Here is a 72,089-nt window from a genome sequence, read left to right on the forward strand (position 1 = left end):
GGCGTGTCTGGTAGAGACGGTATGGAAACCAACGATGAGGGTATGGAAGCCAACGATGAGGGTATTGGCTCAGATGATGATGACCCTGCCGATATTATAGTGGCCGAAGTTCTTGCGGATGAGGCTAAGGAGCAGCCTTATTTTACCGACGACTCCACGGACGTTCACAGGAAAGAAGAGCTTCCCCCTTTAGAGACTCTTCCTCGCACGACAAAGATTTTGACGACATGGCGCGAGTTGATTATTAAGAAGAATCATGTAGTACATGGGGGGGTTTTTCTTGGCTTACCGGCTGAATATAAGTTGGTAGTGCCGGCTGAAGGTGCTACAATTTTTGATTGCCCTACCGGCCATATTGCTGTTTATGCGAAGCATTTTGATTTTGGGCTTCGCTTTCCTTTGCATCCTTTCGTTGAGAAGATATTTCGCGCCTGGAATGTCTGTTTGGCCCAGGTTACACCTACTACTATCAGAACCGTTATTTCTTTCGTCTGGCTGTGTCTGTTTAAGCAATGGCCGCTGACATTAAATTTATTCAAGCGATTGCTGTGGCTAAAGAAGGACGGTGAGACAGGGTGGATGTCGGCCTATAGTTCAACAAAAAGGAAGACTGTGCATCCTCCTCTGTCGAGTTGTAAAGACTGGCAGGATCGTTTTTATTTTGTTCAAGTTCCCGACAATTTTCTTCTTCGGCGGACTTTTACCAAACCTAGGCCTCGAATGGAGCAGTATAACCAGCGTGGTTTGGGCCGTCGGGAAAGAAAAGCATTTGATTATTTAGAGTGCGACATTCTTGATGTCGGCCTCAGCAAAAAGCAGGCTGTAAATAGAAATTGGCTTCCTAATGCCTATTATATTTTGGGTAGCCAACCGTTGTCTGCTGTCGGCTTATGCAATACTCATTGCTTTGGTAAACACACCATTAGTTGATTTGCCCGCCTGAAAATACTCATTTTTTCCTTTATTTTGTACAAGTGTCTTTCCGGTATTAATTCCTTTGTCGTCTTTTTCAGGTACGAAAACCTTGGATAGAGAACTTCTTGGTTTTGACGAGAATTGGAGACCTGTGTGCACGCAGCCTCCTCAACCTAAAGCTAAATACGACACAATATCAACGTATTCGACACGAGCTTCCTCTCGTCGCTCTACTACCACTGTTGCAAAGAATCGTGTGAGTGCCGCCTGCAAATCCAAATCCTCCTCTGTCGTTGTTTCTCAAGCTCCGCCTTCATCCACAATGCAATCCAATCCAACAGGCCGAGGTGGAACCCGCCGAAAAAGGTCGTCTCTTAATTCCAGTCGGTCTAATCCGACTAAGAGGGCAAGGGCCACCGATGAGGATGATGCTTACGCCGATTTCGAGGCAAATGAGCCGGTCTTGGAGTCTGCCGCCAAGAAAACTACTGATACCACCCCTCAGGCACAGCCGTCTCCACAAGCTTCTCTTGAGATTTTGGACGAGGGTCCTGTCGGCGGTTTTATTGAGGACTTCCACCGCCAAGCTACTTCTGCTGCTGTTACCGGTGGTAATTCTAGTATGCCTCCTATCAGTCGCAGCGAGAACAAGTCTGGGGATTCTAGGCTGAATTATCACCTACCCCTCCGCACCGGTGGTTGGATCGAGGATACTCCTTTCAAGATTCCACCGCAAATGAAGTCGTGGTTCGAGACTCCTGGCGAACCTACCGACCAGTTTTATCCCACCATTGACCTGTTGTGTGGGGAGTCGGTGGCTACTGATTCAGCTAAGGACGGTGGTGACTTAGGCTACCGTGCCTTTAAAGATTTGATAACGCCTGCTGACAGGCCACAAGGTCAGATTGATGCCCCTGCTGCTCAACACTTTAATGACCTCTACAAGGTATGTTATCTTGTTTTTGTTTTTTTTTTGTTTTTGTGTATACATTTATTATACGCATATATTTTTTATTTGCAATATGTTTTTTCGGTTGAGGGCTATTTTGATTCCCTTCCTTGTTTTATATTCAGGCCGTTCAGTCCAGCATGGATTTGTACTATGTTTACCGCTGGAACCAGCTGCAGCTGACTCAGAATAACATTGATATGGCTGACTTGAGGAAGCGGGCTGAGGATGCTGAGTCCTTGCTGGAAGACAGCAAGAAGAAGTTGGATGCTGCGGCTTCTGATTTGGAGGCGGCTAATAAACGGCTCAAGGATATTGAGCCTAGGCTGCAGGCTGAGGCTGAGAGAGCAGACGGTTTGGATCAACGGCTGGCAAGTATTAATGCGAGCTTGCCGGGAGTAAGGAAATCTGCCGCCAAGAAAGCCGTTGATAAACTTCTTCAGTCTGACTGGTTTAACGACATTTTGACTTTGCGCCATAACGGCGGTTGGTGTGCTGCGCATCGGGTCGTTTGCCATGTGAAGAAGCTGGACGAGGATGGCTGGCAAGAGTTTGAAGATGGCTATGAGGAGAAAGAGCTGTATAAGGTTGCAACCGGCTTTGAGCCTCAGGAGCTACCCGAGGCGGTGATTTGCAATGCTAATCAGAGGACCCTGCCTCCTTTGGATGTTCCGGAAGCAGCATATTGGTCTGATGATGAGCATGCCGTTTGACGGTTTCGGCAGTCATCACCTCCCTCCTCTTGCGGATCTTCTTCTTTTCCCAGCCGGCCTCATACTTGTTAGGATTTTTGATTTTTATTTTGGCGGCTGGCTTTTGATTTTTTGGCAAATGCTGTTAGGGCACTTTAATGTTGATGTAATTTTAATTTATAACATCGTATTATTGTGGCGGTGTTGGTTTTATTCGGCATCCCTTTGTGCCTTGTTATCAGCTAATCACTTCGCAAGTTTTTTGGGTGATGGCTGTCGGTTTTTCGTGTATTTCCTTTTGTGGCCATGTATTTATAACAAGTAATTTTTTGATTTCATATTTACTTCGTTTTGCGTATGATACTTCCAATTATGCCGGTATTACTATCTTTCCAGCTTGTTGAATGTTATATTTCGAAATGAATGTTCCTTCTACTGATATCACCTCGTTGAATGCTACGCTTCACAATGGAGTGCCCCTTAACGGCATTTATTTTCTCCAAAGCTACTAATCACAACAACTTTATTATGGACTGCTACGCTTCACAGTAAAGTGCCCATACGGCATTTATTTTCTTTACTGTTACTGATCACATCCATATACTTCGTTGAATGCTACGCTTCACAATGGAGTGCCCCTTAACGGCATTTATTTTCTCCAAAGCTACTAATCACAACAACTTTATTATGGACTGCTACGCTTCACAGTAAAGTGCCCATACGGCATTTATTTTCTTTACTGTTACTGATCACATCCATACACTTCGTTGAATGCTACGCTTCACAATGGAGTGCCCCTTAACGGCATTTATTTTCTCCAAAGCTACTAATCACAACAACTTTATTATGGACTTCTACGCTTCACAGTAAAGTGCCCAAACGGCATTTATTTTCTTTACTGTTACTGATCACATCCATACACTTCGTTGAATGCTACGCTTCACAATGGAGTGCCCCTTAACGGCATTTATTTTCTCCAAAGCTACTAATCACAACAACTTTATTATGGACTGCTACGCTTCACAGTAAAGTGCCCAAACGGCATTTATTTTCTTTACTGTTACTGATCACATCCATACACTTCGTTGAATGCTACGCTTCACAATGGAGTGCCCCTTAACGGCATTTATTTTCTCCAAAGCTACTAATCACAACAACTTTATTATGGACTGCTACGCTTCATAGTAAAGTGCCCAAACGACATTTATTTTCTTTATTGTTACTGATCACATCCATACACTTCGTTGAATGCTACGCTTCACAATGGAGTGCCCCTTAACGGCATTTATTTTCTCCAAAGCTACTAATCACAACAACTTTATTATGGACTGCTACGCTTCACAGTAAAGTGCCCAAACGGCATTTATTTTCTTTACTGTTACTGATCACATCCATACATTACCTTTGCGTGTTGATTTGTGCCGCGTTTGTTTTTTGCTTTTTTTTTCTTCCTTCATTTATGGACTGGCCGTATTTGAGGACCGCCCTAATTATACATAACAGAAAAATGCAGACTGCTATTGCAATCAGTCTGCTCATACATAATCATTACAGTTTTTCAAACATAGTACTTTCTCAGAGTACTGGCGTTCCAGGAGTTTTTGAGCGCGGTACCATCCATTTGCATTAACCGGTATGATCCAGGAACTATTTCCTCCCATATCTGGTATGGTCCTTCCCAATTGGCTGTCAGCTTTCCTTGAGCATTTCCTTTTCCTGTTGCTGCCGTTCTCCGCAGTACCCGGTCTCCTACTCCTAGAGGCCGGTGCTTCACTTTCTTGTTGTATGCTCTGCTCATTCTGCTTTTGTATGCTGCCGAGCTTACTTCTGCTTTCATGCGGATTTCTGGCATGAAATCCAACTGATGTCGCAGCAGCTGATCGTTTCTCTCCTCATCGTAATGCTGGATTCGCATGGTTGGCAGAGCCATTTCTGCCGGTATGACAGCCTCAGACCCAAAGCTCAATTTAAATGGACTATCGCCGGTAGCCTCCTTGATAGCAGTTCTGTTGCACCACAGAATTTCTGGCATAAGATCTGCCCATTTGCCTTTACAGTCTTCTAGCTTCTTTTTCAGTGCAGCCAGGATTTGCTTATTCGCCGCCTCTGCTTGCCCATTGCTCTGTGGGTGACATACTGACGAGTGAGCTAACTTTACTCTGTATAATCCCAGGAAGCATTGTATGGGTGCACAATCAAACTGTGATCCATGATCAAAAACTATTGCCTGCGGCAGCCCGAATCTTGTTATTATATTTTTCCATATGAACTTTTTCACCTGGCTTGCCGTTATTTTTGCTACCGGCTCTGCTTCTATCCACTTGGTGAAGTAGTCCACTGCTACTATTAAGAACTTGCGCCCTCCAGTCGCCATTGGGAATGGTCCAACAATATCCATTCCCCATTGTGCGAATGGGATTGGGTTCAGAATGGGCATCAAATCATTGGCCGGCAAGTTTATCACAGCTGAAAACGTTTGACATTTCTCGCACTTTTTTACATAAGCTCGACAATCTTCTAACATTGTTGGCCAGTAATAGCCTTGCCTTTGACAGATGATGGCAAGGGGTTTTCCACCGGCATGGTTCCCACATGTTCCTTCGTGCATCTCTTCGATCAGCCTTGCTGACTCGAATGCTGTCAGGCACCTTAAGAATGGCAGGCTAAATGACTTTTTGTACAACCGTCCCCACAGGATGATGTACCAAACCGAGTCCCTTCTTGTCTTTTTGGCTTCTGCCAAATCTGCTGGTAGAGCTCCAGTCTGTATGTATGTTTGGATATTATCGTACCATTCTGAGGTAGTTGTGGTGGCCATGACCCGTATTACCTCCGACTCCGTACTTCGCTTATTCATGACTTCCATCATGACTGTTCTTTTCAAGTCGGCGACATTTGAACTTGCTAACTTTGATAGTGCGTCTGCCAGTGTGTTTTCTGCTCGGGGTACCAGATTAATGCTGAATTTCTCTAGCTGAGCCGACACCAACCTCAACCTCTCCAGGTATTTGACCATTGAAGGTTCTTTGGCCTCATATTCTCCGCTGAATTGACTTGCTACCAGCTGGGAGTCTGTTGTCAGTATTACTCTTTTGGCATCTGCTGCGAGGCACATTTGGATGCCGGCAATTGCTGCCTCGTATTCTGCCTCGTTATTTGACGCGTTGAACGTAAACTTTATAGCATACTCAAAAATGTCTCCTGTTGGCGATTTCATGATTATTCCATCCCCACTGCCTGTCTGTGCAGCTGAACCATCCACTGACACATCCCATACTTCAGCTTGTACTTCATCTTCTTGGTATGACGCTTCAACTATGAAGTCCGCCAATGCCTGGGCTTTGATTGCAGTTCTTGGCCGGAATTCCAAGTCAAACTCGGACAACTCTATTGCCCATTTTAGCAACCGGCCTGATGTATCTAGCTTGCTGATGGCCTTTTCGAGAGGAAAGTTTGTCAGCACTTCGATTGTATGCGCATCAAAGTATGGTCTTAACTTCCTAGCCGCGATGAGGACTGCATATGCCATTTTTTCCACCAACGTGTACCTTGTTTCTGGGCCGTTTAGCACATGGCTCACAAAATATACCGGCTGCTGCCCTTTGTTTTCTGTTTCGGCTACCAGTACTGCTGCAACTGTTTTTGGTGACGCCGATATGTACAATTGTAATTTGCCTCCCTCTTTTGCCCTTGCTATTGTTGGCAGGTTCTTTAAGTGACTTTTTAGAGCTTCAAAAGCCTCTTCCTCTGCCGGCCCCCATTTGAACTTCTTGTTTTGCCTCAAGGTTGTGAAGAAGGGCATTTGCTTATCTGCCGACTTGCTCACGAATCTGTTTAAGGCGGCCATTTTTCCTGTCAGCCGCTGTATGTCTTTTACGCTTTTGGGTTGCGGCAGACTGATGATTGCTTCTACTTTTTCGGGGTTAGCGTCTATGCCACGCTCGCTGACCAAGAAACCCAGGAATTTTCCCGACCTTACTCCGAAGACGCACTTTTTTGGGTTCAATTTCATCCTGTATTTTCTCAAAGTTTCGAAAGTTTCTCGGAGGTCGCTAACATGATCCTCCTCCTTCCGGCTTTTTACGATAGAGTCATCTACATAGACCTCCACGTTTCTGCCTTTTTGGTCGGCAAACACCTTGTCGACCAGCCTTTGATACGTTGCCCCTGCATTCTTCAACCCGAATGGCATCGCCTTATAACAGAAAACTCCTGCATCCGTGATAAAGGCCGCCTTCTTCCTGTCTGATTTATGCAGGCTGACCTGATGATACCCTGAGAAAGCATCTAGGAAACTAAGCATTGCATGGCCGCCAGTGGAGTCTACCAGCCTATCAATCCGTGGTAGTGGGTAGAAATCTTTCGGACATGCTCTGTTAAGGTTGGTGAAATCTACGCACATTCTCCATGACCCACTTGACTTTTTTACCATTACTACGTTTGCCAACCATTCAGGGTAGTCACATGGCTCAATGAAACCTGCCGCCAGCAGTTTATCCACCTCTTCTTGTATTGCTGTCATTTTTTCCGTGGAGAAATTACGTTTTTTCTGCCGTACAGGCCTAACATTTCTGTCGGCGTTTAATCGGTGAACCATTATCTTTGGATCGATACCAGGCATCTCATCCGCCGAGAATGCGAAGATGTCTGCGTGCTCTCTCAGCAAGCTTATGAGGTTAACCTTCATGTCACTCCCCATTTCTGTACCGATCACGACTGTTCTATCCATGTTTCCAACCTCCAGCTCGATATTTTCTGTCAGACCATCTGGCATTGGTCTTGGTGCTGATACCGGCCTCTCATCAAAGTGTTCCATGTTCAGGTCGGTTCGACCCCTTTTTGTGCAGCTCTTCCTTTTTGACAGTTGTTCCTGTCTTGCCGGCTTAGTAGTCAAGTGTACCTCTTGCCTTGCCGGCTCAGTAGTCAAGTTCACTTCTGGGACCATTCTTCCCGGTGTTCTCAAAGCAGTCAAGTAACAGGACCTTGCCGCCAACTGACTTCCCCTTATCTTTGCCGGCCTTTCCAGGTTCGACATATATATCATTGTCAAGTGATAGGTGGAGACTACCGCCTGCACGTCATGTATGAATGGGCGACCGATGATCACATTGTAGGCCGCTGGTACTTTAATGATTAGGAAATCCACCATGAGATCTCGCATTTCAGATCCTTCTCCGATTTTCACCGGCAGCCTTATACTACCCTCTGGGTACACTGTAGATCCTGAGAAACCGATTACTGGGTAGTTCACCCTTTGAAGCTCGTCCTCTGGTATGTGCAGTTGTTTGAAGGCTTCCCAGAAGATGATGTTTGCTGAGCTGCCGCCGTCTACCAGTACTCTGTTCACATCGGCATTTGCTATGTCAATTGTAAGAACTAGTGGGTCATCATGCGGGAAAATGATGCCTCTGCAATCCGATTCCGAGAATGTCATCACTGGTATGCTGGGTGGGTTAGGCCACACTCTTGTGTTATGAAAGTTTACCATGTGCCTGTGTTCCTCCAAGCTTCTACTGGCGCCGCTTATTGTCCCTCCGTGGACTGGGCCGCCATAAATTACATACACGGGTGGTTTTTTCCCGCCATCCCTCTGTTCTGCTCTGGCACTGGTTTCCGGCTGTTTTTGCTCGATTCTAGGCGGCTGATATGGCTGCTCGATTCTAGGGTATTGTTGTTGATTTTGCTGTTGTGGCCGGTATGAATTGGTAGGGTTTCCCCCCACCGAGTTGTTGTTACCATTTCCTTGCCTCGCCCTATACTGTGAGAAATACCCCTTTCTGACCATATCCTCAATGTTGTCTTTGAGGTCTCTGCAGTCCTCTGTTAGGTGGCCGTGCTCATTATGGAAGTCACATAATTTCTTGACATTCCTTTCCCTACTCTGCATTGGTGGCGGCCTTCTCCAGCCGTCCATCTTGTTGTTTATGTTATAAATTGCCGTCCGCGGTGTGTTCAGCGGAGTGTAGTTATCAAAGAGTCCTCTGGACTCCCTTCTGTCTTGCCGACTTCTCTGCCCTTGTGGATTGGCATTTCTGTTATTCTGGTTTCTCTGGCCTGCCCCTTGCTGATTATTGCTCTGATTAAAATTATTTCCTCCTTTTCCCGTTTGTGGGTTATAGCCTGGATTGTACCCGACATTTCCGCCGGTTGCCACTACCACATTGGAGATCTTCATCATTTCATCCCCCCTGATGTACTCGTTGGCCTTGTGCAGGACGTCACCCAGATTGGTGTATGATTTCCGGCTGAGATATTTCTTGAATTCGCACTCTTGCATTCCCCTCATAAGAGCCAGAACAACAACCTCCTGCTGCAAATTGGGAATAGTGATTGACTCGTTGTTAAAGCGGGTGAGATAATCCCTTAACGGCTCTCTATCTCTTTGAGCGAACGACATCAACTCTCCCGATGATTTCTTTCTCTTCTGTTTGCTCACAAATCGTGACAAAAACGACGCCTGCAGCTGTCGGAAACTGTATATGGAGTGTGCCTCTATGCCCTTATACCAGCTCGCTGCAACTCCTAGGAGTGTAGATGGGAATACTTTGCACCACATGGCATCAGAATCAGTGTACAGCATCATGTGCTGTTCGAATGTGGTGCAGTGATCCTCCGGATCCGTCGTCCCATCGTATCTTCCTGTCGGGATTTTTATCCTTTCCATCCTTTCTTCTAGGATTTCTCGGCACAGAGGAGAATCCTTTGGCTGGATTGTCTTCCGTATAGCTATCTGTAGAACCGGCGCTCTTCGTTCATATTCCGCGATGGGGACTTGCTATGTTTCAGGCCATTCTGTTTCCGCCGGATCCGAGCGCTTTCTTTTTTCTGGGGTGCTTTCTTGATTCAGGGCGGTTAGGAGATCCCTAACAGGTAACTGGGGAACTGCCGACCTGGTCTTTCTTAGACTGCCGACTGACCCTAGCTGCTGCGAGGCTGGTAGCTCTGACAAAGCGGCCATCACCGCTGACAGTATTTTCAATTGCTCTCCCGTGAATACTTCCGACAGGGGAGACAGGCGCTCCTGCAGCGTCTGCTCCAGCGGAGTTTTCGGCTGCTCTCTGGCAGGGCTTTCTATTTCTAACTCATCATCGTCCTCCACTGTAAATTCCCTTTGTGCCGGTATCGAGGTGTTTTTTGTTGCTGGGCTTATAACTGATTGTGCTTGTGACGGATGGGCGGGGTTTAGAAGTGAGGGTTGGAACTTGGAGATTGTCGCCGGTTACGGGGTTGTTGCCTTTTCTTGACTTTTCTTTGATTTTTTACCGTCTTTCTGTGAGAAATCCATGCCGACTGTTCTACCGTTTCAAGGGATAAGGTCCCCTCCTTCTAGCGCCAATTGTTCCGGGTGTGGAATGAGAACAGCTGACTGTGGGATACTGGATTCCTGTCGAGATCGCCGGTTGATATCTGCACAACAGAATGGATTAACTAGCCTCGGGGGTGGTTCGAGGATCCCCCCTCCGATGCTTAAGTAAGATTACTGAGAGATTAAGAGATGATTAAGAGATGATTAGAGAGTAAGAAAGAAGTGTGTTTAAGTGTTTGTGTCCCTCATAGCAATAAATGAGGTGCTCCTTATATAGACCAATCCAAGGGTACGATCTGGTAGGTCCCTTGTGGTTAGATAGTGACCTGTTGATAGTGACCCTTGGTTGGTTGTCTTCATGATAATGCCGGTAGGTTGTCTTGCAAATAATGCCGGTAGAGGATATTTACCTAAGATGACCAGATTACCTGCAGGTTAAGTTTACATACGGGGAGTTCTGCCGGTACCAGGTGGTGCCGATAGGACACCCCGTACACCTGCTACCGCTAGTTTGGCCGAAAATGGCCTAAAGTAACTTGGTGTTTTTTAATTCATAAGTAACCTTGTTAACCACAAATTACATTTTACGGATGAAGATCAACATTAAGGAATTTAAACTACTTTGGGTTAATCACGCATTCATTTAGATTACATGAAAACATAACATAAATAAGACACCGGACTTAGGAGGAATGTGAACCACTTGATTAGGCAATGATGATAACGTTAGGATCGGCAAAAGCAGTCACAATCTGGTTCTGAAAACCAGCTCAACGCTTCCTGATGAAGCTAGACGTTAAATTACACACCGACGATCCATCTCCATAATGCATCTGAAAACCAGCCAATGATAAAAATTCGGAATATTTGAAAAGGGACATTTCCATTGCGCGCAGCTCCCCAATCCTAGTGATCAGTGACAATGTTCACAAATTTTCGGGAACCCTTAGTAGATTTATCCAGTCGACACTGTCGTTTTTGGCAGTTCTTTGACCGATCTTACGACACTAATACTTTTTCAATGACTGGTATGTAAGCAGCTGGCAGCTGGAGTATGCTTGTGACGCGCGGTAATACATGTTCGTGGAAGACGTCCTCCAAAGCACCGGGATTCTGTTCACCTCTGTCGTGCATAACCACAATAGTTTCCTTTTCCCTCTGAACAAGCCGGTGTAGTGCAATTCTCTCATCGGCATCCCGTTGTGCACGCCTCCTATTTGCAACCAAAACTTCCCTTTCTCTAAACTCCTTCAATTCGCCTTTTTAGCTCTTTCGCCCCTTGTTCTTTTCCCTATTGCTTCAATTGGATTCCTTTATTTGTCTCCATATCCTATTTGCATCCAAATTATATTTGCCTCTCTCTAAACTCCATCTCCTTTTTAGCTCTTTGGCCCCTTGTTCTTTTCCCTATTTGTTCCATTTATACCTCTGTTTTAAAAAAACATGAGAGGAAAAAAGAAAATACTTCAACTATTTTCTAAGATTAACCAGGATAAGAGCAATACTCTGGTAAGGGGTTGGTCACTTTTAACTTTTTAAGGAGAGACCTAGAAAAATTAAGTGAGTAATGGGAGATTGGGACGTAGGAAAAACACTGTGTAATTCATTTAATGCAGGGAAGAAAAGGAAGATTCTGTTTGCCCAAAACAGAGGTCAGAAGAACAAATATTACATGTACATACAATAAAAAATAAAAAATATATAATAATTTTAAAATTTTCACCTAAAATTCAGCAACTTTTTTTACGAAAATGATAAAGGTCGCATGTTGTGACCTTTAAGCCGTGTCATAATGATGACATGGCATGCATATGTGTCATTATGTAAATTGGAAACTAAAATATTTAACTTATTTAACCTATTATACGTGTGTTACAAAAGAGGTAGGAAATCTTAATATTCTAATTTGTTTCCTTCTTTATATCGACTACCTTATTTATATATTTTCATAGTAAAAATATTGCAAGGATAGTAAAAATATCATCAGCCATTTTTTTTTATATAAACCCCTCATTTTTCTTCACATTTTTTAGTACTGTAATTTTGTTTTTATTAATCAAATACTCCAATCAGTAGTTGTTTCATTATTGAAAGTTCAAGAAATTAATATGAGCTACTCAAGACCCGGCTATACCACGAACTGATATGAACCAGTGAGGGCCGTGACAATTAAATCCAAACCGAACCGGCCTGCTAATTTTTCAACCCGACCTTGTAGTAAAATCAACCCGTTCGACCCGAAACAATGAACCCCTTCCAAACTCGATCTGTTTGTCCGGATTGACAGCCCTAAGATTCCTTTTGATTTACTTAAGTATTGTTTAATGACTTTGTTTTTGGCCTCCACATTTTATCACGCTAATTAAATTACCCTTTTGTGCATCCGAACTTTGTCATTTCCTCTTCTTATCAAAGTTTCTCTACGCTTTCTAATTTATTTTTCCTTTCATGTTAAACAAGTTTTAACATAAATAACACTGGAAATTGTTATGGACCTTACTAGTGGTTGGAAGCGCGCGTTGTGCGCGGTAAGCGAGAAAGCACGTTAAATTGAGTAAAATTCAGCTTAATCACGACGGCCCAACCCGATACAAGTGTATGTGGGCTTGGGTAGTGCATGTGTTACATATCTTTAATTTTGTGCATGGCCCGACACGATACATAACAAGTGAAGTCAAGCTCATTCAGTCCCCAAGGCACGTGAACTCGACACGAAACACGGTTCGGGCCGGCTACAACCATCTTATGAAAAGGAACTATAATGTGGTAAAGTAGGTTTGAAGTCATACCCTATTGGTGGGGATAGTCCAATATGAAAAGGAAACTATGTTAATACTCCGTATAAATTATTTGCGCGATTCATTCTTTACAGAAATCCGGTCAATATAATTATATAACTACCAAAGACGTAGTCCTATATTTAATCGAAGTGCAATCATCTCCAATTATTTAAAACATATAAAATTAAATTTTAAATATAATACGGAGTAGTATGATTATACTAATGAACTACAGATAGAATTGGAGGAGGTTGTTAGGTAAATAATTATGTTATTAACTATTTGGCTAATTCTTCCATAACACCCAACATATAAACAAAACAAAAAATAAAGAATAAAAGATAAAGGGGAGTGCTATTATTGTTCATAGGTGCAAGCTCCCACTTTTAAGGGTTAAGGATTAAAGATTTCTGGTTTTGCATAAAAAAAAGTCATTATTGACCAGCAATGGTGAGAAGTTGAAATTCTTGAAGGTTGAAGCATATACTTCACGAATTATAATGTTCTTTGTACACTAGTCCATATTACACAACTTGAAGTCAATAAAAAAAACAATATTAACTAAAGGGTTAGATCAAGATTATCACCTATAACTCTATAAGTCAAACTTATTGCTATATTATTTTTATTTTTTATTAATTCATTAACTTGTTTGTACTCAGGGTCTCTGGGAGGAAAGAAGACATATAAAAAAAATATGAATAACAAACATAAAGAATACAAATTAAGTGAAGTCAATATTATTGTTTATAAGGAACTTGCTCCCACTTTTTAAGGGTTGCCCGTGTGCCTTGCGCACGGTATATCTAGGATACCTAATGGAGGTACTTTTGTTGTAATGTTCTATATGTACTTATACTAATGACATATAACTTACTTGATATCTCATCATGCAAAAATATGAACCAATAATGGACAAATCAAGTGATAAGTTATCCGAATTTCTAAATGATTTGTGTCTGAAATAGCTAATTTGGCTTTATCGTTGGTTAAATGCTCTCTGTAACAACAACATAGAAATGACAGAATACAATATCATGCAAAATACAAACTTGTTGTAGACCAATCAACATCTAATCATGTTATCAAGTTCGCACACAATCGTCAAATTAATTCCTGAACATTAACAAAACTGAATTGTATACACCTATATATCTGTGATAAAGAGTAATTTATATCCATTATTCTATCTATTGTTTCCTCATTTTCTTTAATTAAATGTTAGCTATTTATGAGTAGTAAATTGTGTGTGAGAGGTCATTACAAATTTAAGGGGGTTAATTAAGAATTTCTTTAATGAGAAACTCTACGCTACAATTCGAACACTGTTTAATAATTAGGTAGGCAAATAAATATTATGGCAACATAAAAAAATAATTGAATAAAGTACTCCGTATAATTAGTCCCAACATGTTGGTAATTGCGCAATTTTTCAATTCGACAAGACTATACAAACTTAAGAAAGGGAAGAGAACACGTGGGCAGAAGATGGAGAGAAGGGGAGCATGGTTGACTCAACCTATAAAAAGAATATAAAAAAATAGAACAAAAATGAAGAATAAATATAAAGTAAAGTGGATATTACTGTCCATAAGGTGAAAGATCCCACTTTTTAAGGGTTAAGGAAGGATAAGGGTTAGGACTTTTGGTTTGGTAATAAAGAGGTTAATTATCTTACGGAACTCCGTATTTGTCGGAAGGATTTATCGGGTGTAATTGTTTTTTTAAAAATTAATCAAGAAATAATTGCTTTTAAAAGTTTGTCAAGAACTCAAGATTAGTCCGTCATATTTTCATGGAATACCGAGTATATGATACTGCAGGTTACAATTTGTCCGTCACGGATTTTTAGTTGGGTGAGTTAGGCCCTGTTCTTTAGACTTAATTGCAGTTTCATTCAGTTCTGTTCATTTTATTTCAGTTTAGCTCAGCTTCATTCAACTTAATTCAGCTGAGCTCCATTTAGTTTAGATCAGGTCCATTCAATTCAGCTCAGTTTAGTTCAACTCCATTTAGTTCCATTAAGTTCAGTTCAATATAACGACATTGTGTTCCTCTTCTTCTTTAAATAAAATTACTCGATTAGACCCTCCTGTTTGAGAGGTTTAGGTTCAAGTATTTGTAAACATCCACAAACGCAAGTCTTGCGAGTATTTAAGCACTTCATCCTCCACACACACCAAGTAAGCAGCAAAACTGAGCTGGTTCTGCAAGCCATGTGTCGTACAAGCTATCATTGTTGATTGCGCCCTCTCGCTTGCCCCTTGTGAGCTCCAAGTGTCCTTGTATGCGCGTCTATGGCCCTACGACCATTGTTCGCCGTACAGTATACGACTATCTAATGTCTTACGACATGACAATTCGTGCGTCCAAGCCACGACACAAGTGATACAATATACAATTCTGATCTAACGACGTATCACATTGTTTTTCCGTCTAAATTTCCGATTAGTGATAAAAGGAATTTCCAATTCATTTAATCCCGCGACTTGGTATATACCATTGGTGTGACCTTGTAGGTTCGCTCAAGCGTAAGTTGCATGTGATCCTAATACGGATTATAACTTACTAATCGAAAGCATTTATCTAGCTAGATATTCCGATCACTGGATCTCAATGATCGAATTAACTATTCGATCTGATAACTTACTAATCGAAAGCATTTATCTAGCTAGTTTTGGGTTGGTTTTTTCCGAACTTAAATTGTATCCATAATTTCAGTTTTCAGATAAACCAGTTAGACGAAAATTTCAGTTCGATTACCCGCAATTCGGTTATGTTACCTGTACTTTCGGTTGGGGTATTTAAAATTTTCATTCTAGATCCGAGCAATGTCTTCGTAGAATAACATCAATGGTGAGAAATCATCAACTTCCAGATTGATCTACCATCTCTACTTCAATATCGGTTGGCACTCGGCAAATGGAAATACAATGTTCTTCTTTTACGTCCCAAAAAAAAGTTTGAAATTAAATACTTTTATTTCTAACACAGCTACAACTTCTTCTCTTAAGAAAGATAAATTTAAATAATTTTACCAACAACTCTAAAAGCCTAACAAGCCTACAGTTAATGCCTACAATCACATCTGCAATGGCATTGTAGCGTTTTAAGGCACTCAATTTATTCCTCGTTTTAGGCGATGGATTATTTTAACTTTTTTCGGACTAAATTAAATTCGACGAAGTTTAAGTTTGTAATTTAGTCCGTATTTTATGGGTATTGTTAATCACGTGGTCTCAAGTTTTTACACTTTTACAATAACAACAATAATAATAAACTGCACTAAAATCACATTCTCCATATTTTTTACTTCGAAATATTTGTTGGCAACTATCCTGGAAATAACGGATGGAGTAATACAGAGTACTTTGTATTACTCCTTCCGTCCAAATGTAAACGTACGATCCTTGAATGTAAAAATGAATTTTGTTTTAATAAGTTAGTAGTAGTTTGATCTAAATTCATTGTCCAACCTTTTCAACTTTGACACCCACAAAATTGCAAGTAGGGTTGCATACTAGCCGATCCGAGCTGAACTCTTACATGGCTCGGGTCGGTCTGGTATAATTTTTCCGAGTTAGAACTTCATTAAAAACCCTTATAGACCTAGGGTAGATAAGGATTCTCCAAGTTCAAGTTGAGTTTACACCTTTTCTGATGCTTGACTCGATACACTGTTAACCATTAAACCACAATCCAAGAATGAGTTGAATAGTCATGGAGGAACAATTCTTAATCCTTACTTTTATCATCATAGTTTGAAGTAGTCACTTATGTAGTTTCGATGCTTTCGGTGATTAAAATCAATATATAATAAAGTTTGTTTCGTGAATCACGTGTTCTCTTAAATTAATCAACTCACATGTTCTTTTGAGGGATTTGTACAATAATGTTTCACATATTATATACTCCATCAATCCCAATTTATTGTTTGCACCAACTCGTCACGTAGTTTTATGCCATAAGTTGTTTTTTGCTTATCTATTATAGACTACATAGTTTATTAGCCAATTGTCTAATTGAATAAAGGAAGACGTGGGTCAATTAATGTGATACATAATATTCTACTACTCCATAATGGTATTGGGATAAATGTAAAAAAAGGAACGCGTGACGATTAAATCGGCATGGGGGGAGTACTGAATACATAAAGATACGAGCATGTGTATTAAGATCAATGCATGATCTCTTGTTTTGGAGCTTATATCAGGATTGGAATTCAGTCCAATTATGATCTGAATCCTACATCAACCGATGATAACATTCTGAACCGAATCCGAGAAAAGGAAAATCCATCTGAACCCTGTAGGAGATGGGGTTTGTGTAAAATACGAAAACTCAACATGAATCCGAGTAGTATTGCACCTCGTCATTAAAATATTTAATTTACTTTATAATTTGTTAATAATATTTTTTTTAATTTTTATTCCTCAAGTAATCCGAACTCCTCTCACTCCGACAAAACAACCCGACACAACCCTATCAATATAATGCGAGTCCGTGAAAAAATCCGATTCAGAATAGCGATAGATGGGATATGTAGTTTGTATAATGCGACCCGATGCGACCCTTTTCCATCCCATTTGGAATTTTCCTTGGTGTCAAATATTAAAATTTCTTTCCTAGAGTAAGATAACGAAAATGTCCAAAATGACTTAAGTCAAAATTACGGCTGACAATTGACGTGAATACGTGATTACCTTACCTTTTATAAAAAGGCAAGTCATTTCACTTTGAGATTGCTATATTTTATTTTAAATACTCCACAATTCGTGTAGTAGTTTTGTGAAGAAAAAAGAAAGTCAGAAGGTAGTGTTAGAGCACAGTGTAAGTGTGTAACCTCATAAATCAATGTAAAGAAGGAAGAAGAAGGAAGAAGAAGAAGAAAAAGCACATCTCATATCGGTGATGGTGACGGTGGTCGGTGGTGGAAGTAACCGGAAGATCATCTCAAACAATAAATTCAAATGCTTTTGGGTCAACCGGGCGAGTGTGCCTTGTTTTATTGAATTTTTTTTTTGTTTCTTTGTCGCGCAGAAAGTAAATGTCAGAACACTCTGGACTATCTAATTTGATTTGATTTTATTTCTTCTTCTTCTTCAAATTGATTTCAATGTTGCAATTCATTATGTTTTTAGTTTTGTATGTATTTTAAATTAACATGATTTCACACTATTCACAAATGTGCGTTGCACAACTCGTTAATTATACTATTACCTAATCCCCTTAACCCCCCTTCCCTTCGTTTCAAATTAATTGTTACTCCGTCCAATTTATCTTTTCACGGTTGTCAATATATGATGTTAATGCTTGTGATTATTACAAAGTATCTCTAATTTGTTATCCGTATAATTGTATTCGTAAATAATACTTTGTATGAAAAAGTTAATATTCCGAAACAGCATAACTACGCAAACCAAACAAGACCCTGACGAATATATTTTTCTTTAAGAATAAGTCACCAACGATAGTGAAATTGTAATACGAAGTAAGAAGTACATAAATAGTGTTAAAAGTCAAAGTGTAACTCCACGTAAATTAGAAAAGTTCTCAGAGCAACTCCACGTGCATCAATTCTTTATTTTTCTCTCTAATACTAACCACACTTTTAAATTTCTTTAAAAAAAATTAAATAATTAATATAACTATTTTTGGAATATTAGGTTTGTTTTAACGGGAACAAGTTGGTTCTTACTCAACGGTAATATGATCGAGTTGGTTGGTGCTCAAAATAATACTACATATGTCCGAGTGGGAATGAATTGTATCGAAAACAACAACGCCCAATTTGTTTATATCTACTCTGCTCAAATGAATTTTTTCATCAAGTAAGACTTCTTTTTATTAGACTTATTTTGACTGAACTTATATTATTTAAAATTATCTGAACTAATCTGAACTTATCTGAACTTATTTTATCTGAAAAAAATTATTTGTGTGTGAAAATATCTGAAGAAAAAAACTTATTTTTGCTGAACATAAATTATCTGAACTTATCTGAATTTAACTGAACTTATCTCAACTTAACTAAACTTATCTGAACTTAATTTGTCTGAAATAAGTCAAAATAAGTCGAACAGAACATAACCTAAACTAATTATTTATATCTACCTCGTTCATACTAAATATTTGATACTAGAATATATTTGATACTGGTTTTAATGTACTCCCTCCGTACTTCCCTTTTTATTTTTTACGCTTTCCGTTTCTAGTGTCCCATTTTAATATTTACATTTACAATTTTTGAACTTATATTGTACTCCGTATAATGAAATAAATTATGATCTTGGGACATCTTTTTTATTATGCCACAAACTTAAGTCTTATCTTGATCCAAGTGTGGCATCAAAATTGTCGGCTTTATTTCGTGGATGGAACCATGATGGAACGTGCTTAGCAGGCCACCTCGCTCATGAACAATTCCAGCGAGTCCAGCCTTATACTACGCATGAAGTATTTGATACTTCGTATTAGAATATTCGATAATACTTTTAAGTGTTAATTTAGGATTCTAACTAACTTAGACATTTATTTGACCTTACTCATACTACACATTTGGTACCAGAATATATTCGACAATATAGATTTCGGTGTCAAATTTGAACACTTATTTAACCTCGCTCATAATACATATTTGATACTAGAATTTATTTGATACTGGTTTTAACATACTCTCTCAGCCCCCCCTTTTTTTTACGTTTTCCGTTTCTAGTGCACATTTTAATCTTTAGATTTACAATTTTTCCTTTTATACTGTATCAAAATATAAATTATCTTTTCCATTGTGCCACAAAGTTAACTATTACCTTGATCGAAGTGGGGCATCAAAAAATTGCCAGCTTTATTTCGTAGCCACAACTTTTTAACCATTGCATTGAGTCTAACAAAATAAGTTCAAGATGTTAAGTGATAATCCTGCTCATCGACAACCTATTAAAGACCTCCATACTCGTAAAAAATAATAGGTACAGTAAACACAGATTAATTATTTTTACTAGGTTAAAATTATGAACTTTAATGAAAAACAAGGTTTAGAGTTTAGCCACGATATTTGTATATTAAAAATAAACTTTCTTTGATCCCATGAGGCATGAGGCATGAGGGATTGATTGAGGGCATAAGGCGCGACCTTATTAGGAGTTACAAAATGTCGACTAAGTTACATCTAGTTGTTTCCTTGGCAATGAGCAACCCACTCTCTCTTTATCTATTTGTTCCAAAAATCAATTTGTCAATAAATGAATAAATTATTACGTAAATTTCTGAGTACTGACAAAAAAATTACTTCTCTCTCTGTTTGCAAAAGTAAAATGCCAGCCACAATTTTTTTTTTAAAAAATAATACAAACTCTATATTAATTGAGTGTCTCTAGAGTCTAGACCCTCTTCTTAATCCTTCCAAAGCACACACATCTCGTTTACATTTTGTTTATCATTTTCTTTTTCATTTTCATTGGTGCAAACTTGCAATTGAATAGGGAGTAAGGATTAACAAACCAATTTTTTTTAAAAAATTCGTGTTTTATTACTGGAGTACTTAGGCACTTACTTCGTATTGTTTTACCAGAATTAACACATAATTTAACTTCGTGTTTTCCCAAGAATAAGGGTGAAGAATTCTTGTTTATACTACCACTTATCTTAAGTAATCTTGTTAACCACAATACATTACTTAGGATCGTGTGATAAGATCATATATCGCAAACATGCAGTCCTTGTAAACTACTTAGTAAATAGAATGCAATAGTTCTAAAAGTAGAGTAACATAAAGTATAGTTGGCATGAGAGTTAAAGTTACGTGTTCAAATGAGTTACTCCAAAGTTTTAAATTGCTAGTTTTTTATTTCATACCCGTGAGACATCTTTTTCCATTGTGGAACATACTCTTACCCAGATCAAAGTTTGATGTCAAAATTTCCCAATTTATTTCGAACCCAAAGATCGCGATGATGAGTTGTAATTGTTTTATCGGCAGTCTATTAAGTCTTCCATGCATGAATCGTTAAATAATGTTCACGTCTACCTAGAATTAAGTAAAAATTACTTTGTATGCCTATTGGAGGCTCACTTCACATTGTGTCCTCCCATGTAAGGGGTGATAGGGTGCATGCTTCACTCGGGTGCACCTTGTATGTTATAAAGATTAAACTAAAGGCTTGTTCGGAGCAACTTATTAAGGGGTTGTTGTAAATCTTTCTTGGTAATATAAATTTACTTTTACAAAAAAAAAACTAAATGGTGTATAGCTCGACTTATTTTAGACAATATATCACCAAAGTACAAGTGGAATCAATATCAAGAAAACACATTCTACTTGACAGAAGATGCTATATTCACATATTGTGTAATAATATGCGTTTTCGGTATAAACTATATTTTTTATAAAACACGTTTTTTTGTATAAATAGATTGGATAAGATAAATTTTATAGGGGTTAAGGTAAAGATGAAGTTAGTTGTATACTAATATTCATCATACTAATTATTTGGTGCCATAAAACCTATTGTCTTAAACACACACGAAGTATAAAATATTTATTCAAAAATTATGTATTGTAAAGAAAAATAGGGTTTTGGGTTTTTCCACTCTCAATTTTTTAATGATTCGTCATTTGATTGATCCCATTAGGTGCGACCTTAGGAAATTTTACAATGATCGAACACATTTAATATGGTTGTTTCTTACCTTCTTGGCAATGATCAGTTGAGCACCCACTAACCCACTCTCTCTTTATCTATTTTTCCAGAATGCATTGTGTGAGTAATACGGAGTACTTTGTATTACTCCTTCCGTCCAAATGTAAACGTACGATCCTTGAATGTAAAAATGCATTTTGTTTTGATAAGTTAGTAGTAGTTTGATCTAAATTCACTGTCCAACCTTTAAACTTTGGCACCCACAAAATTGCAAGTACGGTTGTATACCAGCGGATCCGAGCTGAACTCTTACATGTCTCGGGTCGGTCTGGGATAATTTTTCCGAGTTAGAACTTCATTAAAAACCCTTATAGACCTATGTTAGATAAGGATTCTCCAAGTTCAAGTTGAGTTTACACCTTTTCTGATGCTTGACACGATAAACCGTTAACCATTAAACCACAATCCAGGAATGAGTTGAATAGTCATGGAGGAACAATTCTTAATCCTTACTTTTATCATCATAGTTTGAAGTAGTCACTTATGTAGTTTCGATGCTTTCGGTGATTAAAATCAATATATAATAAAGTTTGTTTCGCGAATCACGTGTTCCCTTGCATTAATCAACTCTCATGTTCTTTTGAGGGATTTGTACAATAATGTTTCACATATTATATACTCCATCAATCCCAATTTATTGTTTTCACCGACTCGTCACGTAGTTTTATGCCATAAGTTATTTTTTGCTTATCTATTATAGAGTACATAGTTTATTAGCCAATTGTCTAATTGAATGAAGGAAGACGTGGGTCAATTAATGTGATACAGAATATTCTACTACTCCATAATGGTATTGGGATAAATGTAAAAAAAGGAACGCGTGACGATTAAATTGGCATGGGGGAGTACTGGATACATAAAGATACGAGCATGTGTTTTAAGATCAATACATGATCTCTTGTTTTAGAGCTTATATCGGGATTGCAATTCAGTCCAATTCTGATCTGAATCCTACTGCAATCGACGATAACGTTCTGAACCGAATCTGAGAAAAGGAAAATCCATCCGAACCCTGTAGGAGATGGGGTTTGCGTAAAATCCGAAAAATTCACCATGAATCCGAGTAGTATTGCACCTCATCATTAAAATATTAAATTTACATTATAATTTGTTAGAACTATATTTTTTTAATTTTAATTGCTCAAGTAATCCGAACTCCTCTCACTCCGACACAACAACCCGACACAACCCTATCAATATAAAGCGAGTCCGCGAAAAAATCCGATTCAGAATAGCGATAGATGGGATATGTAGTTTGTATAATGCGACCCGATGCGACCCTTTTCCATCCCATTTGGAATTTTCCTTGGTGTCAAATATTAAAATTTCTTTCCTAGAGTAAGATGACGAAAATGTCCAAAATGACTTAAGTCAAAATTACGGCTGACAATTGACGTGAATACGTGATTACCTTACCGTTTATAAAAAGGCAAGTCATTTCACTTTGAGATTGCTATATTATATTTTAAATACTCCACAATTCGTGTAGTAGTTTTGTGAAGAAAAAAGAAAGTCAGAAGGTAGTGTTAGAGCACAGTGTAAGTGTGTAACCTCATAAATCAATGTAAATGTAACACCCCGACAATTCCCTCTTTTCTAAAATAACCTTTTAATATAAAACGTAGAGAATTATCAAGGCATTATCGCCCGTGTGAAAACGTATCGGCTTATTCAGAATTTTGCAGCGGAAAACATAAAACTAACTTTTAGGTTCATAAATAATCTATTACATATTAGGTCCAAACCCATTTAACTGAATTAAGGAAATACGAATGGTACGACAAATTTCAAATCCAAGTTAACAAATTAAATCACTTAATTAAACGAATAGAACTACAAGCTCTCTAATCCCGATCCCAATGATGCATCATCTTCAAACCTGTAGATGGTCAACGCTTATTGATCCTTAAAGACTGCTCACCAAAGATGGGTCATCACAGGATCAATAAGGCATAGCCATGATCAACACACACAAACAAGCACGTAATCAGCAAAGCTGAGTACTACATACTAAAACAACAACAATCCTAGCATGATACTATCAAACCAACAACCCTAACATGATACTAATAAATATAAGTAAGGACAGACAAAACATAATAAATTGACGATTATACTTGACTAGACTAAGCTAGGCTTAATAACCATAATATTATTTTAGTTGAAATAGACAATGGACCGAGTTGACCATCCAGAAGTCTTCACTAAGGAAGACGAGGTACGGGCGCGACTCCGTAACCTCAGTGACCTGCGATATCGAGGAACGTTTAAATAAAAATAGGACACGGTGATCAATCCGGTCCCAGAAAAGGCCATGGGCTACCACCATGAACCCCAACTCCTGTTTGTCCGTCACTTCAGACGTGCACAGTCTAAAGCTATTGCTATTCAGTTTCACTTTACATGATTTACAAATTGAGATTCCGTTATGACTCAACCATTACATAAGACAGACAATTCACATTTGTTCACAACTGTTTTTATCTTGGAATTAAGTGAGTGATCATAAAAGCATCAATCAAGACTCATTCCAACTTAACCAACCTTTCCTTTAACCATGAGCAACCCTGTATATGGGCATAGAGTTTCAACTTACTAAACAAGGTCCTCCGCCCTTATAAAGTAGTGAAAAGATAGAAAGGGAACAACAACCAATTGATCCAACCCAATCATATAGAATAATCTAGTGTTCCCAACCAACATGTTTGTATCAAACATCCATACTAACATGTTACAGTTCCTATAGTGCAAAATAAGTTCAATAAGTTTGTCCAACAGTATTAAACATGCACATTCCATATAACCAAGTTTGTCTATAATATCAACATCACCAAGTTCAACAATAATATCAACATGATTTCAACAATTAGCACACATTCCAAGCACGCAGGTATGTACGTACCTTGTGTAAACAAACTGCAAGACCACTTTAATAATTCAAAAGTCGCCTACGGAGAATTCTCCACCTAACAACAACCAATATAGACTCATATCAATTCATATTGAATTTTCAACAACATTAGGGAGCTTCAAACCCTTCCTAAACATAATTAGAACATTTTTCAATATCGAAACTTGAATATTTGGTTTCCTAGCATCATAATTATTGAATTAGTGATTGAAATTCGTTGAAAACTCTTTGCAAACATCGTACTTTAAATTTTCAGCAATATGAACTCATTTAAAAACTTCACCAAGGCCAATTTACGTTCTTAGAACATCGAAACAATAAATTTAATAAACCACAATCGTCCTACCATGATTTACAACCATTAAAACCTTAAAATTCATACTTTAATAATTAAAACCATTATTTCAATCAAATCGCATAATCCGAATATTAATAATTTAATTATATAAAACATAAAATCTGAAATTTATAGTTAAACCATAAAACTATAATTTAATCCAATAAAACATTAATTAAATTTGTAAACATAATTGAAAATCTAACTTAAATATTATTAACAAACTGAAAATAAATTAGTTTATAATATATAATCTGAATTCTAAATATAAATTATCAAAACTAATAATTTAAATTATGAAAACCTTAATTAAATTATTAAAACATAAATATTACATTAATTAAATAAAAGGGTAAAGAATTAACCAAAAAAAGAGAGGAGAGGGAAGCTGCTGGCCGGCAGGCAGGGCGGCGCGGCAACAGTGGGCGGCGACGCTGGTCGGAGGAGTACGGCGGAGGGTGTCAGCGTCCGCGCGATGGTTGTTGGTGGTGCTGTGCAAGAAAACAATTAAGGAGGGCAACGAAAGGGGAGAACGAAGCAAGAGGTGAGAGGAAGGAGGTGCTTTACCGGCGGCGAACAATCGTTATGGGCGCGGCTGGTGGCGCGGTGGTGGTTGCTGCGAACGAAACTGCGAGTGAGGAGAAGGGATGAAACAACAGAGAAAGAAATAAGGGAGAAGGAGAAGATGAGGAGGTCGAAACCTTACCAGTGGCGTGATGGTGGTCCGACGGCGAGGGAGGCTGCAGCAACGAAAGTGAAGGCGGGAGAGAGGAACGGCGGCGTGAGGGATAGCAGCAAGGAGGAGCGGCGGTGGCTGAAGCAGAGAGTCTTGTGCGTTTTCACGTGAATGGTGAAGCAAGGGTTTGAGAGTTTTCTTTTGTTTCTCTTTTTATTTTTGTTTCACGTGAAGTTGAATAGGAGAAAGGGTTATGGGTTTATTTGGGGTTATTTATTTTGGGCTTTGTTATTTGGGCTAGGATTATAATTGAGTTTATGTTTGAATTCGAAACCGATTATGATTGTTTTCTAAGTAAAAACGTATTTTCGTAATTCAAATTCTTTTCAACATAAAATTCTAAAATTATTTTTGATTTCATAAATCGTTAAAATGTTTAGAATGTAATCAAATAAAATAAATATACGTTAATTATATATTTATTTCTAAAATTTATAAATTCTATTTAAATATAATTAACTATACGTTAAAATATATTAATAAAATGTATAAAATTATGGGGGATTACAGTAAAGAAGGAAGAAGAAGGAAGAAGAAGAAGAAAAAGCACATCTCATATCGAGTAACCCTTATCGTTTACTAAAATTCCCATACAATAAATCAGTAATCTCGAACTGTATACGCTTATCCCTTAATTATTTTGTAAAAAATATTGTTATATACATATTAAAAATAATTGAATATTTTATGAATGATGACCAAATCTAAAGCGAAATTGCCAAATCAAATCTTGAAATTAAACAAGAAAAGTCCGATCAAACCCGAAAATATCCGAACTAAACCGAAAAAACCCGATCTGATTTGATCCGATCTGAAATGAACTTAACCGATAATGACCCGATCCGATATTGACCCGAAATTTTGACCCAAATCCGACCCGATCCGACCATTAAAAAACCGAATCAAACCCGAAATTCGAATGGACCCGACCCATACCTGAACCTGATCCGAAGTGAAAGTGACCCAAAATGACATGATCTGAATGGACCCGATCCGTACCCGATCCAAACGACCCATTTGCCAGGTCTAATCAGGAGTAAGCATGATGGATCACGATGTTAAATTAGGATTTACTCCGTATACTAGTTAGTGTAGACACCCATTTTGTGTCTCCCTTTCGGGCTTATGACAAAATTATTAGCCTAGCTTCAACTTGGTGCAACTCCGAGTAGAATTCCTATTTGCTAAAAGTACAAAGAGATTATTCCAAGTCCAATCATCCAAAATCCAATTCTCAAGTCTGTTGCGGGAACAAAATTGGATACAAATTTCAATTCCAAAAATACAATTCTGAAATCCAAACACGAACTCTCGAAGCGGATACCACCATTTTTCTCCGAAGCCTATTTCTAATCAAAATGCCATTAAGTAATCCAAATTCGGGCGCCGAACCACAAAATCGAGCATCCGGGCTCTGTCCCGTAAAACCGAATTCAAACTGTACAAAAATCTCGAAAACGACACGCTTAAGTCGTAAAAATCCAACCTTATTCTCCAAGCAAAGCATATTTTGCTAACGTCCAAAAAGGTATTATAGTACAGCTGCCGACGCACCCAAAAAATGGTTGCAAGTAGATCTTCAAGAGAAAGTTGAAGACTGGTGGCTCTGTTGAGAGATTTAAAGCCAGACTAGTTATTAGGGGTTTCTCTCAGGAGTTTGGTGTAGATTACTTCTATACCTAGGCCCTGTTCTTTTTGGCTTAATTTCAGTTTTAGGACTAATTTGGAAGCTCAGTTCAATTCAGTTCAGGAGCATTAAGTTCAGTTAAGTTCAATTCAGTTCAGTTCAGTTCAGGAGCATTCAGTTCAGTTCAGGAGAATTAAGTTCAGTTCAGGAGCATTAAGTTCAGTTCAGGAGCATTAAGTTCAGTTCAGTTTAATTCAGGAGCATTCAGTTCAGTTCAGTTCAGGAGCATTAAGTTCAGTTCAGTTTAATTCAGTTTAATTCAAATCAATTTAACTTAATAATAATAATAATAATAATAATAATAATATTATTATTATTATTATTATTATTATTATTAATATTAATATTACTTATATTATTATTTATAGTATTATATTACTTATTATTTATATTTATATTATTATTTATAACTAATTATTTATTAATAATTAATATAATTTATTATTTTTTTATTAATTAATTACGGATTATTAATTATTAATTATTTATTTATTAGTTATTAATTATGAATTATTATTATTAATATTAATCATCATTATCATTACCCCATTGCCTCAAAGAGGCTCCCGCAAGAAGCGGGGTAAGGGGGGGTCGGACGTACGCAACCTTACCCCTGCAATTGCAGAGAGGTTGTTTCCAATGGACCCAAAAGCGATAACGGTACAACAACGGGACGACCATCTTCTACTTCATGGAAAGGAAGCGAAGAGGTATTAAGAGCCATTTTGATTTAGTCCATCACATCCCACAGCCAAAAGAACAAATGAATCTTTGGCTATTAATTATTATTTATTCTTTAGTTATTAGTTAACATTTTTTATTATTATTTTTTATTTATTAATTATTTTTTATTTTTTATATTTTATTTTTTATTTTTTTATTTTTTATTTTTATTTACTATTTACTATTTTTTATTTTTTTTATTTTTTATTTATTATTATTTTTTAATTTTTATCAATTATTTTTTATTTTTTATTTATTATTTTTTATTTTTTATTTTTTATTTATTATTTATTATTTATTATTTATTATTTATTATTTATTATTTATTATTTATTATTTATTATTTATTATTTATTATTTATTATTTATTATTTATTATTTATTATTTATTATTTATTATTTATTATTTATTATTTATTATTTATTATTTATTATTTATTATTTATTATTTATTATTTATTATTTATTATTTATTATTTATTATTTATTATTTATTACTTATTATTTATTATTTATTATTTATTATTTATTATTTATTATTTATTATTTATTATTTATTATTTGTTATTTGTTATTTGTTATTTGTTATTTGTTATTTGTTATTTGTTATTTGTTATTTATTATTTGTTATTTGTTATTTGTTATTTATTATGTATTATTTATTATTAATTATTTATTTCGGTAATATATTCTGTTAAGTTAATTTAAGTTAAGTTCAGTTTAGTTTAGTTAAGTTCAGGAGCATTCAGTTCAGTTCAGTTCAGTTCAGTTCAGTTCAGTACAGTTCAGTTCAGTTCAGTTCAGGAGCATTCAGTTCAGTTCAGTTCAACTCTAAAGAACAGGGCCCTACTCACCCGTGATAAAGATTTCCACTATTCGCCTTTTTATTTTCTATAGCTTCTGCTTATAAATTGCACGTGCACCAGATGGACGTCAAAACAACATTTTTGAATGGTAATCTTGAAGAGGAAATCTACATGGAGCAACCTCCAGGGTTCGTTGTTCCCGACATGGAGAACAAGGTATGTAGGCTCAAGAAGTTCTTGTATGGAGTAAAGCAGGCACCAAAGCAGTGGTATGAAAAGTTTCATAACACTATTATTAGTTTTGGTTTTGTGGTTAATGGGTCAGATGCATGTGTGTAATCTAAGACGTTTGGTTCTGAATGTGTCATAATATGTCTTTATGTTGATGATATGTTGTTGTTTGGTACACACATGGACTCCATTGAGAAAACCAAGAAGTTTTTGTCCTCCAAATTTGAGATGAAAGACCTAGGAGAAGTCGATGTGATACTTGGTGTAAAGGTAACCAAAACCAACGAGGGATATTCTATGTCTCAATCTCATTATATTGAGAAGATCCTAAAGAAGTTTAACTACTTTGATGAAACACCTTTGAAGACTCCATATGACCCAGACTGCAGTTTAAAGAAGAATTGTGGAAGCAGTGTTTCAGAAGAGGAATATGCTCAAATAATTTGGAGTCTGATGTTTCTGATGAACTGTACTCGACCTGATATTGCTTTTGCAGTTAGTAGACTCAGTCTTTTCACGTATAATCCAGATGCATGGCATTCGAAGGCACTTAGACCACCTATTGAGGTATCTTAGAGGCACTATGGATTTGGGTTTGAAGTATGTAGGTTTCCCTTTGGTCCTTGAAGGGTATTGTGATGCAAAGAAAATCCGCGCTTTTCCAAACCCAGAAAACAGATGGAATTCTAGGATTCCGCCTTGGAGCAAATACTTTTATGCATTGGGTGACTGACATCGGTGAGGTGAGCTCTACTAGTGGATATGTATTTACTTTATGTGGTAGTGCCATATCTTGGAAGTCTGCAAAACAAACATGCATTGCTAAGTCAACTATGGAGGCAGAGTTCATTGCCCTAGATCTAGCCAGTCTGGAAGCTGATTGGCTTAGAAGTCTACTTGCTGATATACCATTATGGAGAAAACCTACTCCATCTATCTCTATGCATTGTGATTTTTGGTCTGCCATGTGTGTTGCAAAGAATAGTGTGTACAATGGCAAGAAAAGGCATATTCATGTGAGGCATGCGTCGGTAAGAGAATTCATTGTGAATGGCGTAATATCATTAGAATATTTGAGAACTGAGAAGAATTTAGCTGATCCTTTTACTAAAGGACTAAGCAGAAGGCAAGTAGAGGATTCATCAAGCAGCATGGGTTTGAAGCCTATGTAATATTTCTCTCATGTTATTTTGTGTTCTTTTAAATAAAAGACGTCCATAGTCCTATAACGTGGATGGTTCTTTTGGTGAACTTAATGGATAATGAAAATTTGGAATTTTCTAATTTCATTTGTATATGCTTTATTTAACGTATCTAGCCTTATAGACTCACGTTATAAGTGATGTTGTGAGAAGACCTGATAGATACTTTATTTAAAACGTAAGGATGAACGGTTTGTTCTTAATGTATACATAGCTCTTTGAGTGGTCCAATTGAAATGGACTTGATGGTTACACCGATTGGTAAGGTTGGACATATTAGGTCCTTAATGCTCATATAGCCCACTTGGGCGGTCTAGTGTTGAAATAGACTTGATGAGAGCACCTATGTGAGTAAGAAGGGATGGCATCCTTCTATGAAATACATGTTTGCTGTTTTTCTAATAATACTCACTAGAATTCAAGGGAATGTTGGCCTCGTATGACGTTTCATGCGGTCGCGGAATTTTTCAAGCTTCTAAAGGTAAAGTGTGTGGTGTCGGGTCCCTTCAATAATCTTATGAGTTCAATCTTTCGAGTACTCTATAGAAGGTTGGACACCCCACTCCACTAATGTGTTAGTTCAATTTTCCAAACACTAACATCATATGCACTATATCTTTCTCTTACTGCTCAGGTCTCGTAAATCTGATGCTCGTTTGTATTATTGTGGGATTGTTGAAAATAATGCAATGGGAAAGTAATATTATTGTATTTTCTTCTTATAGAAAATATAATAGCTTTCCTTTTCTTTGATTGGAGGCTTAGTCTAATTAGGAACGCAAATTGCTTCTTTGCATTTTGTGTCAGTTTGGTCCGCAGGCTGCCCGTGGTCCTGCTCTTTATGCCACAACCAAATTGTGGAACAAACTGACTTAGCTTTTCATCTTTTGATGATAAAATATAGTAGCCTCAAGACTCCCACCTGATAATACTCCTTCTCTTCGGCTAAGAGTTGTAGCATTATAAAACTCTTTTGAAATACAAATATATATTTCATCTCCTCTACACCAAATACACACGCACAAAATATATACAATCAATAATATTCTCTTCCTCCATTATTATTATAGAGAACTGAGCAATTTTTGAAGTAATTCCAGCCTTTCGATTGTGATATGGGATGATCATGATATCATAAATATCATAGTTTTGGATGGAAAGTTAGTTGCAAGAGTTAGTTATAACAGTTAGCTAGCTTTTAAATAATTCCCCTTAATTTTAGGAAGTTATTAGAAGGTTGTTAGCTGATCCCTTATGACAGCCTTATATAAGGAATCATTCATTGTATTTGATAATCAATGAATATAATAACAACTTCTACTCTCTCTCTTCTTTCTCTCCTTTCTTCTACGCAAGTTTCCTTTCTTCTTCTCTCATCTATTTGTAAAACTGACACCATTAGTGGAGAGCTTAAGAGCTCCCATATCATTGGCATCAGAGCCAATGCTGCCACACTCTCTCAAATTCTGTAATCAATTCACCTAGACCTAGCTCCTACTGCTACAAGGAAGCGAGCAGCCATGGAAGAACAATTTAGGAATCTGGAAAGGAGATTGGAGGAACAAAACTCCAAACGCGAAGATCAGAACAAAAGAATGGATGAAAAGTTCGATGAGTTGATGAAGTTCATGCAAGCTTCCAAGGATTCTGGAAATAGTAATGAAGATACCTCCACCAACAGTCACAGATCTAATTCAACCAGATCACTAGGTATGAATCCTAAGCTGAATTTCCCTAAATTCGATGGCACTAATCCTAGAAATTGGGTTAAGAAATGCTGCAAATACTTTTCCTTATGCAAAATTCCTGATGAGCAGGAAGTGGATTTGGCTTCATTGAATGTGATTGATAAGGCTGAGGGATGGATGATGAACTATTTATCTGTTATGAAAAGCATGATAGTTGACTGGAATGATTTTGTAGCTGATCTGTATGCTAGGTTTAGAGATGATTCTGCGCATAATGTGGTAGAAAATTTTAACAAATTACAGCAGAATGGTTCATTAGAAGAGTATATTAATGAATTTGAGAATTTGAGGTCCATTATGATGATGAACAACCATATTCTGCCTGATGCTTACATGCTTGAGAGTTTTATTGGTGGACTCAAACCCACAGTCAAACCCTTTGTGAAGGCCCTTAGACCTTGTTCAATTGCTGATGCTATAGACATAGCTAGATTACAGAAGGAGAACCTGACAGCCATGGGTCACAAAACTACCTACAAACATCCTTATTATAACCCTAAACCTTTACAATCTGTTCCACTTATACCTAGAAACAAACCACCCTAATTACCTACTCCATCAAATAAACCAAACACAACCCTATCCCTTACCAAATATCCCCACCAAAAACCCAAAAACTTCAAATATATTCCTGCTGATGTGAGACAGGAGAAAATTGCAAAAGGGTTGTGCTATTACTGTGATGCTCCTTATGATAGGAATCACAAGTGCCAATTCAAAGAGCCACAACTATTCACTGTTGAGATTGTTGGAGATCAAGTTGAGGAGGTTAGTGAGGGTGAGGATGGAGATATGGGAGAGACAGACATAACTGAACCATTAATTTCCATGAGTGCACTCTCTGGAAGTCAAGGGTTTAGCACTATGAGGGTTAGGGGTGTGGTACAGGGCAAACCAATTCAGATATTGGTTGATTCTGGTAGCACACATAACTTTGTGGATCTTAGTATAGCTCAGAAATTGGGTTGCAAAGTGGAAACTATCCCACCTCAAGCAATTACAGTAGCTGATGGGAACCATCTAGCTTGCCAACACATCTGCAAGGGATTCACATGGACTATGCAGGGCATCAGTTTTGAAGCAGATGTTTTACTGATTCCTTTAGGTAGTTGTGATATGGTGTTGGGAGTACAATGGCTTAGCTTATTGGGGCCTATCTCTTGGGATTTCATGCAACTTCACATGGAGTTTTACTTTAATGGCAAAACTGTTCTCCTCAAGGGCATTCCAAGCAAAAAGCTGAAAGTTATTGAAGGAGAGACATCTTCCAAGGTATTCTCCACAGCTGTCCAGTTGTGCCTAATTCAAGTACAAGATCAGTCTAGTGGTGGTCCAGTAGCTTCCAATCCACAATCTCTGGTTGCTGAAGAATTAAAAGAATTACAGCTTACTTATCACATGGTGTTTGAGGATCCTGTGGAATTGCCTCCTTTAAGGGGAGTGTTTGATCACCCAATTCCCTTGTTACCGGATTCCACACCTGTAAACATAAGACCCTATAGATATCCTTTGAAACAAAGAGATATCATTGAGCAACTAGTGCAAGAAATGCTGGACAGGGGCATAATTCAAACTAGTGCCTCTCCCTTTGCTTCTCCTGTAGTTTTAGTTGTGAAGAAAGATGGCACTTGGAGATTGTGTGTAGACTACAGGGAGTTGAACAACAGAACTGTCAAAAACAAGTTCCCCATTCCAGTCATTGATGAGCTGTTGGATGAACTTTCTGGTACTGCTGTGTTTTCTAAGTTAGATCTTAGGTCTGGTTATCATCAGATGAGAGTTCACCCACCTGATGTATACAAAACAGCTTTTAAAACACACACTGGCCATTATCAATTCTTAGTTATGCCATTTGGCTTGACTAATGCACCTGCTAGTTTTCAGAACTGGATGAATCAAGTTTTTAAACCTCTCCTAAGGAAATGTGTGTTAGTCTTCTTTGATGACATATTGGTGTATAGAAAAACTCTTGAGGAGCATTGGACTCACTTAGCCTTAGTGTTTTAGTTAATGAAGTCTAATCACATGTTTTCCAAGCTGAGCAAGTGTGTGTTTGCTACAGATAAGGTAGAGTATTTGGGGCATTATATTTCAGCTGCTGGAGTTCAAACTGATCCAAACAAAGTTAATGCTGTTCAAAGTTGGCCTGTTCCCACTACAGTCAAAGATCTAAGAGGATTTCTAGGGTTAGCAGGGTACTATAGAAAGTTTGTCAAAAACTATGCATCTATCAGCAAACCTTTAACTGATCTCCTCAAAAAGAACAATTTCTCCTGGAATGATCATGCTCAGATTGCATTTGAACATCTCAAAGTTGCACTGGTGACAGCCCCAGTTTTGGCTGTTCCAAACTTTGATAAACAGTTTGTTGTGGAAACAGATGCATCTAGGAAGGGAATTGGTGCTGTCTTAATGCAGGAGGGACACCCTTTGGCTTTCATCAGCAGATCATTAGGTCCAAAGTGCCAACAATTGTCTGTATATGAAAAGGAATTGTTAGCTATTGTGTTTGCAGTGCAAAAGTGGGAACAATATCTTTTAGGAAGCCACTTTCTCATTAAGACTGACCCAAAGAGTTTGAAATGGTTGTTACAACAGAAAACTTCCACTCCCTTTCAACAATTTTGGCTTTCTAAGTTGATGGGTTTTGACTATGAAATCCAGTGCAAAAGTGGCAAAGAAAATGTGGCTGCAGATGCACTTTCTAGAGTCAATGGTACTGAGATTTTGCTAATGGCAATATCTGTTCTGGATTCCAATCTTTCAGCTTTGATTTTGGCTAGTTATCAACTGGATGCTACATTGAATGATGCATATTTGGCTCTGTCTGGTGGACAGTTGGTAGATGGGTTTGTCTTGCAGAATGGTCTCCTCAAAAATAAGAATAGAATAGTGGTTGGACCTGATCCAGATCTTAGAAAAAAGATTATTGAGTGGCAACATGTTGCACCTGAAAGTGGACATGGTGGTAGAGAATTGACTGTTTCCAGAGTTAAGTCTATTTTTTCTTGGAAAGGCCTTACTCAAGATGTTAGACACTTTGTTAGACATTGTGTCACTTGTCAGTCGTCCAAGTATGATACTGCAGCAACACCAGGTCTTCTTCAACCACTCCCTATTCCAGAACAGGTATGGGTGGATGTTTCTATGGATTTCATCTATGGACTTCCTAAATCTGGTGGCAAGGAAGTTATTTTTGTAGTGGTTGAGAGGCTCAGCAAATATGCTCATTTTATGGCTCTTTCTCATCCTTACACTGCTATCACAATTGCTCAGTGTTACCTAGACAATGTGTTCAAGCACCATGGGTGGCCAAGAACAATAGTGAGTGATAGGGATTCTGTGTTTCTCAGTAACTTTTGGAAGGGACTTTTTTCTCTCCATGGCACTTCCTTCTTGTTGTCTAGTGCTTATCATCCTCAAACTGATGGCCAGACTGAAGTTGTTAACAGGTGTGTGGAGAATTACCTTAGATGCATGACTGGTGAGCATCCCAAGGATTGGCACATGTGGTTGCCTCTGGCTGAGTGGTGGTATAAACCTCATTTCCACACTGCCAGTCAGATTACTCCATATGTGGTGGTCTACAATCAACCTCCTCCCCTTCATTTGCCTTACTTACCACAAGAATCCAATAATGCAGAGGTGGATAGGAGTTTGTTAAGGAGAGAAGCTATGATAGGTTTCATTTGGCAAAAGCACAAGAAAAGATGAAGGTCCAAGCTGACAAACATAGGTCAGAAAGGGTGTTCAATGTTGGTGATTGGGTATGGTTGAAATTACAAGCTTATAAGCAAATCACTGTCCACAGAAGGTCAAACAAGAAGTTGGCTCATCATTACTATGCCCCCTTCCAGATTTCAGCTCTTATTGGGAAAGTTGCATACAAGTTAAAACTTCCAGCTGATGCCAAGATACATAATGTCTTCTATGTATCTCAACTTAAGCAATTTAGGGGTACTCTTCCTATTGCTTCCCATATTCCAGATTGGTTTCAAGGGATTGATCTTGCTCATCAATCTGTCACTCCTGCAGCTATTTTACAGAAACGTGTGGTTCAGTTTCAAAATGTTCCTCAGGAACAGTATCTTGTGAGTTGGGCTGGTTTTGAGAATCATGAAGCAACATGGGAGGTGGTAGCTGATTCTCATGCTCAGTTTCCTTCTTTTGTTGTCTAGACTTGAGGTCAAGTCTTTTTCAGGGGGAGTGTTATGATATGGGATGATCATGATATCATAAATATCATAGTTTTGGCAAGAAAGTTAGTTGCAAGAGTTAGTTATAACAGTTAGCTAGCTTTTAAATAATTCCCCTTAATTTTAGAAAGTTGTTAGAAGGTTGTTAGCTGATCCCTTATGACAGCCTTATATAAGGAATCATTCATTGTATTTGATAATCAATGAATATAATAACAACTTCTACTCTCTCTCTTCTTTCTCTCCTTTCTTTTACGCAAGTTTCCTTTCTTCTTCTCTCATCTATTTCTAAAACTGACACCATTAGTGGAGGTGGTGGCGAAATACGCTTCTAGGGCAGCCGTAAAACGTGTCACAGCTTATTTGAGATCTATTTTTCAGAGTAACAAATTATTTCTTTTTGTCGTACTTTGATTACAGCAGTTATTTTACCAATAACACACGCCCTCAGTCTTAACCACTAGGCCACCTAGAATACGATGACGCCCCACATATTGCCCAACGAGTAAGTCATCAACATACTTTGTGACAAATGAATAATCAACAATTCAACATCATTAATCATGATACAAATTAAAGATCTTTCATTTAGAAAACACACACACAAAAGAATTTAGATAGAGAAGATCTATTGCATTCCCAGAGTAGTAGCAGACTCCATTCGTGTTTACTAGCAAACTCCATTCTCCTTATTTCGGGCAACAAGCTTTTTCCAGTACTTGGTTACTTCCCTTTGTGTCTCTATCACATCTTTCTTGATAAAGGCCTTGTTCCCTTGAGTTTTATCCTTGTCAAGAGTGACACTAGCTGATTTGCTAGAAACTTGGATTGCATGAGCATCCATCTCATCTAGGACTTGCTGGAGGTTGGACATAAGTCTCTCTGCAAGACTCCTGCTAAAATCCTCCCTTATCACCACACGCAATACTGCAATGTGCTCAGCATTGGCTGGCATTGTGTAAGCTGGGACAATCCACCCAAAACGCCTTAAATTCTCTGCTATGTCAAAAACAGAGTAGTTGTCGCTATCCTTTAGAGAAAATGCCACCACTGGGACACCTATATCCTTGGAGACCACTTCAAATTTCCCTATCTTTTGTATTTCTTCTTTCAACATCTTGGCATTTTCCCTGCAATTCTCCATGATATTCTTGTAACCCTACAAGTTTAGTACTATATTTGTATAAGATATCTTAATATTGGCTTCACCATCATTCTAAAAAAACAATATATTTCAACAAAGTAGTATTCATAACATTACTACCGGAAATTATCATCCCAACAGATTTTGAATATTTTTGAATATTTTAACTTTCACAATATTACTACCGGAAATCTTACTTGCTTGTTTGCAATTTGCAAAAGTTCCAAGAGGGCAACTTCAATGGTTATTGTTAGAGACTTTCTTTTGATAAGTAGCTGGAACCGAAATTATCATCCCAAGAGATCAACTCCAATGTTGGTAGTTAGGGACTTGCTTGCAATTTGCAAAAGTTTCAAGCTACTACCTTATAACATCGAGGGGGTCATATCTTCAGACTTTTCTCATATGCCATGTTAGCTTTCCACTAATATGTACGAAGTAGTTACTTAAATTTGTTAAGACTATTCAGACTCATCCACATTTAGCTCTTCACCCCTCAAACTCATTAAAAACATCTCAAATAATATAACATCTTATTTTATTTTACTTTATTTAACTCACACATTGAATTTTAAATTGAGTCTTAGTTTTTCAAGCCTCGATTTGAGACTTTGTTAAGACTAACCCCCTTCAATGCTACAAATTGATATGTCTGATATTAAGACTAGGTATTAAGACTAGGTAGGGCATATGCCATGTCAGCAAAATTCAAGTCTTAAGACTTGGCGTTGATGTTACTCTAACCATTGGAGAGATTTTAAAAATTAGCTTGTCCAAGCAAATTAGCTCGCGCAAGCTAATTTCTTAGAAAATAAGTGGTCCAATAGGGATTTATATATTAAAATAACATTAAAATTAAATGGTTAATTGTAAAAGTGGACCCATTTAAATATCAAGCTAATTTAGTAAATTAGTAAATTAGCTTGCCATTGGAATAGAAACTAGCTAAAAAGTTAATTAGCTTAAGGTCTTAGGTGCATGACAAGCTAGTTTGACAATTAGTTTGCCGTGGGAGTTGCTCTTATAACAGGTAAAAGCAACATGGACAGTTTGTTTGGAGAGCTATTGTGGAGGGTTAGGGAGAGTAAGGAAAAAGATAGAGAGGGACGGGTTCGGACTTTGAAACGAGATTGAATCCTTCCATTTACCTCCCCTTCCCTTCCCCTAACCCATATGGAAACAAGGTAAATGATTTCACCGGCCAGTCTCCCTGTTTTCCTTTCTCCCCCTGGCCCCTCTGTCCTTCCTCTTAAAAAACACCATTAATCTATCAAGAGGAACAGAAGAAAGACTTAGGAATTTCACCTCAAAGCCAAGCCGTATCAACTGATAGTATTGCGCAATGATCTGACTTGAACCTGCAAAAAGAATTTAAGTTGGATGGGTTTAATTGATATTTTATGATGCACGATGACAAAGTATTGCATGACAACAATTTCCTTTGGATTTAATTTTATACACATAATACCAAGTATCCACTACTTGTCTTGTAATCAAGTTCTCAAAATTGGTGGAAGCCATGTGCACATATAAGACAACTCTGAAGTAAAAGTGTAAGAGTTGCAAGGATGAGGAAATATGGTCGTCAAAACAACCACCTCGGCGAGAGCTTTCATTGGGATTCAAGCTCAGTATTGATCAAAACATGTAGGAATGTAGGATGAATCAGATATTCACCTGATTGACCTTTTCCATTGTCAAGTATTTTCATTAAGTTACTTAGTGATACATATAAAAAATGGTAAGTAGCTAGAACCGAACCAGGATTCCTACAGAATCAGGCATATTAATATCTAAATTATTATGCATCATGTTGTCTAGGATCCATATAGTTTACCCAAATGTGTGCACAAATTACTTTACCCTTATAATTTCTCCAAATGTGTGCACACATTTATCTTTGAAATTTCCTCATAGAAAACAAGTAATACTACCTTACCCATCATGGTCCACAAGAAACACACATGAAAATGCAATACTGCAACAGCATATAATCAAATATGCAACCGGGAAATCATACCTTTGGAGAAGTTGAGTGTGAAAGTGGGCTGATCAGATCCAAGGTAATTGATATGGAAAACAAGATCTTCTGGCAAGTCATCTTTGGTCCTCCAGACAACCCAGCCTATACCAGCATAAACAAGGCCGTATTTGTGACCACTAACATTAATGCTCTTCACTAATGGCAACCGAAAGTCCCATTCAATATCAGGATAAATAAAAGGAGCGATAAATCCACCACTAGCAGCATCAACATGAATAGGTGTGTCCCATCCAGTCTCCTTGTTCTTTTTTATTAGGAGATCGTTAAGGAGCTTTACGTCCTCAAACTCTCCTGTCAGTGTGGAACCCAGAATAGCTGCTACACATATGGTATTTTCATCCACCATATCCACAGCTTTCTCTGGATCCATTACATAATATCCTTCTTTCAAATTGACCTCCTTCAGTTCTACCTCAAAGTACCTTGCAAATTTTTCCCAACAAACCTGCATTTTTATGTTTCTCACTTAATTAGCTCAACCTTGCCAGAAAATTTGAGCTTCTATAAACTCATATAATGAGTAAATCTTAAACAACAACTACTACAATAATGTTTAAAGGGGAAAGGGGAAAGGGGTAAACATCCTTAATGTGCACCTGCACGTTTGCTCCGGTAACTATATTAGGTTTATCACAAGGTTTTCCTTCTGCTTTCCGCCTTTCCTGCCATTTCCTTTTAAAAGCTAAACCCGCCAACATGATCGCCTCTGAAGACCCTACAGTGCTTACTCCAACTGCTGATTCTTCTTTTCCAACAGGAGCATTAAAAAGGTTTGCAATAATGTTCACACAACGATTCTGCACAGTAAGCAGACGTTAATAAGCATATACACCAATTTTCTTATGATCTTCATGCAAAGAAACTATATACTAATGCTACCGTTCTTTCCTCTTCCTTTAGCCTGGGAAAGGGGGCATGCATGGGTCCTTAATAAAATAAAATTATCTGCAAAACTTCTAGAACTATTCATTTTCTCATGCCTTCGTTCCAACTATAAATTAACATCTGCAGATTAAGGAGAGAAAAATTGAGAACTCTAGGCATCAATTAGTTGGACGGATAACATTTTTGAACAAAACTAGTTTTTCATGGAAAACAGAAACCTTTTTCATGGGACTGTGGCAGAAATAAGAATGCAATGTAGATAAGTTTTTCTTTTTTTAGTTGTATGAAAAGTGACTATTATTTATATCCCAAAATGCAATGCCAAAATTTATTTTGATAATAATTAAGACAAACATATATATATATATATATATATATATATATATATATATATATATATATATATATATATATATATATATATATATTAATACGCATGATGCCATAATGGCATAACAGAAGAACCGATCATGTATACAAAATTACAAACTGGATGGTGTGGAAAGTTTGATAGAAAAATGTGAGGACAATGCAGAGAGGGGAACAACAGTTTTCTTAAATTGCAATCATTTCTAGACCAGATATAAATATTCCTAAGGGGATCCCTGAAAGTCGTAAAACACAAGACCAAGTTGAAGTAATTAACATTACATCAAGTGAAGAGATATAGCTAGATGCAGGTACCATGTTCACAATTAGATACATGTACACATACCACAGACGGCACTTTTGTCTCGGTATTACATTTCAAGTAAGAACTAGGATTGTATATAAGTTAGAGAAAGGATGACCTGAAGTTCAGTAGTGACAGGGTACTCGTCCATGTCAACATAATTTTTGTTGATGGAAGACATAATCAGCTTATCACACTCAGGCTCCATCCAAGTAGTCACAAATGATGCAAGATTCAACCTTGGATTCCCATCTAGCATCAGCTCATCATTTATTATCTGGTAAGCTGCGTCCTTCGGTATAGATTTCTCTGGCATTTGAAACCTTCATGTATAGATGAAAAACTAACAATTTAGAACAACCGAAATAAATTAAAACAACGTGGTTGTTTGGCTGAACATGAGAAAAATCTTGCCTAGGAAAGTTTTTCAAGCATGCAGTTTCAATTACTAGGAACTAACAAGTACTATAGTTGTATGTTGAGTGTGAAAAGTTCCATTTACCTAGAGGGATTAGTTGTGGCATAGCCACGCCTTGTGGTCAGCTAAGATTCTCTCAAGTTTTAACAAAAGGTCTTGCACGTACATCAGGATTTTATCCTATTTTTTGTAACTTTTACCTAATTTTTTTGTAACTTTTAACATATTTTAATTAACTTTTATATTATAAAAAAAAGTTGATAAATAAAAATTTTAAAGGGTTAAATGAAAAATTTTATCACCAAAAATAGATAATTTTTAGATATATAAGGGTAATTTTTAAGTATTTTGAGTTAACTTTTACTCCGGTATACAATAACAATATTTATGGTACACCATTTGTAAATAAAGCTCCATTTGGTAGGGTGTAAAATGCTTTTATGGAAAACGATTTTCCCCTTTTCAACCATTTTACGTTGTTTGGTTTGGCAAGGGAAGGAAAACAATTTTCTATAACTCCCTCGAAGGTAGAAAAATATTTTCCATTTGAAAGGAAGGGAAATCACGTTTCTATCTTTCCTCCTTACCTACTTCTTCCCATCAATCTTCACTCATCTTCTCCCATTTTCTTTTTTCTATTACTTCTCTTGTAAGGAACCAAAAAAAAATACTAGTTTGAAATTTTGTTTTTCCTTGAAATTTGTCCATGAAAAATCATTTTCCACTGAGAATGTTTTACGCAAACCAAAAGGAGCCTAAGAATTTGTGAAGTTTTAAAGGAGCACCATGCAAGAGAGTGAGTTTCTCTATTTGAGTCACCCTAAGGTTCAGAAGTCAATCCGTTGCTTAATTCCCTTCCCTGTAGGAATATGTCCCCTTACTTCTCAATCTCGCTTGATTATGTTTACTGATTTTAACTTATCTTCTATATATTAACTAAAGCATAGTTTTTTTCCCTCCAAAATCTCACATGTTTTTTAAATTTTATTATTTTCTAGAAGCAATGTATAGCGACTAATTAATTCTTTTTTTTTTTTTTAGGGAAAAGCGACTAATTAATTCTTCATAGAAACAATAATGACTTTAAAATATTCAATGTGAAGTAAATTAAGAAGTGACAATTTTCATTTATTGCATATAAATAAAACTCACATTTTTTAGGATTTTTTTTTTTTTTTTGACATAGGCTCATTTTTTATTCTGTTGACATTGAAAATCAAAATTATTAACTAATACTCAATTTGAAATTACCCTTTTCCACCCATTAATATAGCATTTGAATAAAGTAAATGTTAAACAAAATTTAACAAAACCGTGCATTGCACTGTTGCTAACGAGGTATGACTTGTTTTAACTTATAGAAAACTATTATACTCCCTCCGTTTTCTTTTGAATGCATCATTTGCCTTTTATTCATACTTTTTTTTAATCGATCATTTCTACATTTGATCATTTTCTACCATATTTTATTATTTATTTCTCCTTCACTAATCCCCACTCAAAAAAATTTATTGTTTCTGTAACTCATATTATGAGTCCATTTTTGCTGAAATAAGCTTTTCTTTAAAATATGTTCAACCAGACAATGAGATCACCATAAAAATCTGATCAAACGAGACAAGATACCACTCCCTCCGTATTAACTAAAATATACACTTCCCGACCGTATTTAATTAAAAGACACACTTTCTTTTTTGGCATGTCATGGTCCCGACTTCCATTATATTATTCTTTCTCTCCCTATTGTGGTCCACACACTTACTCACATCTTCTTTTTACTACAATAAATAATTCATGCACTATCAATTTCTTACGATAAATAATAATTCAATAACCCACTTTCATCTTATTTTAATAATAAATTCAACTTACCCTCCTAGAACTATGTGTCAATCAAACTTTATTTTTTAATTAAATACGGAGGGAGTAATGACCATCAAGAGAACACAAACGCATACAAGAAATTTCGTCCATACAAAAATAGTACACCAAATTTAGCTTTTAAGGAAAAAAAAAGTTACTTTTAACAAAGATATGTTCCATTAGAAATCTTTGAATAAAATAACTTATTCCCTGCTTGCCAGATTAGTTTAGACACTTATCATGACACAAAGAGCTTGGTTAGGAGATGTTTGAGACCAATAAAGCTTGTTGGAGTGAATTAAAGGTTTGTTCTTTAGAAAAAGCTAATAGAAAGGGTTTGGTTAGGAGAGGTTTGGAAGAGATTTTTGGGGTGGTAAAGCTAATTTTAGAAAAGCTCAACATTTGAGCTTTTTGCAATTAGAGGTTTGAGAAAGTGAATGAAAATGACTACTGCCTATAATTACAACCATTACCAACCTTGGCACCCTACTTTGTTTCTCTCTTAAAAACATTACTAACACTTCCTTCTTTATTTCACTCTATTTAATAGACTCATTTTTTCTGTTGTACTCAATAAATTTTAAATTAGTACTTTGAATGTGGCGAAGAATTCAAAAGAAAAAAGTTGAAATGGCATTGAAAAAGATAGGACGCAAGAGGGCAGTAGGGCCTGATGGCATACCTATCGAAGTCTGGAGATGCTTGGGAGAGAGAGGGGTTGTATGATTAACAACTCTTTTCAACAAGATTTGGGGAAGTAATAGGATGCTAGTAGAGTGGAGGAAAAGTACTATCATCCCCTTGTACAAGAATAAGGGTGATGTCTAGGATTGTGGCAACTATCGAGCAATCAAACTAATGAGTCACACTATGAAACTTTGGGAATGGATTATTGAGAAAAGATTAAGGACAACTGTGAAGATTTTGGAGAACCAGTTTGGATTTATGCTTGGGAGATCGAATATGGAGGTCATCCATCTCAGCATTTAAGTCGTGCATTGGAGCGTAAGAAATCAAATGGGGCAATCTTGGACGGAGAGAGTACAAGGTAAAAGTAAAATCACGTTTATCTATTTTAGGAAAAAGTCGTGGAGTAATGCCTTATCTTTAAAGGGAAAACATGGACCGTTACAAGAAAGGTTAAAAATGTACAGGGATAAGATTGAATCTTTAAAGGGAAAACATGAACCGTTACAAGAAAGGTTAAAAATGTACAGGGATAAGATTGATCCCAAATTTAAATTGAGTCATATGGCCAAATAGAACTTTTTCGACAATGACAAAGCCATATAGTTTAATATTTGAATTTGGATCATATGTTTTCACCTCAATTTTCATTTATTTTTTATTTATTATTTTCACAAATATTTTGAAGGGCAAATGGGAGGGGGAAAATTCATTCATGAGAATTACAAAGTTTACACAAATATCACACATGACATATTATCATAATGTCATGTTCACCCTCTTGAAATCAAATCATTAGATAAGTAGAAGTATATGACAAACAAATTTTGAAGTTGAGGCAGGGAAAATCTGGCCTCAAAAAAGTTACTTTTAACAAAGATACGTTCCATTAGAAATCTTTGAATAAAGTTTATTCCCTCCTTGCCGGATTATTTTAGACACTTATCATGCCACAAAGAGTTTGGTTAGGAGAGGTTTCAGACAAAAAGAGCTTCTTGGAGTGAATTAAAGGTTTAACCTTTAGAAAAAGCTAATTGAAAGGGTTTAGTTAGGAGGGATTTGGAAGAGATTTTGGGGTAAAAAAGCTAATTTTAGAAAAACTCAACATATGAGATTTTTGCAATTAGAGGTTTGAGAAAGTGAATGAAAATGACTACTGCCTATAATTACAACCACTATCAACCTTGGTACCCTATATTATTTCTCTTAAAAACATTACTCACACTTCTTTCTTCATTTCACCCTATTTAATACTCATTTTTCTGTTGTAGTCAATAAATTTTATATTAGTACTTTGAAGCACTCGAAAGCTATTGCAATCGCGCTTGTAATATCATTAGTAATATTTCTGTATTTGCAAGTAACATATTATTTTATTATTTTTAATTAAGAATAATTTTTTTTTAAATTGTTTTTTTTTATTCAATATTTATTTAAAAAAAGACAAAATAATTAACACAATAAATTATTTGTCTAGTTTTAATATAAAAAACAAAGTATGTCAATATCTTTAATCGTCATTTTGCATATTAAACAGCTAACAACTAATTTACCAAACACTTTTACATAAACCGCTAATTCAACCAGCAAGTCAAACCAGCTAATTCAAACAGCTAACCGCTAACAACTAGTCAAACCAGCTAACAGCTAACATCTCTAACCAAACTAGGCCTTAGCTTTAGGAGATAGGTTGTGTTCGGTTATCAAATATTTCTTCAGTTCTTTTTAGAATGAAACGATTATAACAAGATTTCACATGATTAAATGTCTAATTGGGTTATCCAAAAAGATATTATTTTATTGCGAAAATAGATGTAAGAGGAAATAGTTGAGTATTACTCCGTATTTTATTACAGGTAGATACGATATCCCGAAGAAGACAGTGGAGTATTTATTTTAATTGAACGCGAGAGAGTATGAATCTTAAAATTTTGGGAGGGGGAAGAGGAGGATTTCTAAACCTTAAGTAAGTACTAATACAAAAAATTTAGTCCCAATAACACAAAATTGCTTAGAAGTACCAATACAAGTCATTTTTATACTAAAATCTAATCTAATATATATATATATATATATATAAAGGAGGCATATTTGCTGAAATATTAGAGCGCCACCTAGGATTACTAATGATTTCGGCCAATGAAAAATAAGATTTCTAATTTATTTTTGAATTAAAAAATCGATTGCCACGTAGATAATTAATTAGGTGCCACGTAGATATTTTAATTAATTAATTACTAATATATACAACTCCATCTAAAATCAAACTCTAATAATTAAAAAATAAAGTTAAAATAAAATTCTAATGGTTTCGTCCAATGAAAAATAAGATTTCTAATTTATTTTTGAATTAAAAAAATCGATTGCGACGTAGATATTTTAATTAATTAATTACTAATATATACAACTCCATCTAAAATCAAACTCTAATAATTATAAAAATAAAGTTAAAATAAAATTCATCCAAAATCAAACACTAATCTAAAATAAAATAAATAAAATTCAATTTAAAATCAAACATTAATCCAATATTAGAGCGCCACGTAGGAATTCTAATAGTATCGGCCAATGAAAAATAACATTTTAAAATAAATTTTGAATTAAAAAATTCGAGTGCCACGTAGGTATTTTTATTAATTAATTATTAATATTTATTTCATCAAAAAACAAACACTCTCATAATTAAAAAAAAAAATCTAAAATGAAATTCAATGCAAAATAAAAAACTAATATAATCTAATATATAAAATTGGTATATACATAGGAGTTTTATTTAAACATAACAATTTAATAGAACCGTGCATCGCACGGGCAAAAATCTAGTATATATATAAAGGGGAGTTTTTTCAAGATCATTTAGAGCGTCCACGTAAGATTATATAATTACAAAAATCAGAATTAATTTTATCAACTAACTTAAAATATAATACTAATTTGATAAGATAGATTCATATTGAGCTATAAGATAAATATAAACAATATGTAAAAGAAAGGATAAATACAAATACCACTAATTAAATTTATCTTTTTAATAATTAGAGTTCTTGACATAATAAACTCCGATAAGATGATAGATCGATTTTTAAATTTTATCCTAAGGTTTCAATAATCCTATATAAAGTGTTATGATGAACCATTAAAATTGAGTCATTGTGAATTTGTTATTCGTGAATCCTTTTTGTACTTGCACGGTTTCGGTTTGACTACAACAAAAAAAATTGTTACTTTGAAGTTTGGAGAAACTGTAGTTGGAATTTGCATTAAGCATTAAAAATTTGTTGCAAGAGTTCAAATTAGGTATTCTTCTTGTTGTTTAATCATTTGTGCTTGAGTTTGTAGTAGTTGGTTCCTTATATCCGCGTACGATTTATCAGAAAAGATAATTTCTATTTTGGATTAGAGCCTAAACTAAATCTAGATTTACCTCAAAAATTTGAGGAAGAGTATGAATTGGTGCCCGAAAGGGTGTTTATAAGGAGTAGGCCAATCATGACTACATCTTCGAGGATTTTACTACTTTCACTTTTGATATTGGCGTTGTATTGCTACTACTGCAACGCATAATCTAAAGATCGATTTATGGGTCGCAACAACAACTTCTATTTATGGGTCGCAAGTCGCAACAACAACTATTTGTTACTATTCGTATTGTTCGTCACATTATTTTTGTTCTTGATAAATCCTTTTTCAACAAGGGGAGTAAGTAGTGGACTGAAATAAGCCATATGTAACTGACTTTCACAAGAGGTTTACAATTTGTTGATGTGTTCAGACGAGTTACATACTGCACTTTTATTAAAACTTGGTTTGATGAAAGAAGAAAACAATCCAAGTTCATATAATAATATAGTTTCCTCTATGGAAAATACAATTTGGTTCTGTTTTCCCAAGTTTATATGATAAAGTCTTCAGTCTAATGCGAATATATATCCAATCAAAAGATAATTCTAAAAACAAAAGGGAGAGCAGTTTGCTAATATTATTTTACATCATTTACAAATTTCAAGCATTATGAACTAAGGAATACGTTAAATAAGGCTACTCAATGTTTCACACACACTATTGAAAATATCTCTAAGATGCAAATAAGGCTTTCGTTTGAAATCCACTTTTACCACCCAAGTAGGGTTTCCATGTCATCAAACAATAATATTATTTTTAGGTTTATTAAAAATTAAAAATAGAGACCGGTAAAAGATAATAAAACATATAAAAGATAAAGATCAATAAATACTGAATTTTTTTATTGGTTTCCGAGAGGTATTAAAATAAATAAAATAATTGTGGGTATTTTTCAAAATAAATGAGCAATTAAGTAAAAATGAAAAGGGTAAAAACTAATCCAGAATGGAGTGCAGTAATTTAAGAGATCCAAATAAACTGATTGAGAAGAAAATCACTGAATCAACTCAAAAATCTCAACCAAAATAATATCTGAAACTACATAACACGATTCTGATCTTACTCGAAATATCTTGTTCGAAATCATAAATATGTCTAAATTTGATTTATTCATCGTAATCATAGAGTGATTAGAAATCATCTCTCATAAGGACATCCGTCAAGTAAATTTCGTTGATTATTGTAATCCGAAACCAATAAAGATTTCACGATTTTATAAATTGTATAGTGTATTTTAATTTAACAAAGATGGGAAAGAGAAGCATACCTAGGAAGTGCATTGCGAACATAGCGAGAAGCAAAGGTGCAACACAACGTTTTGTTGGAAGCATCTGCAGAAGAAGTTGTGTCACTTATCACCATTTTTGTTATTTTCTTTTATGATCTTTTACTCCTTCTAGTTTGATGAAGCAATTTAACAACAAATAAGCAAGCTTAAGAATGGAGTTTGATTGCTTTAATTCATTAAAGTTGATGAGGAATGTATACTAGAGTAGAGTAGAGTGGAGTAGAATAGAGTATTAGTTACATACTTGCAACTACCGAGGCGATCGGATAACTGAGTGACACGTTCTCAAGGTAGGCCAGGCCATGGACGTGGGGTGCACCAGCAAGTCGGCAGCTTCCCCTGGTCCGCACATTCTAGATCTACACATTAACTAATTTATCCTTACACCCATCATCTTTGCTTTTCTTTATTGTCCGAATTATATTCATAGTCGTCCTAAAAATATGCTTCAATATTGCACAAAAAAACAATAATTTTCAAAATACGTTACTTTTTATGTTAATTCCCACCATACCGTCCACGTCAGCAAGGAAAAGAGAAAACTATTTTTTTTTTCCGGTTCACCACTGAACCGCTATCTGAGATAGCGGTTTAGAACTAAACTGCTATCTCAGATAGTGGTTTAGTATGCATCATTCACCAGCCAATTCTGTTTCCATAGTTCAGCCAGAAAATGGGCTCTAGGCCATTCTGTTTCCAATGTTCATGCACCTGCCAAATAGTAAACCTGCAAACAACTCCAAAATCTCCAACAACCTCTATAATCCAACTCCAACAACCTCCACAAATCATACCAACCAACCAACCAAACCATTACACTTAGGCAACAAAATAGAAGAGTGCAAACAATAAATTTCCAAAATAAAATTTTCAATTGTTCCAAAAGTTCAATCGTTCCAATAATGACACATGAGTTTCTAAAAGTTCAAAAAGGTCCAATACTAGAAAAAAGAACAAATGATTACACGAAAGTTTCTATTGTAGCTCAAATCTAAGTTCTACATTATTTCTTTGCATGCTCGGACGATGAAAATGAGGACTCATCCTCCTCGGCAATTGGCTCGGGACGATCACTATGAGAGCAATCCTTTTGTCGCCGGTAAGTGAGAAGCTGCAAAGGAGGAGATGAAACAACTTGTGATGCTGGCGGAGATGCAGTACGAACAGGGGGAGTAAGAGATGAAGGGCGTGGAGAAGGTGGTGGTGGAGAGCGTGGAGAAGGTGGTGGTGGAGGGCGTGGAGGAGGAGTAAGTGGTGGAGGGCGTGCACGTGGTGGTCGAAAACCACGCCCTCGAGAAACATGTGAGGTGGAGGAGGTTTCGGGTGTACACTGAGACGAGGCTAAATCATATTGTTGGAGGATATGGTCTTGCCCCACTCTTGATAAGGTCTCAATGCAAGAGGAACTCAAATTGCGTAACGTATCAAGAGTGAGAGGAAGGGCCAAACTGGGAGGTAACTCTAGCGCAGAATCCACAGCTCGAGTGCATCTTGAGGCAAGATCAGCCAATGCATGTGACTACAAAAAAGAATGAAACAATAATTAGAATTCAACAGTAGTTATGAATATAAACATTATACATGAAAAATGGAACAAGGATTAATTTACCAAAATAATATCAGAGGAAGACGGCTGATAATGAGTGGTGGGGGGTGGTCGTGTAACAGGAGTAATGAGGAGTCTGGTGATGCTACAATAACAATCCATATACTCCATCCTCTCACGATGACCGGCAAAAGGAGTGCCTTGAACAATCCGACTCTCACGATCACGCCACTCCTCCACATATTTGCGATGCATCTCTTCAAATTTCTTGTTTTTGTGTCGTCGATCCACATTATGAAGATCAACACTCGTGTCACACGCAACGGGAACATGCTTAGTACCAAGAATAGATGGATCGTCGTCGACCTCAATAGGATGCTCTGGGTCGGGAGGTGGAGCATCGCGAACTCTCGAAATCCTCGAACGACCAATGTGAATATGCTCCCATGACCATAATTGCAGAAGTATAAGTGGACCACCAATGTCACGGGCTCGTCTACGAGCGGCTCGACACATCTGTCGATACAAATAAGCAAGGGTCGCACTCCCCCAGCTGTATGTCCCACCTCTACGCAAGTCGCGAATCAATGGCAAGTAGACGAGCTGCATGGCATCACCGCTTTTATCAGCAAACAAAATGGACCCCATAAGTGCAAGAATATATGCTCGGCTAAACCTCTCATAAACAATATCAACAGCGTCATCAGGGGGGCCCTGACTGAAGTGTCGCCTCAACCAAGTCATCCTCAATGATGAGCCCTGGAGAACAGGTTTTCCATCATCACCAGGCTTTGGTCGTATCGCTAACAACTCCTCGACTAAATCTGACCACACCCCAATACCATCCCCTGTGACAGGAGCCCCATGAACTCTGAGCCCCAACAAAACAACGACATCCTGTAGAGTAATAGTAGCCTCACCAACAACTAAATGAAAAGTGTGCGTCTCCTGTCTCCATCTCTCAATCAATGCTGTGATCAAAGACCTATGTAAGGCTAATCCACCACCAACCAATCTATGTACACCATAGAACCCTGCTAACCTAACATACTCCAAGACTCGATCATGTATCACCCACTCTCCTAAACCAAGAACGTGCTCCCGACACGTCAAAAGCCTGTCCATACCCCCTCCCCAAACATCCTCACTCCTATGCTCCGCCTGCAACGTGAAAACCGAAGTATCACGTGGGCCGGGATGGATCGTCGGCTTCATGAGACCTGAAAAAGAAGTTTATTAGAATTAGTAAAATCACATGTCAAAAGAAATATATGCACAAAAATTAAACTTAGGATCACACATCAAAAGAAACATAAACTAAGTTTATTACCCCGATGATCCAACACCACCCCTAGCTGCACAAGTTTTCTTATTATGCCCTTGACGTCGACAAATGCTACATGATTTTACATTGACACTACGTCGAGCACTCGAATCCATCTCAATAGGGTATCGAGACGATTTTGGGCGTCCCACACCACGCCGTTTACTAGCATCAGCAACTATTCTCACCCCAGTATAAGGAGGCCAATAGGGAACATCAGGAAGTGGATGAAAGCTCCTCAAGTATGTTTGCCTATACTAGACAGTGGTAAAGAAAGGATCAACGAAAGAAGCATAAGATAAGCTGCGAGAACGACAAACCACAAGCACATGAGAGCATGGCAACTTGTAGATTTTTAATTTCTCACAAGTGCAAGTTTTGGCTACAAGATTAACAGTGTGTACGTTACCACCTTTACCCGAAGCCCTGCCTCCTCGTCCAGTTGTAACCTCAAATAGCCCCATCTCATGATCAAAGGCTTGGACCTCGTGAGCACCAGATTTTGCCATGTTCAATTCAATTTTTGTTGTGGCCTTGTCAACGAAATCGTGGCCTTCTTCAATTCTCCTTTTACCCCAACCAAATGTGAACTTGGAAAAGATGTGGACTAAAAAATAAAAATCAAAGGATAATCATTTTTAAATAATATGATTAATAACACCGCCATCTCAATTAGCGGTTAGAATTACATTAACAATAAAAAAAATTGTAATTCATGTTAATCATGATCATAAATCCATCAAACAAACCTAAGCAAAATCTTCATAATAACATCATCAACAAACCTAAACATAAGAACGATTTTTAATGAATTAATAATTAACTTTAAATATACTAATTCAAAAAAAAAAAAAAATCAAATTAGGGCTTACCTGAGGTAGAAGCACCGACGGCCGATGGTGGGTGAGGATTAATCTCGACGGCTGTAGTGGGTGAGGACGAAGCTTGACGGCAGGTGGTGGTGAGTAATAAGCCCGACGGCCGAAACGGAGGAGCGACTGGGAAGGGTGAGAAGGAGGAGCGACTGAAATGTTATGGGTGAGGAAGAAGCTTGACGGCCGGAGTAAGGGTGAGGTGAGGAAGAAGCACGACGGCCGGCAGAACGGGCAGCCGGGCGGTGGTTTGCGGGCAGCAGGAGATCAGGAACGACGGAGAAGAGAGAGAACCAGAGAAACGGGCGGGTTTTTTTTTTTTGGATTTTGATATTTTGAATTTGCTCATTGAGGTCATGTGTTGAGGGTAAAGGGTAAATCGCCATCTCTCCATCTGAGATGGCGGTTCATTAAAGAGAAAACCGCTATCTCAGATAGCGGTTAACTAACTTAAACCGCTATATGAGATAACGGTTTTGTTCTGATTATCATATAGCGGTTTTGCTCTGATTATTAAAAAACAAGACCAGCTCACTATGCTGACGTGGACGGTATGGTGGGAATTAATATAAAAGTAACGTATTTTGGGAATTATTGTATCTTTGTGCAATATTGACGGAAATCGCTCTAAAAATATTGCTCCATTCAAATATTTGAGGTCAAATATTATAAATGATTTCCATAAATATTCATTAGCCTATAATAAAAAAAAAGTAGTTATACGTGATATTAAATTCGTTTCAATATATATTTTTAGAATATTTTTAGACATATTTACATTTTAAGTCGTGTTATCTAAATGCTCCCAGAGGTATTAATTTGGAGAAAACTGGTTAACTTCCTATTGATTCGATTGACATAAGTCAATTATATACACCACTTATCTACTGAATTCTAGCCTAGAAACTAGGTAACGTAAAGTAATGTAGATTACTACCTAAATACAAGTGCAATTAAACATTGACATAATTACAGAATATTTGACATAAATAACAAACTCATAGAATTCTAATACTCATAGAATTGCTAATACTCTCCCTCAAGTTGGAGCATGCAAGTTAAAGATGCCCAACTTGTGTAACAGAAAACCGAATTGTTGCTTCTCGAGAGCTTCGGTTAAGATGTCTGCCAACTGATTACTCGTAGGAACATACGAAGTACATACGTTACCCGCAACCAACTCATCACGAATAAAATGACAATCCACCTCAATATGCTTAGTACGATCATAAAAAACGGGGTTACGAGCAATATGAAGAGCAGAGTGACTATCACAAAATAAATGCATATGCTTGGAGTGAAATATACCAAGGGAGGTAAGCAAAGACTTAAACCATTTGAGCTCACAAATAGACACAACCATAGCACGATTCTCAGCTTCGGCCGACGAACGAGATACTGTAGGTTGCTTCTTGGTTTTCTAGGACACGAGAGATCGACCCAAGAACACCATGTATCCGGGAAAAGTACGACGAATCAACGGACAAGCCGCCCAATCACTATAACAGAAAGAAATGAGACACAATTCCTTCATAGAACGTAACAAAATACCCTGACCAGGGCTACCTTTCAAGTAGCGTAAAACAAGAATAGCAGCATCCCAATGAGGCACTTGTGGAGAACTCAAAAATAAGGCAAGAGTATGAACAGAATAACTCAGTTCTGGACGAGTTACAGATAAGTACACAAGACGTCCCACTAAACGACGATACTGCTATGGTTGATCAAACGACTCCCCCTCGGCATAAGCAAGTCTATGATTTTGCTCCATAGTGTATCAGTAGGTTTACATCCTAACATACCTGCTTCTGTTAATATATCTAAGGTATACTTTTGTTTAGAAAGAAAAATACCTTATGTACCTCGTGTCACTTCAATGCCTAGGAAATACTTGAGAACATCAAGATCCTTCATACGAAAACACGAACTCAAATAATCCTTAAAATGAAGGATAGCATCATGTGAGGACCCTACAATTATTAAGTCATCAACATAAACCAGAACATGCATGGAGATAGAACCCAGAACATAGCTGAACAACGAATAATCAGCATAGGATTGTTTAAAACTAAATGCCTTTAAGGCATTAGATAGCTTAGCAAACCATTGGCGGGGAGCATGTTTCAAACCATATAAAGACTTTCTCAACTTGCAAACCTTCCCTGGAATAGGAGTATTGTACCTCGGTGAAAAATGCATATAGACTTCCTCGGTCAAATCACCATGAAGAAATGTGTTGTGAACATCCATCTAATGTAATTCCCAATTTAATGAGACAACAACAACAAGGAAAAGATATTATTATTTAAGACGAAGAACCAATATAGTTTCTTTTGAGCGTGACAATACAAATATTCAAATTTTTGAATTGAATAGTTCTCTAAACTCATATATTAGTTTTGTTATTATTGTTCCTTGATAGTGGAACATATTACAATATTTGTTTGGAAATAATCTTTTCACTGAGAAACAAATAGTTGTACATGGTTTAAAATTTTTCTCCGTTATTTAAAAAATAGAAAGGTCTATTTACTATATAAATGATATTTGACTCTATATAATAACATTAATTATGGTTGAAACCTTTTACTATCGGTTTTTTTTTTGCTTTCCAGTGAGTTATTTTTACATGAATTGAAGAAATTTGAATCTATTATTATTTAGCTTGTATATATCTATTATTCAAAATCTCTAATTTAACGGTATATAATAACAAGAATATGGATGAAATCGTTTACAATAGTGTTTTTGTGCTTTCCAGTAAGCTGTTTTTTTTTTCATGAAAAAACTGGAATCTATTATTATTATTATTATTTAGCTTGTGTATCTATTATTCAAACTCATTTGATTTGTTAAATTTAGACCGTTCTTGTGAAGACCATATACATATTATTTACGACGAGGAACCAATATGCATGGTTTCTTATAAGTGTGACAATACAAACATTCAATTTTTCGAATTGAATAGTTCTCCAAACTCATATATTAGTGTTATTATTATTCATTTATAGTGAAACATATTAAAATTTTAGTTTGGAAATAATATGTGAGTTTGACATCATATATCAAATAAGGAAAGAGGACTAATAAAGAAGAAAGGAGGGAGTATTCAATTTATCGAATTGGAAAGTTCTCGGAAACGCATATATTATTATTGTTATTATTCCTTTACAGTAGAACATCATTTCAATAATAATGTTCAATAATAGTATGAAAATAATATGTTTGTGGAGAAACAAGTAGCTGCACATAATTAAAGATTTATCTCTATTATTTATAAAGGCGAAAGTGTTTATTTAATCTATAAATGATATTTAACTCTATATAATTACAATAATATGGTTGAAATGTTTGACAACATGGTTTTTGTGATTTCCAGTAAGTTGTTTGTGACATGAATAAACTTGAATATTTTGGCTTATGTATTCAAACTTATATTATTTCTTTTGTTGAGATCGTTCTTGTTAAATCCGTTTAGATATTATTCAAGTCGAGAACCAATTATAGTTTTCTGTAACAGTGATAATAGTAATATTCAATCTATCCAATTGGAAATTTCTCCAAGTTCACATGTAGTATTAAATATTATTATTATACAATTATTACAAGCTAATATATTAGTATTGTTATTATTGTTCATTTATAGTAAAAATCATTCCAAAACTGGTTTGGAATTAATCTTTTCGTGGAGAAACAAATACTTGCACATAATTTAAGTTTTATCTCTATTATTTAAGAGAAAGAAAAGTGTTTATTTACTCTATAAATAATACTAAACACTATAAAATAACATGAATATGGTTAAAACCTTGTACAACTAGGTTTTTGTCCTTTCCAGTGAGTTATTTTTACATGAAAATACTTGAATCTATTATCAGTTGACTTGTGTATCTATTATTCAAACTCAAATTATTAGTTGTGTTTATACCGTTCTTGTGATATACATTTATATATTTTTTAAGATGAGCACCAATATAATTTCTTGTAATTGTGACAAAATTCAAGTTATCGAATTGCAAAGTTCTCCAAACTCATATATTATAATTTTAATTACTTCTTCTTATTATTCCTTTACAATAGAACCTCATTTCAGTAATAGTATGAAAATATTATGTTTGTGGAGAAATAAGTAGCTAGCTGCACATAATTAAAGTTTTATCTCTATTAAAGGAAAAAGTGTCTATTTAATCTATAAATGATACTTAACTCTATATAATAACAATAATATGGTTGAAATCTTGTACAACCTGGTTTTTTGTGATTTCCAGTGAGTTATTTTTTACATGAATAAACTTGAATCTTTTGGCTTGTGTATTCAAACTCATATTATTTCTTTTGTTGAGATCGTTCTTGTTAAATCCGTTTTAAAATTATTCAAGTCGATAAACAATTATAGTTTATTTTAACAGTGATAATAGTAATATTCAATTTATCGAACTGGAAATGTTTCCAAGTTCATATGTAGTATTAATTACTATTATTATTATTATTATTATTATTATTATTATTATTTATTTATTTATTTTTATTATTTTTTTTGTTTTATTATTATTATTATTATTATTATAATACAATTATTACAAGCTCATATATTAGTATTGTTATTATTGTCCATTTATAGTAAACATCATTCCAAAACTGGTACGGAAGTAATCTCTTCGTGGAGAAACAAGTAGTTGCACATAATTTGTATTTATTAAGAGAAAGAAAAGTATCTATTTACTCTATAAATGATATTAAACACTATAAAATTAAATTAATATGGTTGAAACCTTGTACAACCGGGTTTTCTGCTTTTCAGTGAGTTATTTTTTACATGAAAAAACTTGAATCTATTATCAATTGACTTGTGTATCTATTATTCAAACTCATATTATTAGTTGTATTTATAGTGTTCTTGTGAAATACATTTATATATTTTTTTAAGACGAGGACCCAATATAGTTTCTAGTAATTGTAACAATACTAATATTCAAGTTATAGAATTGGAAAGTTCTCCAAACTCATATATTATTCCTTTACAGTAAAACATCATTTCAATAATAGTATAAAAATAATATGTTTGTGGAGAAACAAGTAGCTGGACATAATTAAAGTTTTGTCTCTTTTATTCATCAAGATAAAAGTGTCTATTTAATCTATAAATGATACTTAACTCTTAATAACAATAATATGGTTGAAATCTTGTACAACTGGGTTTTGGTGATTTTCAGTGAGTTATTTTTTACACGAATAAACTTGAATCATTTGGCTTTTCTATTCAAACTAAATTTTTTTTGGTTGAAAATGTTTTTTTTAAGTCCATTTAGATATTCTTCAAGTCGAGAAACAATTGTAGTTTATTTTAATTATGACAATAGTAATATTTAATTTGAAATTTCTCCAAGCTCATATGTATTACTAAATATTATTATTACAATTATTACAAGCTCGTATATTACTATTGTTATTATTGTTCATTTATAGTAAACATCATTCCAATACTTGTATGGAAGTAATCGTGGTCGTGGGGAAACAAGTAGGTGCACATAATTTAAGTTTTATCTTTATTGTTTAAGAGAAAGAAAAGTGTCTATTTACTCTATAAATGATATTAAACACTATAAAATAACATAAATATGGTTGAAAGCTTGTACAACTGGGTTTTTGTGCTCTCCAGTGAGTTGTTTTTTGCATGAAAAACTTGAATTTATTATCATTTGACTTCTCTATCTATTATTCAAACTCATATTATTAGTTGTGTTTATACCGTTCTTGTGAAATACATTTATATATTTTAAGACGAGTAACCAATATAGTTTCTTGTAATTGTGACAATACTAATATTTAAGTGGGAAAGTTCTCCAAACTCATATATTATTATTATTGTTATTATTATTTTTTCTTTTATAGTAGAACAGCATTTCAATAATAGTATGAAAATAATATGCTTGTGGAGAAACAAGTAGCTGCACATAATTAAAGTTTAATCTCTATTATTTATAAAGGCAAAAGTGTCTATTTAACCTATAAATGATTTTTATGTCGACCTTTCTTTTGAAATCCATTTATATAACATGAAATACGAGGATCCAAATCAAATTTATACAAATATTCACTTTATCGAATTAAATGGAAAGTTCGCCTCATATATTAGTATTATATCACAATTGTTACAAGCTCGTATGTTGGTATTTTTCTTACTATTTCTTTATAGTATAACATCATTCCAATACTAGTATGGAAAGAATCATTTCATGGAGAAACAAGTAGTTAAATATTATTTAAGTGTTATCTCGAATATTTAACGAAACAAGTGTGTCTATTTACTCTATAAATGATAGATAACTACCTATAATGAGTTTAAAAGGGTTTAAAGACAGAACAACACGCTTTGAATTCCATGCAGTAAGTTGTTTTTTCCGAAGAAAATTTAATTCATTTCATTGTTATTAAGCGCATATTTCTATTATTCAAATTATACCTCATGTGATTTGTTGTGTTTCGACCTTTCTTTTGAAATCCATTTATAACATGAAATACAAGGAGCCAAATCTATCTATATAATATACTAAAAGAGAGAAATCAATGTGGTAATGACAAATGTCACTCATTGATTGGCCTCTCTTTTAATTTTAAAAAATAAATTATTAGTCTAAATTTGTTTTGTATTATTAAGAAAGAATCAGAAAAGATATTATTGATTGCCATTATAAAGCTTAAAGATTATGTTGATAATAGATATCCTAAAATATTACGTACGTAGTAAAATTGCAAACTTCCAAAAATTCCATTCTTAAAGATTCATATATTAGTCTAATATGTTTCTTGATTATTTAAGGCATGAAATTGGAAATTACATAATTTATATACTCCGTGTATATATATTATCATGAATGTCACAAACAAAGAGTTTTTATATTGGTGGACAATTTTTTTTATTAATGTCGTTTATCATATATTATAAGATAAAGGAATTGTCTCCATTATAATTAATAAAAGTGATACGGGTGCAATATTCAAAGTATGTCATAGTCATATATACATAGTAGCTTTTCGGTGTAGTATTCGTATATGGCGAATTATGATTAAAGTTAATCATCTACTATTGACCATCTAAGTATGCATATTCAGAAAGGCATTTATACGCGTAAATTTGCAATCACGACATATATTGCTAATAATTAATATATTATTTTACATAATCTAAGTGTGTAATTAATATCAAACTATATAAAAAGTAATATATGTTCTAAAATGATAATTCATATTGCCGTCAATAATTATGATCATCTTAAAGTATTTGAACGACTATTTTCTTAAATCTGCTTAGCTTGTCCATATAACTATTTAAAGATATTTGAATTACCAAATACTCCCTCTGTTCCATAATGTTCCTCACTTTTCCATTATGCGAGGTCTCCAATGCACTAATTTGACCATTAATAGTTTTACTTTTGCATTAGTTAAACGTTATAAAAAAATAATATTTAAAAAATTTATATTGAAACGAATCCAATGATATCCCACAAGTTAATATTTTTACTATTAATTACGGTCAAAGTTTTTAAACTTTGACCATGTGAACAGTAAACATGAGGAACATTATGAAACGGAGGGAGTATTACTTATCTTTATATGACTATCTACAACATTTAACAAAATCACCAAATATGACCTCTATTATATAAGGGAAGATGGGATGATTTGATGTCCATGTAAAAAGATTAAAAATGTACTCATTAAGTAATACATATCACATTCAATAAAATATTCATTTCAAACAAAATGATATTGTTAAGAAAGTAATTATTTATTTAAGAAATAGACTTAAATTAAGCAAAGTAAATAAGCTGAGTTAAAAATTTAGAAAAATAGGAAAGTAAGGAAATTATCAATAAATATAACTTATGTTAATTTTTTTAAAAAAAACTTAAATTAAAATTAATGTTGAGATTCCTCTGAAACTAAAAGAAAAATTAGTCAAAATTGTGCAACTACTAAAAAACGTTGGTAGTATTATTATACAATTATTATATTATTAATATGTTTCCAGCAACATAAATATTTTAAATATGTTAATGCAAAGGATTGTCATATAACTTGTATATAAACTTTCGTGCAAATTTAATATTTTGATATGTAAACCGTGCATCACACTTTATGATTGGACGAGTTTGGTTTTAGGTTGGGATGACGAAGAAGATAGACATAGATGCATGATTAACTAATATTCACTAATCTAACAAATTATGAATATTTTAATTTTTTTACTACTAATCTACATACGATAATGTTAGGTATATTTACTTGATTACTTTAATCTAACCAATTGACAAGTACTCTAGAATAGAGTTTTAAAATTAAAAATTCTCTTACCATAAAAATCGGGTCTAGGCAACGATGGGTCCAAACAAATATTGTAGTGTATAGAAATTAAAAAAAAAACCTTGGTTTTAGTGGGTGAAAATAGCCAAAATTGATTTTATTATTGAAAACCTACAAATTTTGGGATTTTATAAAAAATTTATCATACATCTACATTCAAGTGGGGTCAAATGACCTCACATCCTAAACACTAGCTCCGCCCCTAGGTCTAAAGGGGTACACGGATGGTAATGAAACATGGATAATATTATTTTTCACCCGCGGGGCGGGGATTAGAATGGATGAGTATTGTACCTATTGTGGTAGCGACAGGGGATGCGAATTTTAGGCAGCTACAGGTGTTAGGGACCAGCCCCACCCCGTTTCGAAGTTATCTCTGGCTGACTAAAGTGCATGGTGGAGTTAGGTGTTAAATGATCGTGTAATGACGTAGATGGCGGTGGACTATTAAGTAGGTATTACCAACGAAATAAAGAGCGGGTGAGAATAACTTTATGTTTGAAACATGTGATGAAAGGGGAAGAAAGTAAATTTATTTACGTACCCTTATTTTTTCTCAAACTTTTAAATAAATAACGCGTAGAATGGGGCAGTAACATATCTATTCATTATTAATTTTAATAAGAAGATTATCTATAAGCTATATATTAATGATAAGTTCTATAACTGTAATTTAAATATGCAGGTTTAATATTCATATCATAAACTGTGCATCGCACGGGTACTATACTAGTTCTATACTAATATTCAATTTATTGAATTTAATGTGAAGTTTGCCTTATATATAAGTATTTTATCACTATTGTTACAAGCTCGTATTTTTGTATTGTTCTTACTATTCCTTTATAGTATAACATCATTCCAATAATGGTATGGAAAACATCTTTTCGGGGAGAAACAAGTAATTGCACATAATTTAAGTTTTATCTTTAATATTTAAGAAAATAAGAGTGTCTATTTACTCTATAAGTGATAGATTAAACAAGGTTTAAATACAAAACAACCAGATTTAAAATCCATGCAGTTACTTGTTCTTTACTAGAAAAAACATTAATTCACTTCATTGTTATTAAGCTTGTGTTTCTGTTATTCAAAGTCATGTGATTTTGTGAGGGGGTCGAAAAAGCACGAGGCTATTGCGTAACCTTGTCCCTCGTGGGTGTGACGTTTCTTTTTGTCAAATCAAGTGTAATTGGATTTCCTGTGAGTTTACACCCAATTGACTAGTAATATAGGAGTCGCCATTCAGTTTTTAACGACAATGAGAAAAACTGACAAAACCCGGTTATCGTGACATAAAGGGAGTGCAATCATGTTTGACCACGACGGCCATAGGTTCCCTTGTGATCCCTGGTGTGGGGATCTCTCAACATACACCCGCAAGGTAGAGATTGAGGGTTCGGGGGACTGTAACTACCGAGAGGAGTACTCGCTCTTCGATAACTCCAGAGGCAGGATATCCTTACTAGCTCAGCATAAATAATTGAAGGGACATGTGTTAACTATTAAACTAATCTGAGTTGATTTTAACAATATGCAACATATAGTACTAGATCGAACGCGATTATCTGATTTAGATTGTTTTAAGGGACCTAGCATGATAATCCAATTTCCTAACATATGATCTTTATTAGGCGTGATAGAACAATCAGATTTAATTAGTTTAACAGTTCATAAAAGGGCGAGGAAAGCAATTAAACCATGGAAAAGGGACACATTACGACGCACCCTTGAGAGGTGCGTCACGGTTCTCAGAAAACTAACCACTTTGACTTTGCTATTTCTCCTTTTATTTAACGAATCTCAAGGTACGGGACATGATACGTTCTGTTCGATTTATGGATCGATTGCGATAGAACGCGTGATCAATTTCGCAGCGTGAGGCTTAGGCTTAGGGGTTGGAGTCAATACTCAGAAATAATAATTGTGTGTTTTCACGTCGAACTTGGGGCTATATTTATAGAAAAGAGTTCGTGGAAAGATAGAATCGTAGAACTCTAATCCACGAGGAATTAGGAAAGAACACGTCCCAGGTATTTTCAGCGCCCAGGGCTGGGCGTTGAAAATAGGATCCAGGCAATTTCAGCGCCCAGGGCTGGGCGTTGAAATTGATGTTTGGGCCGTTTCTTTGTCAGATTCAGATTCTTAGAATCCGGAGTGTATGAGACTTTAATCGAGTCTTTTAGTGCGTATTAATTTTATGATGGAATGCATCTGGGCCCGTTACGAACTCTAGGCTCGTTAGGATTTTAATTAATATGTAACTCTTACTTTCGCATCATATTAGGAATATGATTCTCTCGTAATCTCTATCTTATTTAGGATTTATGTTGGAGTGCAACACCTAATTCTGACAGGTTTCTATCTTTTATGAATTGCCACTTTCAACAACTACCCATTATGGCAGTTACTATTTTTAGCAGGTTTCCATAAATAGCAGGTTTCTATTAATAGCAGGTTTCGGGTGAAATGAAAAAGGTGTTTGAGATTCGTTATTTTATAGGAGATGCGTTGTCAAGTGGAGATTTATGTTCTCATCATCGAACCTTCCCTTTCGGGAATGGGGACAAAAGTAGGTGTCTACAGTTAGCCCCCACTTTGACTGAGTCTTGGAGTAAGACGATGGTCAAAGTATTAGACGGAGTGCGTCGCACAAGCCATGGTGACCTGTTTTTGCGAGGGTCTCACGAGCCCCCGAGTGATAACATTTGACTTAAGGGTCATCACTTGAAGTGTCAACATATCCCTCACGTGTCATTGGGATTTGTCAACGGATAGTATAGAATACTCCCTCACTTTGTCATTGGAAGTATCTAAAGAGGCGTAGGAACTCCCTCACTTTGTCATTGGGAGTAGCTACAGATGTTTTCGAAATCAAAGCTATAAAGTGTAATTGGGCCTGGCCAAGCCCAATCACGAGGTAAAAAATGTTTTTAAAGATTCTCATTTTCAGGGTTGAGAAAACCCCCTTGTTTTTATGGGACGTAAAACGAAGGAAAATCCAACACATCGTTCTTTTTTTTTTTTGGAAAAACGGAAAACCAATCTTTTAAATTTTGGAAAAAAGGGAAACTACTCACATCGCTTTTTTGGAAAAAACGGAAAACCAAAAGCTACTCACATCGTTCTTTTTTGGAAAAACGGAAAACCAAAAGTTACTCACATCGTTCTTTTTTGAAAAAACGGAAAACCAAAAGCTACTCACATCGTTCTTTTTTGGAAAAACGGAAAACCAAAAGCTACTCGCATCGTTTTTGGGAAAAACGGAAAACCAAAAGCTACTCACATCGTTCTTTTTTGGAAAAACGGAAAACAAAAAGCTACTCACATCGTTTTTGAGAAAAACGGAAAACCAAAAAAAGTTATCGCTGCAGCGACTAAGGACCTGCGCGGTTAGTGGCGCAGACCCCGCCGGCTAAAGATGGCGATCCTGTAAACATATTTTTTTTTTTGAAGATTCTTTTTCGAAAACTGAGGACCTGCGCGGTTAGTGACGCAGACCCCCGCCCGCTGAAGGTGGGCGAGCCTGTTTTTGTTTTTTGAAGAACTTATTTTCTTTCGAGGGATGCTCAAATTTAGTTGCAACCTGAATGTGGGTTGACAACGTGCTTAGACAGACCATTGTCTTGTGGTCATCATCTTTCATGGTTTTGAGCTAGTCTTTATGGCTCAATTTTGCCACTACCTGGTTCCTTGATTAGGGGACCATGTATAAGTATCAACGGCGACCTTTGTCTTGAGGTTGTAAACCGGTTTTATCTTTTGAGACATCCAGACACGGGACTTCGTACAGCGTAGTCTGGCAATATTATTTTACCTTTGCATAATATATATTTTCTTTCGAGCCCCCAAGCACTCGTGCTTGACGGTCATTTCTTGTCAAAGAGGTTCCTTGGGGATACGCATTATGTAATGTCCTTGATCGTGTTTGGGATTGTGCTCGTAAGTGCGAGCGACCCTTGTAGTGGTGTGCTACTCTTAACAAAGCCGTGAGGTGCGACTTTCAGAAATCAGCAATTCTCGAGTCGAACGGATACGGCAGGGACCTATAGAAGTCAGGGGCCTTTTTTTGGGTCTGGGATCATTTACGGCGCCCAGGCCTGGGCGTTGAAATAATTCACGCCCTAGGTTGGGCGTTGAAAATGTTGTTTGGGCTGGTCTTTTGATGACACAGTTGGCCTCTTGTTCGTTCGTTTATTTTACTTGGAAATTCTACGCATTCTCTTCTCTTTTTTTCCTTTTTTTTGGAACGTAGAATTTTAGAGATCACAATTAGATGAGCTGATTTTCAGCGCCCACGGCTGGGCGTTGGAATATCTGGCGCCTGGTCCTGGCCGTTGAAAGTGCGTCCCAGGCAGGACTTTCTCGTGATGATTTCTCGAGAAGCCGTAGCCGATTGGTGGACTACGGTGTTTGTCGCTTTGGGGCGATTATTTAAAGGAACCATCGTTCTTAAGGCGTACCGTTATTGCAATAGTTGGGCGAGTCTATATGGCCCGAGAAACGTACCTTGAGGCGTAAGACTTTGATCGCTCTTGTTGCTATTTTGAACGTATATTTCTCTTTTGAACGTGTTTGTGAATGCTCGATACTTAGAATGTATGTGCGAACGAGCATTCATAGAATGGCCGTTGCGTGCGGTCCATTAATCAGTTCGCTTGAATCTTTTTATTTTTTGAGCAATGACTGATACTGAATAATTTGCTTAGAAGCTTGATAGGGTTCAGGCCCGTTCATGAAGTGGGCTCAAGCATCGTGCCCTTTCGATCGTTCAAACATTTGCTTCGAGATTTTTTTATTTTGCTATGGTCGTTTCGTAGCTTGGAGCCCCCAAGTATGCATGTTGGGATGCTTCCTTTTGGCGTACGATTTTTGTAGGTTCTTTCGAGAAAGATGCCTTGGGGTTCCGCTCGTGTAGGTGCGAGCTATCCCTTTCGTGGTAGGTAATATTTTGCTACCTTTAATCCTTAATGTAGAAGTCGTGTGGCTTGCATTTGGGGGATAAGTAGTCTTTGCCTCTTACTCTTGGTCGTGCCCGCATTAGTGCGATATGCCTTACTCTTTTTTTTAGACTTGTACCGTGGGACGGTTGAACTTATGGTGCAACGTAGGCTTGTGTGGCCTAACGGCGTGTCTTAGAACATTCCTCCAGGCGTTGGGATATCATTATTATTTTTGCATTGGAGTACTTCATCATGCCTCGTTCAGGTGTTTGGACAAGTGTAGCACCTTCTGCGTGGGTTTGCACGGCTTATTACTTCGTTCGATGCGAGGATTCATAGGTGTTTCTTTCTTATTTTTATATCTGGGAAAAACTTGGCTAGCAGAAAGATTCAGCGCCCAGGCTGGGGCGTTAAAGATATCGGCGCCCAGCTCTGGGCGTTGAAAATGATTTCTAGGTATATTTTGACATTTCTTATCCTTGATTTTTTTCTTTCGCCTTTGCTTTGGAACGAGGTAGACTGTGTAACGGGCGCTTGTAGGGCGAGCGTTATGTGCAGTAGTTTGATCGGAGTTTTGGTGACTCGCGATTTTCAGTTACCCTTGTTAGTGGGGTGACTTTATATATTCTAAGTAGCGCTTAGAATTTGGGAGGGGTTGAGCCATTCTAAGGTTCTTTTTACACGATTGACCTTAGGATTGTGCCCTTATGACGTGTGTATAGCATTAGCGTCGAGAATTTGCGATGAAATCGTCATTTCGACCATATTTAGAGTGTTTTTCTCAAGCCCCCAATTGTAGCTACGGGATTGGCTAGGTGCTATAATGCTTGGCATGCGTTTTTATGCATTCATGGTGACACGGATCATGAATAGTTTGAACCAGACTCGTTTAGTGCGAGGTATGTTCGAGTAGTGATTTGCTACTTCTCTTGCAAATGTCGTATTGTGCGACATTGCTATAGTCAAGGTAGTCACATGTTAAAGTGCGCCTTGGCCAAAAGTTAGGTGCCTTTCTTTACCCATAATCATATTTAGAAATCCTTTTGACTCACTTGCAACACCGAGATAAACGCATACTGAGATTAAACCAACGACGCTTTATTATGTTCGAAGAAGTCTTTGAAAATTATTTGAAATCCGAGTCCTACTGTGTACAATCCAAGGTGTCCTAAGCAAGTTGACTTATAGAAGGGTTCGTACAGGATCACATGAGTGAATCAAAATACTGTTACGATTTTCGGAATGCTGTCTAAGGATTTGCTGGAAGCCAGGGTGCAGGCGTCAAGATATTACTTGTGCCTGTGTGGTACATGCTTTGGGCTTTTAGGGCCATCTTTTCCAGAATTGCGGGAATATAAACCGCTCTCAAACTGACTTAGATTTACTTGGTGTATGTCTGTACAAAAGGTCAAGGTATACTTAGTTCTTTCCCTAGCCCTTTCATTTTAATTTTTTAGCCCCCAGTTGCTATTATGTCTTCCCATTAACGATGCTTTTAGATTTCGATTTTAGATGCCCGTGTCATATGTCTGAGTAGGGTGAGCCTTGGTTAAGTGCCAAGTCCTATTGACAATGTCTGATTTTTTTCAAAGGGGATTCGCAAGCATTTGAATTACCATGAACGGGTGCCCTGAGTTCGAAGGAACGATGGGGCGATACCGTAGAACAATCCTCTTTATTGCAAGCTTACTGCATTTACTACTTATTGGCGATTATGACTGTGTCTTAGTGGTGAAAGAAGGTCTTTAAGCGAACGACTATGTCTAGTGGTGAAAGAAGGTCTTTAAGTGAGTTAGTTCGCTTTAGGGAAGGTCAAGTCGAGTACTTTAGAGGTCATGGACGCTTGCGCTAGCCCCCATTCAATTGAGGCAAAGCGATTTTTTGAGTCTTGGTTAAGTGCCTAGGAGTGTGAGTGCTCCTTCTGGCAAGGGTACGTGCCCTTATTATTTTTCGATGTGTGCTCGTTTTGGCATCTTGATGACTTGGATTCTTTCTTTGACTTAAGTTTTTCTTTCGACTTGGATTGCAAGTAATTAAATTTCAATAAGGGACTCTATTTCTTATTCTTGTTATTCTATAGGCTCTGACATTTTTGCAAATTGGTTGGACCGAATCATGGATTGCCTACGTATCCGCCTTAAATAGATTTAATTTGGAATCAGGTCTTGCGTAGTTCTTAGCCTAGAAAATGGTTTCTTAGAATGCCGATTTTAAACAAGTACGTTCTGTGGTGGAAACATATTATTTGAAACGGTATAATAAGTGAAGTTTATTATTATTATTTTAATCTGCCGCTTTGCCGTAAGCCGAAATTTTTTTATATTTTTTTCGAGTACATGTATTTTTTGGTGGTACGTATATCTGAATACGTGCTGTACCCCTCCAAGTGTTCGTTATTTTTCCGTGCATGTGCGGATAAAATGACGAGCACTTCTGGACAAATTTTAGCAAGCAGAGAAAATCAGCGCCCAGGCTGGGGCGTTAAAGATTTCGGCGCCCAGCTGTGGGCGCTGAAAATTATTTCTGGGCGGATCTTTTTTGGTGCGCTAAATGCTTCTTTTTCTTTTTAGACGAACTTTTAAGGGCGCTTTGCAAAGTTTGCTTTTTTATTATTTATTATTTTTTGTACTTTTCATTTGTCTTTTTTTTATCCGTGACTCAAGACGGTTTGGAAGATGGGTTGAATGAGATAGGATAATTTGTATAGGTATTGGTCGAGCATGAGGATTACATCTGCTAGGACTCATAATTTGCAGCATCAAGCTAGTGTCATGAGTTTATATCAACCAAGGCCAATGAGTGGCATGGGGACGGCTCAAGGGTATATCAACAGGATGTATCCAAACAAGGTATATGGTCATTATGCTAACGGTGGTGTAATAATGGGTATGACACACGTGTCAAGGGCCGTACGTGGTTTGCAGTTGACAACAAGTTCAAGAACAAGAGTCGAGGTAATGGTTTCTTGGGTTATGGCAATGAGAACATGGATGGGTTAAATGAGCTGAACAGGGCCCCCAGAGCGAAGGCGTCTAAGAACATAAGGATTGAAAAGGGTAGACATCGTAGAATTTTATGATTTGGATTGGTTGACTCAATTCTTTTCCTTCGTTTTACTTGTGTAAATTTCGCAATTTTGGGAGGTACGGGCTAAGTATTTCATGGCTCGCTCTTTTCGCTCTCAATTTTCTCTTTCTATTTTTTCTTTTTTGCTCGGGATTTCCCCCCCTTTTTTATTTAGGCTAAAAGGTAGATGGTTGTGGTCTTTGAGTCACGAGGCGAGACTGAGTGAGCCTCGTTTGGTAGGCCTATAGTGGACCTTTAATTTTAGTAGGCCTAGGGTGGACCTTTAATTTTAGTTGGCCTAGGGTGGACCTTTAAATTATCTTACTTTGCAAGCATGTTTAGTCGTTTCTTAAAATTTGCAAATAGCGTAGATTCAAAATGTTGTTTTTACCTTATTGAAATTTAACGAAAGAATTTCATCGAAAATAACTTTTTTTTGCTTCTTTTCAGATTCTAATTTTCGGGATTTAATTGGAAGTTGTGATTTAGACTCGAACTTTCATTAATTTTTCTGATTGTAACCCGTGTATGAATACAAGGAGGTGGCCTAGACTCAAAATAATGACGTGGCGTAAGCCTATAACACTTGACCAAGCGACTCTCAGTCTTAGGCTAATTGGACCATAACTTTCGTTGGTTGACACTTTAGATTTTAACCCTTGGGTGTTCATTTGTCACGCGCCATTTTGTTTAATGTTGGCAAGGTAGTTAATTGGGGAGATCGAATTTTCATTTTTGCAAGACTAGAATCATTAGTGCGGCTTCCCTCTTAGTGTGTATTGCTTTACCCCAATGGTAGCCTTATGGTATGCCGATTTGGGTATTTTCATGGTTGGTCATGTTGCATTCATGGGAAATCTTTTAGTCTGTACTTAGTAGTATTTTAAGGAGCGAGTGGCTCAAGAGGACTATGATGGTCGTGACCCAATGTGATCATAAGCCTTGAGGCCATGAATTCTTCTTGCCAATGGTATTGACACCTTAGGTTCACTTTGGGGGTTGTGCGACTATGGGGGAATGATTTTCAGAATGTGACTGTTTCCATTTTGCAAATACTATAACATATTATTTTTATTGGTGGGAGAGAGTATTGAGGCCGTAGAATCTTAGCGAGGGATGACAATTACATATGGGTGCTTAATGATTTAAATGTTAGGAAGGGAGACTCAATATGGTTTAACCTTTTAGCTTGCAGAACGTTACCAAGTATTAGGACCGATTCTATGGATAAGGCAACTAAGACTTAGGATTTAGATTGTACTTCGGCATAGCCTAGTCTAGACTCGGATTTTTTTTATTTTATTCGAACATTATTTTTCCTTGAAAACTTCATTTGAACATTATTTTTTGAATACTTTGCCCATGTGACATTCAAGGTTATTTCAATTAGCGTGCTCGGTTTTGGAGCCGAACATTGTCGTCATAGGAGGCCTAACAACGACACAAAGAGTTCTTTTATTTTTTACAAGTCGCTTTTAGAATCGAGTGCCTTTTCATACGCCCTTGCAGCAATTTTTACGAAAGGTTTTTTTTTTTTGCTACGTATATTTTTTTTATGCGCGGGCACCGAGGCTGCTGTGCCTGACCAAAAGGCCAGGCAGTAACTTCAGCGCCCAGCAGTGGGCGTGAGAAATTTTGGCGCCCAGCCAGGGGCGCTGAAAATGCGTCCCTGACTGGTACTCGTATTCTGTTCGCGTATATTTTTTGTAGATGCGACTTAATTTTGCGTGCTTGCTTAATAACGTCCTTTACGTGTTGTGCAGCGTTTGTGGGATTCGTTACGGGCCATCCTGAGCGTCGCTTATTTTTGTGGCGATCGTTCGGGTTTGCGGAACACGTATTTTGGTATAACTCTTTGGCCAATTGGTTTATGAATGTTTGGACAATTTTTAAGGTCGTTGGTTTTCTAGCATTATTTGTCACACACAATCACATAATTCGCTACACATAACTAACATTACATCATGAGGCAAAGTAATAATATGTCATGTAGTTTATGATAGGCTTCTATGGGTAGTATTTGCGCCTGGCTTGGTACCGCTTCTATCGCAGATCCAACACATGCCCCGGTCGAGGTAGTGTCTTCAACAGACGAATTTCGCCCAAGAGGCCAATCACGATGTAAGCCAAGGGGGCATGCACCAATGAGAGGGACCTAATGGGCGAGAGATTGGGTTTGGGACGGGTGTACTACTAGCGAAAGTGCCGAGTGGACAACATTCGAAGCGTATGCACCCCCCGGTTGGCGATGGGTATCCTTAGTCCAAACTCCCTGAGGGAGCCAAGATTCATTATGCGGTTCTGCCCGTTCACATTAATATGCTGATTTTCAGGTCGTCCCAACTTGATGGGGAAATAAACGCGGGGTAGGATCGTTTCACCCTTCGGCTATTTTGATTACCTACAAGCACGAGTATTTCCTTCACTATCCCCAGTGGAGTCGCCACTGTGAGGGAGTCGAAAAAGCACGAGGCTAATGCGTGACCTTGTCCCTCGTGGGTGTGACGTTTCTTTTTGTCAAATCAAGTGTAATTGGATTTCCTGTAAGTTTACAGACAATTGACTAGTAATATAGGAGTCGCCATTCAGTTTTTAACGACAATGAGAAAAACTGACAAAACCCGGTTAACGTGACATAAAGGGAGTGCAATTATGTTTGACCACGACGGCCGTAGGTTCCCTTGTGATCCCTGGTGTGGGGATCTCTCAACATACACCCGCAAGGTAGAGATTGAGGGTTCGGGGGACTGTAACTACCGAGAGGAGTACTCGCTCTTCGATAACTCCAGAGGCAGGATATCCTTACTAGCTCAGCATAAATAATTGAAGGGACATGTGTTAACTATTAAACTAATCTGAGTTGATTTTAACAATATGCAACATATAGTACTAGATCGAACGCGATTATCTGATTTAGATTGTTTTAAGGGACCTAGCATGATAATCCAATTTCCAAACATATGATCTTTATTAGGCGTGATAGAACAATCAGATTTAATTAGTTTAACAGTTCATAAAAGGGCGAGGAAAGCAATTAAACCATGGAAAAGGGACACATTACGACGCACCCTTGAGAGGTGCGTCACGGTTCTCAGAAAACTAACCACTTTGACTTTGCTATTTCTCCTTTTATTTAACGAATCTCAAGGTACGGGACAGGATACGTTCTGTTCGATTTATGGATCGATTGCGACAGAACGCGTGATCAATTTCGCAGCGTGAGGCTCAGGCTTAGGGGTTGGAGTCAATACTCAGAAATAATAATTGTGTGTTTTCACGTCGAACTTGGGGCTATATTTATAGAAAAGAGTTCGTGGAAAGATAGAATTGTAGAACTCTAATCCACGAGGAATTAGGAAAGAACACGTCCCAGGTATTTTCAGCGCCCAGGTCTGGGCGTCAAAGATTTCGGCGCCCAGCTCTGGGCGTTGAAAATAGGATCCAGGCAATGTCAGCGCCCAGGGCTGGGCGTTGAAATTGATGTTTGGGCCGTTTCTTTGTCAGATTCGGATTCTTAGAATCCGGAGTGTATGAGACTTTAATCGAGTCTTTTAGTGCGTATTAATTTTATGATGGAATGCATTTGGGCCCGTTACGAACTCTAGGCTCGTTAGGATTTTAATTAATACGTAACTCTTACTTTCGCATC

At 36.5% G+C, this 72,089-nt stretch overlaps 3 protein-coding genes and 1 long non-coding RNA gene across 4 annotated transcripts; 1 reads left to right on the plus strand and 3 right to left on the minus strand.

Annotated features, from left to right (window-relative positions):
* Positions 1 to 4,114: 4,114 nt before the first annotated feature.
* Positions 4,115 to 9,220, minus strand: LOC110796542 (uncharacterized). Its single transcript, XM_022001601.2, has one exon. The coding sequence runs from the start codon at positions 9,218 to 9,220 to the stop codon at positions 4,115 to 4,117; it is 5,106 nt and encodes a 1,701-aa protein (XP_021857293.2).
* Positions 9,221 to 22,976: 13,756 nt separating this feature from the next.
* LOC130470322 (uncharacterized) lies at positions 22,977 to 25,733 on the minus strand. The gene is made up of 5 exons (XR_008930477.1): positions 25,296 to 25,733; positions 25,157 to 25,217; positions 24,955 to 25,080; positions 24,244 to 24,307; positions 22,977 to 23,254 (listed from the first exon to the last, which is right to left on the minus strand). It is a non-coding gene; the product is annotated as an uncharacterized lncRNA (long non-coding RNA).
* A 5,761-nt stretch (positions 25,734 to 31,494) lies between these two features.
* On the plus strand, positions 31,495 to 33,729 carry LOC130469678 (uncharacterized). The gene is made up of 2 exons (XM_056839095.1): positions 31,495 to 32,235; positions 32,371 to 33,729. The coding sequence occupies exons 1-2, from the start codon at positions 31,495 to 31,497 to the stop codon at positions 33,727 to 33,729; spliced, it is 2,100 nt and encodes a 699-aa protein (XP_056695073.1).
* A 2,695-nt stretch (positions 33,730 to 36,424) lies between these two features.
* LOC110796539 (glutamate decarboxylase) lies at positions 36,425 to 48,665 on the minus strand. Its single transcript, XM_022001599.2, has 6 exons — positions 48,302 to 48,665; positions 40,783 to 40,987; positions 39,703 to 39,903; positions 39,083 to 39,551; positions 38,368 to 38,420; positions 36,425 to 37,077 (listed from the first exon to the last, which is right to left on the minus strand). The coding sequence occupies exons 1-6, from the start codon at positions 48,394 to 48,396 to the stop codon at positions 36,589 to 36,591; spliced, it is 1,512 nt and encodes a 503-aa protein (XP_021857291.1). The 5' UTR covers positions 48,397 to 48,665; the 3' UTR covers positions 36,425 to 36,588.
* Positions 48,666 to 72,089: the final 23,424 nt, after the last annotated feature.

The sequence above is a fragment of the Spinacia oleracea genome, chromosome 3 (assembly GCF_020520425.1).
Source record: "Spinacia oleracea cultivar Varoflay chromosome 3, BTI_SOV_V1, whole genome shotgun sequence".
NCBI lineage: Eukaryota > Viridiplantae > Streptophyta > Magnoliopsida > Caryophyllales > Amaranthaceae > Spinacia > Spinacia oleracea.

Coding starts and splice junctions, on each gene's coding strand:
- LOC110796542 (XM_022001601.2), bottom strand. CDS start 9,220: ATGGAAAGGATAAAAATCCCGACAGGAAGATACGATGGGACGACGGAT.
- LOC130469678 (XM_056839095.1), top strand. CDS start 31,495: ATGGAAGAACAATTTAGGAATCTGGAAAGGAGATTGGAGGAACAAAAC. Junction 32,236..32,370: donor ACCCTAAACCTTTACAATCT/GTTCCACTTATA, acceptor GATGTGAGACAG/GAGAAAATTGCAAAAGGGTT.
- LOC110796539 (XM_022001599.2), bottom strand. CDS start 48,396: ATGGTGATAAGTGACACAACTTCTTCTGCAGATGCTTCCAACAAAACG. Junction 39,904..40,782: donor CTGTCACTACTGAACTTCAG/GTCATCCTTTCT, acceptor CTTACTGTGCAG/AATCGTTGTGTGAACATTAT. Junction 39,552..39,702: donor TTACCGGAGCAAACGTGCAG/GTGCACATTAAG, acceptor ATAAAAATGCAG/GTTTGTTGGGAAAAATTTGC.